Source organism: Oratosquilla oratoria, chromosome 7 (genome assembly GCF_046742065.1).
Source record: "Oratosquilla oratoria isolate Oo_2021 chromosome 7, ASM4674206v1, whole genome shotgun sequence".
Lineage (NCBI taxonomy): Eukaryota > Metazoa > Arthropoda > Malacostraca > Stomatopoda > Squillidae > Oratosquilla > Oratosquilla oratoria.
This window is the reverse complement of record NC_134783.1, coordinates 35,047,760-35,119,848: the sequence shown is the minus strand read 5'-3', so window position 1 is coordinate 35,119,848 and position 72,089 is coordinate 35,047,760. Positions and strand designations below refer to the sequence as shown.

General features: G+C 38.9%; 1 protein-coding gene across 1 annotated transcript; it reads right to left on the bottom strand.

Moving 5' to 3' along the window:
- Window positions 1-21,626: 21,626 nt before the first annotated feature.
- LOC143026915 (ileal sodium/bile acid cotransporter-like) lies at window positions 21,627-58,845 on the bottom strand. The gene is made up of 11 exons (XM_076187699.1): window positions 58,709-58,845; window positions 35,774-35,899; window positions 33,911-34,084; window positions 32,623-32,766; window positions 29,802-30,008; window positions 27,687-27,858; window positions 24,863-25,010; window positions 24,633-24,747; window positions 23,992-24,178; window positions 23,196-23,311; window positions 21,627-21,988 (listed from the first exon to the last, which is right to left on the bottom strand). The coding sequence occupies exons 2-11, from the start codon at window positions 35,888-35,890 to the stop codon at window positions 21,830-21,832; spliced, it is 1,539 nt and encodes a 512-aa protein (XP_076043814.1). The 5' UTR covers window positions 35,891-35,899; window positions 58,709-58,845; the 3' UTR covers window positions 21,627-21,829.
- Between the last annotated feature and the right edge of the window lie 13,244 nt (window positions 58,846-72,089).

Here is a 72,089-nt window from a genome sequence, read left to right as displayed (position 1 = left end):
GGTTCTCTGACTTTTGGGTGGTTTTGCAAAACGCCTCGCGCCCCTGTGTTGACGTGGTGATTTTGTAACGCTTCTCAAGCCAGAGCCAGTAAGCCATGGACGATCATCGTTGAGTCATGGACGATCATCGTTGAGTCAAGAACGATCATCGTTGAGCCATGGACGATCATCGTTGAGCCATGGACGATCATCGTTGAGCCATGGACGATCATCGTTGAACCATGGACGATCATCGTTGAACCATGGACGATCATCGTTGGGCCATGGACGATCATCGTTGAGCTGTGGATGATGATCGTTGAGCCGTGAACGATCATCGTTGAGCCATGGACTATCATCGTTGAATCAAGAACGATCATCGTTGAGCCATGGACGATCATCGTTGAGCCGTGGACGATCATTGTTGAGCCATGGACGATCATCGTTGAGCAGAGGACGATCATCGTTGAGCCGTGGACGATCATCGTTGAGCCGTGGGTGATGATCGTTGAATCGTGAACGATCATCGATGAGCAATGGACGATCATCGTTGAGTCAAGAACGATCATCGTTGAGCCATGGACGTTGTTGAGTCAAGAATGATCATCGTTTAGCCGTGGACGATCATAGTTGAGCCGTGGACGATCATCGTTGAGCCGTGGACGATCATCGTTGAGCCGTGGACGATCATCGTTAAGCAGTGGACGATCATCGTTGAGTCAAGAATGATCATCGTTGAGCCGTGGACGATCATCGTTGAGCCGTGGACGTTCATCGTTGAGCCATGGACGATCATCGTTGGGCCGTGGACGATCATCGTTGAGCCGTGGATGATGATCGTTGAGCCGTGAACGATCATCGTTGAGCAATGGACGATCATCGTTGAGTCAAGAACGAACATTGTTGAGTCAAGAACGATCATCGTTGAGCCGTGGACGATCATCGTTGAGCCATGGACGATCATCGTTACCAATAATAAATTAGATTAAACCATTTCAAAGGTGACACATTTTAAAAATGTTACATGTCTTGGAGAGGAAGGTCTGTAAGTCCTCCGAGGTCGTAAGTTCTCCGAGGCAGTAAGCCTTTCGAGGCTGTAAATTCTCCGAGGGTACAAGTTCTCCGAGGGTGCAAGTCCTCCCAGGGTGCAAATCCTCCGAGGGTGCAAGTTCTCCGAGGGTGCAAGTCCTCTGAGGGTGCAAGTCCTCCGAGGTTGCCAGTCCTCCGAGGGTGCAAGTCCTCAGAAGTTTTTGACGATTATACGACTACTGCAGGTGGTCGACGAAATGCCAGGGGGACCCGACGCCGTGCAGAAGAAGTGACAACGCCACTTTTGGAAATGGATGACATGTCAGAAAAAATTCAAAAAGCCGACCTACAATCCAATAAACGGTACCTTTGCCAGCTAAGGGCAGAACACAGCAAAACATTCCCCGTTCTATATACTACAGTCAAACATTTCTCGACAAAAGAGTCGGTAAGACAGTTTCACCGAAAAGTCCTTAAGCCGAAAACTCCATGCAGGACAAAATTAATTTCCTTCCAGGAATTCGGAGAAGAACCCCACCAGCTGGAGCCTGGGTCACAGCAATATGATTGCTGCGCCTTTTAAAGGCTCCTCACGTTGTTGCATCGGCCATTGATATTGGCTCAGGCGAGAAACCCGCCAGCTAACAACGGACCCTCAAGTGAGGGAAATTCTTCTGGCCCCAAGCCCCAAAAGTAGTGATCGAAGAAACTAACAACGTATATCAATTTCCATCTGTACACGCAACCCAGATATGTTCAATATTGGGTGTCATGACATATATATATAGATATATATACACATATATATATATATATATATATATATATATATATATATATATATATGTATATATATGTATATAATATATATATACATATATATATACATATACATATATATATATATAATATACTCTATATATGTGTATATATATATACATATATATATAATATACTGTATATATGTGTGTGTGTATTCATATATATATATATATATATAATATATAGTGTTTGTGTGCGTGCATGTTTATGTGTGTATATATATTATATATTATATATATATATATATATATATATACATATATATACATATATATTGTGCGTGTACGTGCATGTGTGTGTGCGTGCGTGTTTGCGTGCGTGCGTAGGTGTGTGTGTGTGCGTGTGTGTGTGCGTGTGTGCGTTCGTGTGTGTGTGTGTGTGTGTGTGTGTGTGTGTGTGTGTGTGTGTGTGTGTGTGTGTGTGTGTGTGTATGTGTGAGTCTATTGGCGAATACCATAAAATTGAATATTGGGATTTAGAGGAATTATTAGAAAAAATTAAAGAAGAAATGAAGAAGGTGAAGAAGGGGCAAGAAGGAATGAAGGACTTCATCGTGAAGGCGGTAAAGAGATGGAGTGACGATGACGACAATGATGATTCGGAAGACGAAGTTAGGACTCCACCACGTAAACGACCTAAAGCGTCCAAAGATGTTATTACCGGTACTGAATAATAAAAAAAAACCTGTATGGGTTCCTCTCTTTTATTATCTAAACCAAACAGAACAAATCATACATTAAAACAATGAGGGCGGAGCCCTGGGGCGCGAAGCGAGCAGCGCCGCAGGCCAAGCAACCATGGCGGAGCCATGGCCGGCGTCAGCCTGGTGCTTGTTTATATATAAAAAAAAAAAAAAAAAAATTCTATTCGAGCTGCAGGGATTAAAGCTATCTCAATTAACGTCTTCGTTAATGTGACGCATTTGATCAAGGTTAACTAACACCACATAATTCAATTTGGCTGCGGATGACCACTCGTGAGAGATGAACTCTTGATCATGTCGACAGGAAAAAAAAAAATTAGATCTGTCTTATCACATCCAAAATAGCATTGGAAATATCCCAAAGTCCGTTAAAGTACTGGGTTATCTCTTATTAATCTGGAGAATGATAAATACATTGGAAAAAGGATATACAAACAGCATGGAAAGATACGAAAAATGGAAAGGCCTCTGGATTCAATAAATGTACATGTCTCACAAAGGGTGGAGGTATCTAGAGGAGCAAGAGCGGAATGGTTGTAGAGATTGTGTCTCACGGAAGTATGTATCCGCGTAGATTGCAGAGGTCCATGCAAATCCCGTTATGAATGGGACGGGAGACTTGCCATGGCTCAGCGATTGCTCATGCATCTGGCAGCCGCCGAGGGAGGTTCAACGTGTCGATTCGAATCATGTTCATGGCTACCAGACAGCGAAACTACGGATCTTACTCAAAATAGTTTATTCTACACTTTCGGACAGGTCCTACTTTATCCCCTTCCCATCCTGAGTTCGTAGTCGTGATTTAAGGTGTAAGAAAAGAAGAGAAAAAAAAACCTTAGGGATCGCAGTGTCCAGCTGGATCAACACTCATTAAAAGTCCTATATTCTGAATAGGAGTGAATGCAGGTTGTTCGGATTATTATGTACTAGCCAAATTACCCGCGCGTTGCTGCGGGCAAATAATCACTTTAACTCTTAACCCTAACCAAAGCAAATATATATATGTATATATATATATATATATATATATATATATATATATATATATATATATATATATTTACATAATATTAATTTTTTTGGGGGGGCGAGTGAAATATAGTCATCCAAGTATCTGGAGTGATAGGGTATCATAATATATATGGTTATGGGGTCTATCTCCAAAACCCTAGGTGTTCGTGAACAAACAAACAAACAGACAGACAGACAAATGAAAGATAGTTATCCAAGTACCTTGGGTTATAAGGTTTCAGAATATATATGGTTATAGGGGTCTATCTGCAAAAACCTAGTAGTTCGTGAATAATCACTCACCTAACCATACCCCACCTAACTTTAACCCTTAACCCTAACCATTTTTTAACGAAATATAGTTATCCAAGTACCTGAAGGGATAGGGTATCAGAATATATATGATTATGGGGGTCTATTTCCAAAACCCTAGGAGGAGATCGTGAACAAACAAACAAATAAGCAAGCAAACAAACAGACAGACGGAGGCTACTACTTTATTATAGTAGATATATTTTTTTCGGACTGTTCAAAAGACTTCAATACCGATGCGCATCATTGTTGTTTGTTTATATTCAAGGCATCACGCATTCATGGAATAAATATATAGAGGCAATTATTTAGATGTATTGTTTTAATTCTCAAAATTAATGTTATCAGGTGTAGAACAGAAGTTACAGGCAAGTTAATCCAGGTTCATAAGCAAGACCTAGACAGATAAAGCACCCGAAACTCCAATTAAGTCCAATGTGTAAGTTCAAAATAGTAATACAGTACTGTACTTTCCACGTAAGATACTATTTCGTGTACTGTATGATATTATAATCCTTTTAATTCACTATGTCCATTTTCCATTCGTGTACTATACAATAGTCCTTTTAATTTACTATGTCCACACACCTTGCGCATGGCCTTGAACAGGTCCCGTATCTCTCACCCTTTTTTATATAGTGGCGTGAGGAGGGTGATGGGGGGGGGGGAGACGAACGGGCGGTGGCCCGGGCATCCTGTCAGATGATTTGCGAAAAAGATCTTAGTAAATTTTGTTTATTTATATTTACATACATACATACATACATATACCAAGGCTTTTTCCCCCTTTCAAGGGAGGTAGCCAAAAAGGGAAAGGCATAAAAACACTCCCACCCATTTCATCCCTAAATACACTCCACACCCCTCCCACCCTCCCTCTCATCTGAGCACCTCCTGGATAACGGGTCATCCCTGCACCTTGCCCACCGCCCTGGGTCAGAATCAGTGTCGCAAGACACAGCACATCCACAGCAAGGCCGCTTCATTTAATCGGCGACTCCCCCCTCTCCGTCCCCCCTTGCATATAAGGAGAGGACGGGGAGAAATCCCTTCGGGCTGCGTCAAAATTTGCTCACACATACTACCTCACCCCCCATCCCCCCTGCCCATTCCACCTCATGCATCACAACATCATTCATATACAACCATTCTCCATTCACCCCTATCTTCTGTCCTCTCCCCCTTCACCCCATCCATCCACCTCATCCTAGGATGTCACCTCATGTTCACTCCCTCCACATCTGCCTTCCATACCTCTTTTACTAGTCTTTCTTCACTCATTCTTTCCATGTGTCCAAACCATCCTAATATTCTTTCATCAACCCTATCTCCCAGCTCCTTTTTCACCCCTGTTCTCCTCCTCACCTCCTCATTTCTCACTCTATCCAGCCTAGTAACCCCCATCATACTTCAAAGGATTACAAAGGCAAAGCATGCCGACAGGAGACCTTTTGATCCATATCTAGGTCGGATGCAAAAAAAAAAAAAAAAAAAAAAAAAAAAAAAAAAAAAAAAAAAAAAAAATTAAAAAAAAAAAAAAAAAAAAAAAATCATATTAATAATAAATTAAAACTATAACAATGTAAGTAACAATTAAAATACATAAATAAATGCATTGGTATAGTTGAATAACAAACAAACAGGTAAATAGTAAATGATAATAAATTGACATATAACTAATAATAAATGAAAATCAGACAGACAAATGATAACAAAACAAAAACAAATAATATAACATAAATTATAATAATTACAGCATCTTACTTAGGTATTTATCTAAATGATTCTTAAAGCTTCGAACTGAACTACATTGCACTACCTGTGCAGGAAGTTTATTCCATTCATTAACTACACGGTTGGCAAAGTTGTTTCTACCTACTTCCAAATTGAATCTATTTCCGGACAGTTTGAGACCATTGTTTCTTGTCTGATTCTCATTCAATGTGAAAATTTTGTCACTTTTGATGTTGTCAATTCCCTTTAAAATCTTAAAGACCTGTATCAAGTCACATCTGAGTCTACGCTTTTTTAGGGAAAACAGATTCATGTGCTTAAGTCGATTTTCGTATGATTTATTTTTGATATTTGGAATCAGTTTTGTGGCTCGCCGTTGTACTTTTTCCAGTCTGTCAATGTCTTTAATGAGATTCGGTGACCATACGGAAACAGCATATTCCAAATGTGGACGAACTAACGATTTATATAGTTTGTTAATGAGTGATGGACTTTTGAAATCAAAAGATCGCGCAATCAATCCCAGAATCTTATTTGCTTTCTCAGAGGCTGAAATACACTGCTTGGATGATTTGAGGTCGTTACTGATAATTACGCCGAGATCTTTTTCACTATCCACTTTTGTTAACGAATTTCCAAATAACTTGTAATCGTACTTGCTGTTATTTTTACCTATGTGCATTACCTTGCATTTACTTGTGTTAAATTTCATTAGCCACTTTTCAGACCATTGCTGTAATTTATCTAAATCTTCTTGAATATCTAATTGGTTTGAGTGATCATTTGCCACTCCGCACAGTTTTGTATCATCAGCAAATTTGGAAACAGTAGATTTTAGTCCATGGTCTATATCATTTATATATACTATGAATAGAAGTGGCCCAAGAACGGAACCCTGAGGAACTCCACTTGCAACACTTTTCCATCCAGAAGTTTTTCCATTTAAAACAACTCTCTGTTTTCGACCTTTCAACCAATTACTAGTCCAACCTAATAGGCTACCACTTATTCCATGCAAAGCTAATTTAGTAAGTAGTCTTTCGTGTGGGACGGTATCAAAAGCTTTTGCAAAGTCTAGATATATTAAATCTATATTGTTTCTTTTGTCATAATTCGAGACAACTGTGTTGTAGAATTCGAGTAAGTTAGTCACGCAAGAACGTTTCCGTCTGAAACCATGCTGGCTATCATTTATCAAACGGTTACTTTCTAAATGATATTCGATAGCATCTCTGATGATAGTTTCCATTATTTTTCCTACGATCGAAGTCAAACTAATAGGCCTATAGTTATTTGGTTTCTTTTTGTCACCTTTTTTGAATATGGGAGTAACGTTAGCTAGCTTCCATTCTCTTGGGACATCTCCGGATATGATGGATTTCTTGAAAATAATTTCTAATGGAACAACAATCTCATTTTTCATTTCCTTTAAGATTCTTGGATGCCAACCGTCAGGCCCTGGTGTTTTATTAACTTTGAGTTTGTCTATACACCTTTTAATTGTTTCTTTTGTTATATTTACCGTAGTGAGTAAGTTTACCCCAGACTTTTCACAGGTTTCAGTTTGGAATTCACTTTGAGGTGTTTCGTTTAGGAATACCGAGCTAAAATAATTGTTTAAGAGATTACACATTCCTTCATTTGAATATTCAAGTTGACCGTCAGCAGATAATAGTGGACCAATGTGATTCCTAACAACCTTTTTATCTCTAATGTAACTATAGAATTCTTTGGGATTCTCTTTGGATTTCTCAGCGATGTTCATTTCGTATTGTCGTTTTCTTTTTCTTATTGTCTTTTTTAAATCTCTCTGTATTGATACATAACTTTCATAGTCATTAGATGCACCCGAGCACTTATATTTCTTATAAGCCTGTCTCTTTTTAGCAATACTTTTTTCAGTTTCTTTGTCGAGCCACTTTGGGCGAGCCTGATTTGGGGGACGTCTGTCCTTAAAAGGAATGTAAGTTTGAATCATCTTAGTGAGCGTATTTTGAAATATTTCCCACATCTGATCTACAGGCCTTTCGTTTAATTTTTCCTCCCAATCTGTAAGCTGAAGCTCCTGACGTAGTTCTATGAACTGAGCTTTACTGAAATCGGGTATTTTAGAAGCACAAGTATCTATTCTAAAATTGTTTAGGAGTTTGAATCTGACTAAGTTGTGATCGCTATTTGCAACAGATTCACCGACTTCTACATCAGTTGCCATGCTTTCGCGGCTAGTGATCAATAAATCGAGTAAGTTTCCATATCTTGTGGGCTCTTTTACATGCTGAATTAAGTAATTGTCACCAAGAAAATCAATCAAGCGACTACCTATATGGCCATGTTCAAGGGTCATCCAATCAATGTCAGTAAAATTGAAATCACCCATTATCAATAAATCCCGGTTGCAGAAACTAGACAGTTCTTGAAATAACAGTTTGTCGTCTGCTAATGATAATGTCTTTGGCCTATATATTACACCTATATTCATTTTTTGTCCATTTGTTTGGGTTAACTCAACCCACAAACTGTCATATGCATCCTGTTTCACTTTCTCTAAAACACAAGCATGAACATTGTTTTTAACGTACAATAGAACACCCCCACCTTTCTTGTGGTTTCTATCCTGATGAAAGTGTTTAAATCCCGCAATATTAAATTCAGCTTCGAACTCTGTACCATTTAACCATGTCTCAGACATCTCATCTCAAAGACATTCAAACTCCTTCTCTCTTCTTCTCTTATGTTCCACGTTTCTGCCCCATACAGTGCTGTTGGCACAATCACTCCTTCATACAGTCTCCACTTAGCATCCATTCCCAAATGTCTATTCCTCATTACACTCTTTAATCCACCAAGGCATTTACTCGCTTCTCTCAATCTACATTCTACCACCACCTTCACTCCACCTTTTCCTGCTACACTTGCACCCAAGTATCTAAAACTATCCACTTCCTCCAGTCGCTCTCCCTTAATGTTCACTTCCAGTCTACTGCCACTTTCACCCCTTGTACATCTCATCACCTTACTTTTACCCACATTTATCTTTAGCTTTCTTCTATCACATACTCTCCCAAACTCTGCCACCAGCTTCCTCAATCCCTCCTCCGATCCTGCCACAAGCGCAGTGTCGTCCGCAAAGAACAGCTGGCTCACCTCCCACTTTTCTCCATTTTCTTTAACCATCTCCAGTCCCTGACCCACTACCCTTGCGTTCACCTCTCGCACCACCCCATCAATGTATGTTTATATTTAAAATGAATAAAGTGTTTGTTGTATATTTCATCTGTGTTTACATATTTAAAATATCTTCCTTTCTCATCATGTTTCTCAGTACTATGAGGCCTCGTTCTTGAGTCTTGAGGCATAAGAGTTGTTCCCGAGCATCACCAGACCTCTGCACCCCACTGTAAGTTTGTCACCAACAGTCAGTGCCTCATGCTTCATTTTCCCATTTTTCATAGCGACAACACTGGTAGATGGCGTATGAGTCATCACTGCTCACTTACGATGTCGAAAATGATAAAATCGAGCGAAAAACAAATATACAGGTGAGTCTGGATCCACGATCGCTGTGCATAGTATATACGATTACTCTGAAAGTGGTGGATATTATATTCTGTCATCTGATATTCGATATGAAAGTACATACATACATATACCCCCTCACACAGGAGATAGTAAAAAACAAAGACATAGAAACCACTCCCACCCATTCCATCCCCTACATACTCTACTCCCCTCTACCCTTTTCCCTCCCTCTTATCTTGGCACTTCATGGGTGATGGGTCATCCCTGCACCTTGTCCACTGCCCTAGGTCAGAAGCAGTGTCGCAAGACACAGCACATCCACAGCAAGGCCGCTTCATTAATTCGGCGACCCCCCCCCCATCTTCGTCCCCTCATGTAAAAAAAGAGAAGACGGGGAGAAATCCCTTTGGGCTGCGTCAAATTATTTCTCATACATATTCCGTCACCCCCCATCCCCCACCCACTTCCCCTCATACATCACAGCATTATCCATACACGACCCCTTTCCATTCACCCCTCTCTTCTGTCCTCTCCCATCCTTCCTCAACAGACATTCCCTTCTCACTCTATGTAGCCTAGTAACCCCTATCATACTTCTCAGGCATTTCATCTTAAACCCATTCAAACTCTTTCTCTCTTCTTCTCTTATGTTCCATGTTTCTGCCCCGTAGTGCTGTCGGCACAAACACTCCTTCATACAATCTCCTCTTAGCATCCATTCCCAAATGTCTATTTCTCATTACACTTTTTAATTCACCAAGGCATTTACTCACTTCTCTCAATCTACATTCTACCTCCACCCCCACTCCTCCCTTTCCTGCCACATTCGCACATAAGTATCTAAAACTATCCACTTCCTTCAGTTTCTCTCCCTTAATACTCACTTCCATCTGCTGCCACTTCCACCCCTTGTACATCTCATCACCTTACTTTTACCCATATTTATCTTCAACTTCCTTCTTTCGCACACCTTCCCAAACTCTGTCATTAACTTCCTCAATCCCTCCTTTGATCCTGCTACAAGCGCATGTCGTCTGCAAACAACTGGCTTATTTCCCACTTTTCTCCATTTTCTTTGACCATCTCCAATCCCTGACCCATTACCCTTGCATTCACCTCTCACACCACCCCATCCATGTATAAATTGGACAGCCAGGACGACATAACACATCCCTGACGAAGTCACACGTTTACCTCAAACCACTCACTCTATCCATGTCTAATCCTAACACAAGCTTTTCTACTCTCGTAAAAAATCTTGACTGCTCTTAACAGCTTTCCTCCTATCCCATACATATGCAATGCCTCCCACAGTGCCTTCCTTTCTATCCTATCAGAAGCCTTTTCCAGATCCATAGAAGAAAAAAAAAAAAAAAAAAAAAAAATCCTTATCTTTTCCTAAAGCTTTCTCACATATCTGTCTTACCACAAAAATATGATCTATGCAACCCCTACCTTTCCTAAACCCACACTGTTCCTCACCAATTACTCCCTCTGTTCCTCTCCTAATCCGCTCAATTAAGACCCTCACATAAGCCTCCCCATCTACACTTAACAAACTGATCCCTCTGAAACTACTACACTTACACTTGTCCCCCTTTCCCTTGTAAAGTGGAACTATACAGGCACTCCTCCAGTCCTTCGGCACTCTACCCTCTCTTAAACAAACATTAAATAACCTCACCAGCCAGTCAACTATCACTATACCTCCTTTGTCAGACATTCTGCATGACACCCATCCAGACCAGATGCCTTACCTGCTCTCATCATCTTAACAGCTGCTTTCACTTCATCTTTCTTTATTTCCCCTCCATTTTCCTCACTCATCACTGTCATTTTCTTAGCGCTTCCCACTGCAACTACATCTCCCTCCCTATCCTCCTTCACATTTAGCAACTACCTAAAATACTCTCCCCACTTTCCTCTCACTGCCTTCTCTTCCATTATCATCTCTCCATCTTCAATTTTTACATTTTCTTCTCTATTTGATTTGCCTCCTCTTCCTATTTCAATTTCTTTCCAAAATATCTTTTTATTACTTTCAAAATTTTCTGTCATACTCTTACCCCATTTCACATCTGCTCTCCTCTTTGCCTTCTTTATCTTATGCTTTACTTCTCTTTACTTTGTACCTCTCCATGATTCCCTCGTCCTAATTTGTAACCAATCTATGAAAGCCTGATTCTTCTCTTCTACAACCTTCTTTGCTACCTCATCCCACCACTCATTACCCTTCCTTCTATTTCTTCCCGTCCTCCTTGTTCCACATACTATCTTTGGACAACTTATGGCTCCCTCCTTGAACCATCCCCATTCCTTCTTCACTCCTAGTTCTACTCTATCTTTCACTCCCTCCCACTCCTCTCTCAGTTTCTTATTATACGCCTTCTCCTTTTCTTTCTCATTTAAGCAGTTCACTCTAAGCACCTCCCTACCTTCTGCCCTTTTCCTCCTTCTCCATCTATCTTCCACTCTCAATTTACCTTCCACCAAAAAATGATCTGATATTCCCCCATTTCTCCTCTTAGAACATGTACATCCTTAACTCTTCCTACTATACTCCTGGTTACCACTATATAGTCCATTAACGCTCTATCTACCACCCTTCCATCCACCATCCTCTCCCATGTGTACTTATGCTTGACCTTCTTCCTAAACACTGTATTTGCTATCATCAACTCTCTTCCGAGACACATCTCAACCATCAGCTCTCCACTACGACTTTTCTTGGAACTTCATGCTTCCCAACCACTCCGTCTATTAGTTCATTTCCTACCCTAGCATTAGGGTCTCCCAATACCATTACATCGATGTTTCTCCCTAAACCCTCTATGCACTCATTTAAATCCATCCAAAAAGCCTCCCTTTCCTCTACGCTCTTCTCACTACCAGGCCCATACGCATCTACAAAAACCCACATCTCCCTTTCCAGCTTCACCTTCATCCACATCAACCTTGATGAAACCTCCTTCCACTCCACTACACGCTTACTTATATCTTCACTTACTAGTATAGCCACCCCATCTCTCCCTCGTCCTCTCTTCACTCCTGAGAACCTCCAAACTATACTCCCAAACTCACACTCGCCCCTCCCTTTCAACTTAGTTTCACTCAATACCAACATATCCATCTTTCTTTTCGCAAACATACTGCACATCTCTTCCCTTTTACTCTCATCTGTACCACATCCACGCACATTAAAAGACCCAAACCTTAGGGCACTGGTTAGAAAACTCCTAGACCCTCTTATGCCTTTACATTTTTTTTTAGGAATGTCCCCTTTGGGGCTACAGGTTGCAGGATTCCTAGTCCTATCACCGTCCCGTTTTTTTGTCACCTCGTGCGACTCAAGTGGGAAGACTTGGTGGCGAGCCAATTTTACTCAGTTTTGTTTATTTACTCATTACTATTGTTGTTATCATTATTATTATTATTAGCATTATCATTATTATGATTATTACTATTATAATTGTCATCATCATTATTATTACTACTATATATATATATATATATATATATATATATATATATATATATATATATAATTTTTTTTTTTTTTTTTTTTTCAATATTACTTCGCCTCATAGAATTTGGACTTTTGGGGTTTTCAAATTATCCGTCTTTAGATTATTGGGATGTCACTGTTACGCCTTTCACTACTTTTGATAACTTTCCATTTTATTCAGCTGAAGGAAACTTCCCTCCGTAGCAAAAGAGTTTATTCTAGTGCAGGGTCCTGTTCCCAGCCGAATAAAATAGTTTGGCCAAACTAAATCTGGGAAGTGGATCATCATAAATGTGCTTTGAACCCCCCCTCCCGCCCCCATACACACACACACTGGTTTAGCGAATTTCATTGGTCAACTGAGAAGGTTTTCAAAGAGGTGAATATTTGCTAAATGCATGGCTTGGTATATATATATATATATATATATATATATATATATATATATATATATATATATATATATATATATATATATTATAAAAGAATGCAAAAATAAATCCTAATTGTTACGCAATGTGATAAAAAGGTATATAGAAATATCGGTAGCAGACGAACTTTTCATTCACAGATCTTCGGGCTATTCTCGTAACGCTGTATCGGCTGTGACGACAATCTTGATGTTTACATCCTGATGCATGCCATATGCGTGCACTATAAAATGCCGGTTTGCGCTGTCAACTTGATCAGTGATCTGTCATATTCCGTGTGTTAGCAAGGTTTCATCTAGTATTTAGTTCGAAAATGATTTAAAGTGTCGCCGCAAATTGCAACAGTAATTCTACGAAACTTTCTGTTGCGGATGGAATTAATTTTCATTCTTTTCCGAAAGATCCTATTCGCAAAAAGGACTGGATCATTCAGTGCAAACGACACGAGTCATGAAAGTCTGGATTGAAAACGAAACTTTGTTCGAAACATTTCGAAAAAAAAGTACACTCGGGACTCTGGCCTTGCCGAGTCACTAGGAATTAGCATGAATCCCATTCTAAAAGAAGATGCAACACCGACGATTTTTGTCATCGACGAGACCCCAGATTCGGTAAGCAAAAGCAAATGCCGTCGAAGGAGCATTGCTATTGAAAAAAGACAATGCCAGGAGGTAGGTGTATCAGTCTGTATCATGTGTATAGGCAGGCTTGTTATCTACGTTGTCACTGACAATTGTTAACAAGCATGGTTATGCTTGACTAACGATTTTTTGGGCTAGGCCTAAGGGGTACAGTTATGACACAGGCCTATGAATATGATCACCCCACTCCAGGGTGACAGGCATGACCATGATGACAGGGGCCCCCATAATAGGCCTATGACCACATCTTGTCAATTGGAGTCAACCAAATTAAAGTCTGATTTTTGAGAGGCAAACAAGTGGAATCCTCCCCCCCCCACACCCACCACCACTCCAGCAAGCATTAAGCCTAATTATTCTTGACCAGGAGGGAGGAATTCGTACTGATATAGACCTAATGATTTTTTTCAGCTGTTACATAGTGCCTATGATGAATACTCTACTCACCTTCTGCAAGTACCAATACCAGAGAAATTGAGATGGAATGTGAAAGTGACCATGGTGACAGTGCCAGGCATATGATTGATGGCATCTCTTTCCCCACAGCAGATCATTTTATAGACTTGTCTGTAAGTCTCTTTTGCTAGCCTTCCTCTCCTCTTCAGTCAAATGATTTCTCTATCTTCTTCGCTACATAGGCCTGTTTTCTTCTAACTTATCACAGATAAAAACAATTTGTAATTCACGAATCCTTGAAACTTTTGCCTGGAAATATGAAGCTTGCCATCCAAATCCGATAAATCTTCTTCACTCGATGTGAAGTCACTTTCGTATCGCTGGACATGTCCAAGAATGTAAACAACAAACCTTAGGTCGTCAGGTGTTCTAGCGGAGGAAATTGTAACTACATACATACATATACCAAAGGCTTTTTTTCCTTACACGGGAGGTAGCCAAAAGAAAAAGGCATAGGAACTACTCCCACCCATTCCATCCCCTACATACTCCACTCCCTTCTACCTTCTTCCCTTCCTCTTATCTTGGCACCTCCCGGATGACGGGTCATCCCTGCATCTTGTCCACTGCCTGGGTCAGAAGCAGTGTCGCAAGACACAGCACATCCACAGCAAGGTCGCTTCATTTCTTTGGCGCCCCCCCTTCCTCTCCGTCCCCTCATACAGAAAAGGAGAGGACGGGGAGAAATCACTTCGGGTCACGTCAATCCATTTCTCATACATAATACCTCACCCCCCCATCCCCCACCCACTTCCCCTTATGCATCACAGCCTCATCCATACACAACCACTCTCCGCTCACCCCCGTCCTCCCTCAACAAATATTCCTCTCTTTCCCAATACCCTTTTTCCCCATCCATCCATCTCATCCTAGGACGCCCCCTTATATTCACTCCTTCCACCTCTGCCTTCCACACCTCTTTTACTAATCTTTTTTCACTCATTCTTTCCATGTGCAAAAAACCATCCCAATATTCTTTCATCAACACTATCTCCCAACTCCCTTTCCACCCCTGTTCTCCTCATTACCTCCTTATTTCTCACTCTATCTAGCCTAGTAACTCCTGTCATACTTCTCAGGCATTTCATCTCAAACACATTCAAACTCCTTCTCTCTTCCTTTCTTATGTTCTATGTTTCTGCCCAATACAGTTATGTCGGCCCAAACACTCCTTCATACAATCTCCTCTTAGCATCCATTCCCAAATGTCTAATACTTACTACACTTTTTAATCCACCAAGGCATTTACTCGTTTCTCTTAACCTACATTCTACCTCCACCCCCACTCCTCCCTTTCCTGCCACATTTGCACCCAAGTATCTAAAACTATCCACTTCCTCCAGTTTCTCTCCCTTAATACTCACTTCCAGCCTGCTGCCACTCTCTCCCCTTGTACATCTCATCACCTTACTTTTACCCACATTTATCTTCAGTTTCCTTCTTTCGCACACCTTCCCAAACTCTGTCACTAACTTCCTCAGTCCCTCCTCTGATCCTACTACAAGCGCAGTGTCGTCAACAAACAAAAACTGGCTTATCTCCCACTTTTCTCCATTTTCCTTAACCATCTCCAACCCCCGACCCACCCTTGCATTCATCTCTCGCACCACCCCATCCATGTATAGACTGAACAGCCAGGGCGACATAACACATCCCTGACGAAGTCCCACCTTTACCTCAAACCATTCACTCTCTCCATTTCTAATCCTAACATAAGCTCTTCTATTCTCGTAAAAACTCTCGACTGCTCCAACATCTTTCCTCCTATCCCATATATCTGCAATACCTCCCACAGTGCCTTCCTGTCTAACCTGTCATAAGCCTTTTCCAAATCCATAAAAGCCCAAAAAACATCCTTACCTTTTCCTATAGCTCTCTCACATATCTGTCTTACCACAAAAATCTGATCTACACATCCCCTACCTGTCCTAAACCTACACCATTCCTCACCAATTACTCCCTCTGTTCCTCTCCTAATCCTCTAAATCAAGACCCTCACATAAGCCTTCCCAACTACACTCAACAAGCTGATCCCTCTGAAACTACTACATTCACACTTGTCCCCCTTTCCCTTGTGAAGTGGAACTATACAGGCACTCCTCCAGTCCTTCGGCAGTCTACCCTCTCTTAAACAAACATTAAATAACCTCACAGCCAGTCCCCCACAACTGTACCTTCTTTTTTCAGACATTCTGCATGGCATCCATCCAACCAAGGTGCTTTACCTACTCTCATCATCTTAACAGCTACTTTCACTTCATCTTTCCTTATTTCTCCACCACTATCCCCACTCATCACTGTCATTTTCTTAGCGCTTCCCACTGCAACTACCTTTTCCTCCCTATCCTCTTTCACATTTAGCAACTCCCTAAAATATTCTGTCCACCTTCCTCTCACTGCCTTCTCTTCCATTATCATCTCTCCATCTGCACTTTCTTCTCTACTTGATTCGCCTCCTCTTCCTCTTTTAATTCCTTTCCAAAGCTATCTTTTTATTACTTTCAAAAATTTCTGTCATACTCTTACCCCATTTCACATCTGCTCTCCTCTTTGCCTCCTTTATCTTATGCTTTACTTCTCTTTTTTTTGTACCCTCATACGATTCCCTCGTCCTAATTTGTAACAAATAGGCCTATATGAAAGCGTAGTTACATTTTCTTTACAAAGTACTGTAAAGTAAAGAAAATGTAACTACGACATTGAAAAATTCGCCTGCTATCAGGCACTTTACAGATCATGCTATTTGGATAAAATCAAGAGTATAAAATACTAGAAACGTGCATTTTAGTGCTCTAACTTCTTCTAAATTATATTTTTATACATCCAAAATCTTCTTAGTTGAGTTAAGTCATCAGTGAAATCAATAGCGATCTTAGCGATTCTAAAAGAATGATCAAACTGGGCTATTTCCACCAACCTCCATTTGAATAATTAGAATAAGAACCTTTCAATAGTTTACTGTCTCTTAGTTCATCATTCAGCACTGTTATATATGACGGGAAGATAATTTAATATTTGGAATTTGAAAAATGAAATAATGTAACTGAAGCCGTTTTCACGCAAACGAACTATCAACGGTCGGCGTTGGTGGAGCCAATGGAAGCCCAGGGTGATAACTCCGCCAAGAGAACGCTGGTCTGTCATCACAGATCAATGTTTGTGTGAAGTCCATCAGTCTTCGGCACTTTAAGCCGATTCAAACTATTGCGCTCGTCTGAAAGGAAACGACTTTGTGGTTTGCGAGTCTGTAATACTCTTCAATTGTTTCTACAAAGGGTGAAAGGAAACTCGCGTCAATGCTAACATGTACAACCAGCGCAAGGATTTTAGAGACCTAATAGGTTGGAAGCCGGCGGCTATCCGAATCTGATTGTACAGTAATATATATATATATATATATATATTTATATTTATTTATATATATATATATATATATATATATATATATATATGTGTGTATATATATTGCTGAATAGCCACAAAGGAAACGGGAAAAGAAACTGAAATTCACAAGCGCTTTCGTGATATTTCACATCGTCAGGGGAATACAAAAGAAAAAAGTTACACATGGTATATAAGAGGTTTGGAAATAAACTGTGAAAGGTACAATACACACAGAGAAAATGTAACAAATAAATACAAAAAAACAAATTAATTTTGAAAAAAATGTAATTTGATTACAAATTTTATCAATGATAAAGTGATCCAATTTAAAGTTAGAACCTTCAGATTTTTTCATCTGAAGGTATATGAATAGCCCAACAGCACATTCGGTTACGATTTATATTTTTTCCGAATTTCTGAATGTCAAATTACCTTTGCGAATGTCAAATTACCTTTAAGAAAATTGATAATCCTAAGACCTAAACCAAGGGTTCCCAAACTTTTCAGCTCATCGACCCCCTAGTAAAGTTTAAGATTTTCTACAGACCCCCAAAACTATTCACGAATTATGTCAGTTTATTATTATCATTGGTGTTGTTATTGTTATCAAGGCTAGTAATATTATTATCATAATGATAATTATAGTTGTTATTATCATTATTAGTAGTAGTATTATTATAATTTTAGTTATCAATAGTGTTATTATCATCATTATGATTGTTATAATTTTTGTTGATATTATTGTTTTAATTCTTTACTGTAGTTCTTGTTAGGTCTCATAAATCACTTATGGTAATTCTAAAGTACCATGGTCACAGTTTTCGTGTCTGTGGATTTTATTTATTCTATTCGTTCATATTTATTTCTTTATTTCTTTATTTCTTATTTTGATCCGTTATAAAAGGACCAATGGCAACATTCATCAAGGCGACGGCGTTCAAATAATAATACAGATATTTTCACATATACATAAACATAAGTGTTTTAAAATAGATATTTATAATTTTACCAAGTGATATATATTCTTTACTATATTACTATAAGTAATATTCAAACCAATAATATCACACAAGCTCGTCATCTTGATGTTCAATCACGATGTGGTTGTGTATGTGAGATTCTCCCTGCATGCACAGAATGGGGAGGATTTTCGACTCAGAGTGAACTGACATGGCTTTTCTTTAAGTTTAGATATTGGTTGGTTGATTATTCTCACTCTTTCAGTACAGGAAGAGAACAGGATCATTTCATGCCAACCATTTAATTTTAAAGAGTGCCTTTCGACCCAATAGTAATTTACTGACCCCTTTCAACCCCCTAGCAATTATCTACTGACCCCTTTCGACCCCCTAGCAATTATCTACTGACCCCCCTATAGACCCTCTGGATGGTCTCATCGACCTCCTAGCAATCTACTGACCCCCTTTGGACCCCTTGGATGGTCTCATCGACCCCTGAGGGTCGATATCGACCACTTTGGGAACCCCTGACCTAAACAAATGTTTGGCACATTGTTGAAATGTAAAACAAGATGATGCTCGATCAATTTATATTTACTTGCCAACGAAGAAAAGTGTTACGTCGACAGCTTTCGTCAAGTGGCATTTAGGCGTAATCCTCTGTACCACTGTGACGGTTGAATTTCTCTCAGTCTGTACCACTGTGACGGTTGAATTTCTCTCAGTGTTTATGTTTCATTTTTCATTTTAGGATTTTGTACAATTCAGACTAATTTAATTTATTGCAGCGTCGTCAGCAATCATCGGATTCCTTCGATTCGTAAAACTAATTTGTAAATGTTTCGAGAAGGTTAATTTCATCAACCAAATCGGCAGTAATGCACTTGTTATACAAGGGACCTCAAACAGCTGGACAACCTCGTTACACGATTCAATTGGAATAATATATGAACAATTTGTTCTAATGTTTACCAACTAATTAATTTGTTTATTTACCTCTGTATACTTATGGGGTTTTTTCTGCACCCAACTTATCATGAATCGCAGTCTTGTCGACTTCATGCTTTACGATTGTAGTCCAATAGAAACTAATACATTTCTGGAGCGTAATGACGTCTGTTTACCTTTGACTTCGATTAGTCAAGTGTCTTCAATATATTTACGCATTTCAATTACAGCAGACCTAGACCCTATCTAGTAATGATTCTTTGCATCTTCCTCGACTTAAGTAATTTTTATAAATTAATTAGGAATCGTACTGTTTCATTACAGATGTAGTAATGATTATTTTATCCAACTGGTTCAGCATATTCCAAGATGATTGGCTATTACAGCAGTATACACATCAAGATGATTGGTCATTACAGCAGTATACACACCACACCTTGATCTTCAAACATGAAAGCAATCTCTTGGCATTTGCCTTCGAAGTTGGTTGTCAACTGAGTGGTCAAATTATGAAGTACAAACTTAACAACAGTGTTGCTGTCGAGTTTCTATATTCATGCACACAATCTCGTGGCGCGGTGGTTAGAGTACTCGGCTGTCCGGGTTCAAATCATGCCCAGGTCTGAAATAATTCCAGTATCGCTGTGCTGCGGGTTGTTAATCCAACTCTCGTGGGCGGAGAGTTGGGGGCGTGCGTGCGTGTAAGGTCACATTATTACCCATAGGTCGGTCTTACGAGCTAAGAGCTCTCATACGGGAGGTTAATAACTGTCGATCACGAGTCCAACACGTGATCCAAGACCATGGTGAATCACACACACAAACATAACAAATATATATATATATATATATATATATATATATATATATATATATATATATATATATATTATGAAAGAAAGTATACACTGGACTCCACGTTCGTTAATTTATTCCGACGTTTCGAGCCCTGTCCGGGGTTCGTCTTCAATGTAATACGAACCCCGGAGAGGGTTCGAAACGTCGGAATAATTTGACGAACGTCGAGTCCAGCGTATACTTTCTTCCATAAAAAAGGGGGTTCCTGGACTCCAGCTATTTTCGAATATATATATATATATATATATGTGGAGGTGAGGTGACAATGAAAATTTATGGCTAGAGTATGGAGTACTATTCAGAACCATCCTCTAGCCTTAAATTTTCATTTTACCACCTCACCTCCATATTTGTCAATCTTTACGCACACACACACGTAATTCGCATCTTCAGGGGGGGGGCGTAGTACAGCGTAAGCATGATCAAAGTCGAACTGACGGATCAGGGGGACAACATCGGAAAGGCGTAGAAAGTGGAATCGTATGGCAACATTTAGCGTCAACCCTCTCCAACTCGGTCCTCGCCATCGTAAGTGGATAGAGACAGAAGCACTTCTCGATGACATCCGACAACTGGAATAAACATCACAAGTCAAAATCACACCAGATTTTCAACCGTCCTTTTCTAGTAGGAGCCAGCAAGACAAGAGCCTATCAGGATAAAAACATAAGTAGAAACCATTTCCCCACTGCAAAATAACTTTGCGAAAACCCCAAAATCATAATCAGGTGTGCAGGTCGTCATTGGCAAAGAAGAGTACACCCACAAGATGAACACTATGCTTAGCGATATCACGAAGTTTACGAGAATAACACGCCGCTGTCCATCGAGAACAAATCGAACATCATGATTTTTATCAACGCCAGCACAGGAAGTCAGAAATTCCCCAAGTTCACAGACAAATCTTGCCTGTTATGTCTTGGACTCACAAACCTAGCAATCCCCAACATTCCATCATTTGCCACATACCGACGGCAATATACCCCATAGCCAAGAAACTTAATTATCTAACGCCATATATTCCTACACTATTGCCTCAGCGAAGCAAGTGAACAAATCTTTAGTCCGCAAAGAATTTAATGGTCATAATCATTGCAGTCTACGGTGACCAGACTATATCTCCGGAATTTGTTTCTTTATCTGCTTTGTACAGAGAATACACAAATCTTGAACCCATAAACAATTCAATGGTCACTATTGTTGTACTGTACCTATGATGCTCAGTCTAGTCCTCCAAAATAGAACTGATTTCTTCTACTACCATTTTTTTTTAGAGAGGATAGTACACAGATTGTTTAAAATCAAAATAATTTAATGAATATTACAGTTACAGAACAAGGTGCTCCATCTGCATCTCTAAAACAGAATTAAGGTCTATATTTCTGACGTCAGCCTGCTCCATGTAACGGATGCGCTCACACGCACCTCTTGAGGTCTGAATCACCAACGACTTCCGACGACCGTCTTGCCTGTCGAACCACGGAGACTGAATCATCTGCTTCCCACTCCACACCTCCCTCTCCTCCTCCCCACTGGGATCAAACAGTATCGTCCTTCAAATCTGCAGCAGTGTTGTCGATTCCGCCCACATGAGATTTCTCCTCGGCCTTTGACTTGCTGGTGTCTTTCCACACTGCAACGTCGTCTGCGATCGCCTTTTTCTTCTCTCCGAGAGCTGTGCTCGAACTATTCTTTTCCTGAAGGATGGAAACATGGCATTAGCAACGTTTCTAAGCTAAATAAGTTTTGCACTTCCCAATGGAAAAAATAACCGCACTGTAAATGTTTGTTTGGAACTAACTACTCTCTCATGCACTGAGAGAAAGAGCGAGAAAGAGAGAGAGAGAGAGAGAGAGAGAGAGAGAGAGAGAGAGAGAGAGAGAGAGAGAGAGAGAGAGAATAAAGAATAAAAAATGGAGTCCAACTCCAATATAATTTCTTAGCATCGTGAGCTTTTATACTTAAATCAAGTCAGCAGTTCTTAACTGTTTCCAAGCAGGACCAATAAGTCTGTTGCTGTCTGCATCTCCTTTGTATTCCTTCGTAGCCACAACAAAGTCCTCTAAACTAAACAAGATCCTTTAAGTGTAACGAATTCATTACACTCAACCGTTTAAAATAAAAGCTAATTATTCTACAAACAGATATGTTATAATAAGAAGGCAAAATGACCACCAGTTTATTTCCACCCCAAATACTCCATTCCCTGCTACATGTGACCCTAAATATTTAGAGCTATCCACTTCCTCCAGCCTCTTCCCTCTTACCCCATCGTACTGCTACTTTTACCTCTTGTACATCTTATTACCTTACTTTTACCCACATTTATCTTCAACATTCTCCTATCATAAACCTTCCTAAAGTCCGTCACTAGCTGCCTCAGACCCTCCCCAGATCTAACCACAAGTGCAGTATCATCCACACACAACAACTGGCTCATTTCCTACTCGATGCCATTCTCTCTAATCATCTCTCCTCTATCCATCACCTTTGTATCCTCCCGTACCACCCCATCCATGTATACATTGTACAAAGGATTACAAAGGCGGTGCATGCCGACAGGAGACCTTTTGGTCCATATCTAGGTCCTTAGCAGTTTTCCCTCTACTCTATACATCTGCAATAAACCCCCAAAATGCTTTCCTGTCTACCCTGTTATAACCCTTCTCTAAATCCATTAAGGCCCCTCCCAAAAAAAAAAAAAAAATCCTTACCTTTAACTTAAAGAAAGAAAAATAAAAAAATCTGCCTTGCAACAACAATTACATTCAAACGCCCTCATTTTTCCTAAACCCGCATAAATAAATGAAATTGAACATGCTTCCTGAGTTTAGCAACATCGGAGTTTCGCGCCGGATCATGTTGCCAGAAGCAGATAACTGTTGTAAACACGAAAACTATTACCTTCTCTCCCGTCACACTGCAGGAAGATCGCCTTAATCGCCAGTCGTACAACTTCTTCAAGAACAGTGCCGTCAGGAGGGGCATTGGAGTCATGAGGACGGACGCACACGGCACCACTGTAAGCGAATGGATCAACATCTAAAAAAATATTCTTCTCGAGACGATGCCCACGGCATCCAAAAATTGTGGAACAGAGAATTATTCGAGTCGACTGAATCATCTAAAATATTTAGATATAGAACAGTGGTCTGGATGAAACTGGAACAGTAATATATCATTAGAATCAAAAGTATATTCTTGAGGATTAAAAAAAAGACAGTGGTCTGAAAAGTAATTAATGAATTCCAACATAACACGATTCCAAGTTACTTAAAAAAAGTGGAGACCGAAAAGGATTTTGGTGTAATTATCGCCAGCGACCTTATTACCTAAGCATTGTATTTCTGTCTTGGAGAAAGGAAACAAAAATATAGAACTGATAATACGGACTTTTAACTTCTAGTTCAACATCAACTATGCTTGGAATACGTTTCCATATGGTCTCCGTATATTATTCCAGTGTAATTTGAAAATGTAAGAAATAAATTATAAAAATACCGCTTAATTTTCTAACCCAATCTGTTTCTATCTCAATGATGATAATATTAAAATATATCAGAACTGATCATACATTAAGTACTAACCAGACGAGAAGCAATGGCCTAAGTTGCCAGGACGTAGATATAACTTAGAAACCTAGAAGGCACGTTTTTCGCTAACATTAACTATTCCCGATTCTTGTGAGCGTGGTACTTACCTGCGGTCAGGTCTCCAGCCGGCTTTTCCAATGTAAACTTAAGGATGAAGAGAGCCACGGAGGCATTTTGTATCCCCGTTTCTATGGAAACAGCTATGACATCTTTTCTCGGCAACCGGCACAGCAAGCCCAGCAGGACTCCACTGAGGTAGCCCAGGGAAGGTAGCCCAAAACCCGCTATCAAGATCTTGTATGAAAAAAGTAAGAAGTAAGCACGATTTAAACGCCACAGAATATACTTTGCAAAATAAAAATTGGATGTAAAATAGTAAACTGTCAGCAATATGAACCTACTTAATATATTGAGACCAATGTGGAGGCCTAGGATGAAAACTGAGGCATACAGTTGAGTACTTGTAGATGCTGTAGTTTCTGTAGCCGACGAGCTTCTCCCAAAGCTTCATAATATATTTTTACAGAATGACAAATTATCACAAGCATTATTATCGTTATTACTATCATTATTAGATAACAAACCTGACAGGATTATCATACTTCGGGCATACACTAAATATGAAATCCAAATTATAAGTCGTTTGAGAACCTAGTGGTATCTATGGAATCCCTCCCCTGGAGAAAGGAGGTTGTGAGGAGGGGGGGGGGAGTGGAAAAAGAAAACGAACATGAATTTGAAACTTTACCTTCCAGTCGAAGATGCTGAAGACGTATCGGTTGGCGTAGACTCCGAACGTGAAGGTAAACAATATGTTGATCAAAGACATCGGAGTCAAAAGTTTCTCTAGAAACTTTGCTATCCTGAAATACAAAGATTGTTTAAAACCTAGCTTCAATGAGCGTACTACAGAACATGTAATCAGTTACATATTTCTAGACGTATAAATGTCATGAGACCATCATTAACAAGAATTACTTGGGGAAGAATCTCTGCAGCAGAAGGCCAAAGCCACAGGGGACCACAAGGGAGATGATGAGGACTGTAATGTCGACATATGGGATCACAAACTCGGCGTCTCCTACGATCACGCGTCCCAGAGTGAAAATCCACAATGGCACAGCAGCTGCAAGACCAAGGGAGGGCAGTTTCATTTTTCAGAATTACAGAATTGAAACTTATCCTAGCAATCCTAATTACCCTTATAACCGATCTATAAGTTTGAAATTGGATTCATTTTTTGTCTTTCCGCCTTCTAGTCAGTCCCCATGCGCGTTTGCAAATGTTCAAACTGATGACCAAAATCATTTACCAGTAGACACAATTGATAACAACGCGTGCCTTTGGATTAAAAAAAAATTACGAAACATTTCAGAGTGAACACATATTTTTGGTACAACCTGTATGTTTGTCAAGAAGTCTTCAAATGACATAAGGTCTTATTTTTTCCCCCTTTGGCTTCCGAAACTCATTATTTCATAATAATTATCATGACAGCGAGAGCATAAAAATAGGAACATAAGAACGGAGGAGACTGCAAGAAACCATAAGGCCTACACTAGGGAGTACCATGCCCTTACAACCTGTCGTCCCTATCCATAATGTTATCTCGTCTCTTAACTATAGTTTCAGTGCTCAGTACATGGTTCCTAAGTCTATTCAATTCGTTAATCTCTATTGGTAAACCAGTTCTTGCCTATTTCATTCTTAAACCTACACCCTTTCACTTTTGTTCCACATTTCAGACATTTAATTTCAAATATAAGCTATGCAATAAATTTCATAATCATCCCATGACCTTAATTTTTAATGCTCTTTTATTTTTTCTTGTGAATCAACAGTGAATCATTACAAATAAAGAGGAAGTTAAGGTGACGGCATACTAGGCATTTCTCGCTAGCATGCTACTTGCTTTTGCTATTTCGTATGAGTAGAAATGACTTCGATTACGATTTTTTTTTCAATTTTTCAAATGTCACATTACTCTTGCGTCATCTAGTGACAAGCCGAATGGTGAACTAAAAGTGAAACCTATACGTATGTTGGACACATTCTTGAAATGTTCTTATGGAAGTCTAGAATATGGTCTCCTAAGTCGTTTCTACTCAAACGAAGACGCAAAAGCAAGTGACATGCTAGCCTAGTATGCCGCCATCTTTGATGTTCCACTACATGAATACCAACCAACTAGGCATCATTACAGCTACCGCACGACGATGGAGCCAAGTATACGTAAAATGTCGAGTGTTGGAATCACTGAGATTGTAAAGTGAAATATGAATCCACTTTAATCAGCTCGATCGTATTACATGTTAACAATGAATTGATACATTGGTATTCTGCACCTTTAATACCCGCTGTTTCGGGAAAAAACGTGAAATGCGTTTCAAAGACTGCCCTGCAATGCTCAGGATTCGAACCTGGGTATCCAACGCACGAAGGCGAACCGATACTCACTGTTCTCTTAAGATTGGCAAATTATATTAAAGCTTAGAATATTATGAAACACATGATGATTCGGTTAATTCTGGTGTAAACACATTGTCTTCGCAACATCAACTGGGAGTCATGCATCTGGCACCACGGCGTTTTTGCTGAGTCGGCGTATTAGCTTCCTCGACTTGCTGACTCACTGTTCTGATCATTATTGAATGCTACATCTACTTTGTTCCTGCAAATTCTCTTTTCATATTATTGACGTATATTTGTTGACACTTTAAGATGCTATATTCATACATTCTTCTACTGAAATATTACGTTTATTTTTCTGTCAAAATAGAATTGGATGGTATGCAGTGAATTCAACATATTATACAATACTTTTCATTTTATATCAATAGTACATATTGTTTATAGAACAACGAGTCAATTTCCTTCCAATTTATTGCAATATCATCTTAGCAACACTGTCTCCTCCGACTGGCCGACTTTAAGGTTGGGTTTCCACGTGCTTCACCAGCGCCGACAGTTTTGAGTTCGTTTGGGTGAAAACGACTTCGGTTACAATATTTCATTTTTCAAATTTCCAAATATCAAATTATCTTTCCGCCACATATAGCAAACCTGAATTATGAATGAGAGGTTGGAGGTAAGAAGTGGGAGGAAAAATATAACATAAAATATCCTTTCGAATACATTCGGACTAGTACAAGTTCGACATATTTGAACTATTCCCCCCAATATACATACATACATACATATATATATATATATATATATATATATATATATATATATATATAAATATAGAGATATATATATATATATATTAAGCGCCTTTATGTGCGATTTACCGCATTCAACATGCTTCCAAAGTCCACAAGAACGGAAGCGCAGGTAAAACTACAGTCCATAACATAAAAAAATGTTTCTAAAGTGTGGACAGAGCCAGGTCCGGAGTTTCGGGGAAGTGAATTCGACACACTTCCCATGAACAGAATCACGCACACATGCAAACATTTCCACATACATTTTCTTCGACTAAAATTAATTTCCTAACTTCCACTCATACATCTTCTCATTTAAGTTTACTTCTATCTTTTTCGGTGTTTCTACCTTTTTTTTTTACAATTATGTCTCCGACCAGTTTCCCTGCCTCTGGTTGGATGCAAGCCAAGTGTCCTGACTGCAGAGCCACGATACAAATCCTAATCAGTTGCAATAGCCCCTTTTACACACAACACTCATTTCATTCTCCTACAGATCCACCCCCCCCCCCAAAAAAAAAAAAAAAAAAAAAAACGGCGCGAGCAGGTGGTCTGTTGTAGGTAGGCTAGTCCTTGGTCGACCATGGAGAACTCACCGAAAGCAGAGAGCGTAGAGCAGAATGTCATCATGATGGACAGGTCGAGGGACCCGCCAAGAAGGTAAGTCCACATGTTTGAAGCTCCTCCACCAGGGGAAGTACCGTTGAGGAACATTCCAAGCTGCAGTAGCACGTCATCAAAAACCAATTTCCCAAGGCCGAATGCAATCTGTAGGATAAAAACCTCCAGATTTAGAATAACGGCAGAGAATCAAGATAAAGTTGTAACACAAACCCATTCTTTCATTGTAAGCGAGTCATAACCAGGTACGTTGCATTGTAAACATGGCATATCCTGTTTCTGATTATAATGGAAGACGATTCCAGAAGACCAGGTCTTACTGCAAAGAACCCGGTCGGGACGTATCATGCTGAAGCATCTTCAGGCCGCTTTGGTAACAAGGAGAGGGAACGACGCATCTACCTTGCTTGCCTCACACGACAGATGCATTAACGGTCTCTTTCCTTGCCCTGCAAGTTCTTGCAACGCGCGGCAACAGACCATTGACGGTCCGCAAGGACAAGGAGACCCTACCACCATCTTGATTACGGCGGGCAAATGACATGTGGATGAGCAACTACAGGTTTTGTTTTTGCACACTACTACTACTCCCTAACATTACCACGTGTCGCATTTCTTACCATGGTTTAGGTTCCAGCGGCAAGTTTGTATATATTGTACACACCTATACAAATAAAGTTCCAGTTCGGTTCGACCGTCTTGTGTGCAGTGTGTCCAAAATAAAACATAATGCATTGGTGAGACGAAAGAGTGGATCGAACACGCGTTCCCGTGTACTTCAGTACTAATTTAAATCGGTCATATTCTTGGGTTCTCCTTGCATTACACCATGAATATTTTCTCTGAATTTACTGTAACGCGGAACATAATAATAACAGTTCATTTGAAAGATTGACTTTAAATGAAGGGGGGGTAAATTAGGTACTCACTGGTCCACAAAGAAAATTGGTTAAACACTGAACACACATCTCTCTGGCTCCATTCACATTTTTTTCAGCCACAAAAAGTTGCGAGCAGTAGCGGGCGGAGCCATTCTTCCGACCACACCAATGTGACCGGCCAACTTTAGAAACAATTATTTTAAATGGCATCATACACACGGGTTGCTGTCACCCTGCCTCAAGCTCCTTTCGCGTTGTCTTGTCCTGTCTGTCAGTGTCGTATACTCTTTTCCATGATGGATTTTAAAATTGTTTGACTTAAATACTGATTGTAGAGGTGAAGAGACCAGCACATTAGAATTTGAATCTGAAGGAATACAGTGACAAGAATATTCTAAAAAAAAAAAAAAAAAAAAAATGGAATGCTCCAAGCAATGGTCTATTACTAACTATGGGGTGCACCCGGTACTTCCTGCGATTTTTTGAGCTTCGTCTTCACAAAGAGAGAGCAGATGCTTCCATGAGATCCATAATCACATTGTTCTCATTTGTGGCTACTATGTGGCTCGTGTGCACGGTACTCCTACTTACTATCTTTTCATGGCCACTTTGGCTTCCAATGACTACAAAAATTCCTCGCGTGAATTCTGCCTTGCGCTGTAGAGCTTCATTTTGATGAGATGGTTTATATCTTTACAATATATTAAATTTAGGTTAGGTTTATTGTCATTTTATTCCTGATCACAATTTCTTGTAAGCCTTCCCATTTCGGTCATTATCATATTTATTTTGTGACGTTTAAGAGAAGTGGCAAGTATTGTATCATACCAGCCTCTATTCTGAGTTACGCATTGTTTTTTTTTTATTATTATTCTATTTCTTTTCTCCTTAATTAAGTTTTCATTGTGTAAACTTTTCAGCTTTGATATTTGTAAGTTATTTTTCAAATTATGAAGGCTCGTATCCATTCCCTGTGAATCTTTACTTCTTAAAACCGAGGTAAGTTCAAAATATGGCAAGACTCCAACTTCTACGTCATCGTGTGTTCTGTCCCGCCAAACCTTAGAATGTCACGCACGCACACACACACATATGTAATATACCATCATTTTCAAAAGTATGCATAATCATAAATCTGAAGTCTGACCCACCAAAACATAAGCATAAGCACACATCAGTATAGTGATTTGTCAAAACATAGCTGCTCACCAGAGGCATGATGAGGTACTGACAGGTGATCCCAACGATGGGGCCAATGGGTTTCTTGACGATCTGCTTGATAACTTCCAGGTCGAGCGTTGCTCCCATGTTAATGTAGACCAGAGCTACCAGGACGCCGATGGCGATGGTAAAAATGTCGTTCAGATTCTGGTAGGCGAGCAGCACCGATATTTGAAGATTTCCATGCGTAAGTTCCTATACGTTACGAGGATAAATAAAGATGAGTAAATAAGTAAAAAAACAAATAAATACATTAATTAATCAAATAAGTTTGAATACTACATCGATACGAATAGCAACATTAAACTATAACTACTACCTAAAGATAATATAAATAAATTACCCTAGAATAGTATATTCATATGAAGAGAAATATGGAATTATAACCACATCCCTACTTCAAGTTCTAAAGTACTAAAACATGATGGTTAAGTTTAAACATAGGTTACAAAACATTCCATGTTAAACACTGACATCTTTTTAAATAAGTGACACAACTACACAGAGTCAGAAATAGTGAAAATGTCCACCCAGAGGCCTTACATGACTAAGAGCCGCTCCGGGGCAAAGATCACAGTGACGTCACCCCCTTCCCCCCACCATCCCTTACTGCCTATTATAGCTACTGGCTTGCGAAATAGATAAACAGGTTTTAGAAATGTTATTTAATGTCCCTATTGCTGAAAGGATATGTGGAAAACATTTCATATTATGTTGATTCTAAAGCAAAATTCGTATATTACGGTAAGATATTCAGGCCTCCTTTGACCTTTTTTATTATAATTAATTTGTCAGCCTTGTGGCCGGCATGTCCAGACTAGAATTGCCGCCCCTTAAATGTGCCCCCCCCCACCATGTGAAGGCCCTGCTATGACCTTCAATATTATCGACAATCTTAAGGTAGAGATAAGCGAAAATACACCAATAAATATGACAACTCTAATTGGCATGATTCGAACCTTCGAATATAAAGCATAGGATCAAAAGAATAAAAAGTGAAGGCACGGCGGGGTGGGTTGACAATTCTCGTAAGTACTGACCAGAAATCTGGTTATGGGAGAGGAAGATAAATACAAGTACACTCGAGAGATTTCTAGAACTATAAAACCGGATAAATTAGAATGCCCGGGTAATGACTGTAAATAAAAAAAATGTAGGCTATGGCCTCCAGAGAGTTCGTTACCTCGACTCAGCTGTGTAGAATTATTTGGTGTTGACCAGAGGAAAATATTTAATGTACATAACCGCCAAAAGAATATTAAAATACTTTCAAGAATTTGAGAATCTACAAGAGTAGTACCAGATCAAAGACATGGGCATGCACAAAAGAATAATTCTGATCAAGGACAACTGGACAAGTATGAACAGAAAAAAACCGCTTCATAGAAAACGGGAACTAGCTAGTATAATAAAAGAAAACGGAAAAGAGAAAGGTAATTTTACAAGATAACAGAAATGTGCATCTTCAATTGGTTCTACTTACAGAAGGGAAAGAAGACGCATAATCACTAATAAAATATTAAACAAGTGAACTAACCTGGAAACTGTAGACATGAAATTGTCCGAAATGTGAGGCATGCTTGGTATAACGTATGGATCACTACGGTCTTGAATCATGTGTTGGACTCGTGATTGACAGCTTTTAACTTTTTGGGTGAAATTTTTGAGCTCTTACATGACATTCCACACACACATTTCCTACAGAGTTGAAGTTTAGGTTCACAGTATACCGTTGTTAACTATTTCAGCCTTGGGCAGGACTCGAACTCACGAAGTTAAATAAGTGCCCAGATGGATATCACTGCACCGTTACGTCATAAGAACCCTAGATGCGTATAGCACTATAGAATATAGAACCTGTAATTCCGAGCTGAGTTGGATCAGAGATTTCTACTGTCCAAGGAAAGACTATAATCTGGATAACAGCAACAGTTTCCAATACAACTCTAATGACTAACGAGTACTTTTCCGATGCTTTTCATTTAGTCTTGCTAGTGTTATGGTGTTTTATGACTATGACCCGTCATTCAGGAGGAGTCAAGAAAAGAGAGAGGGGGGAGGGGTGAATGGGGGTGGAGTGGATGGGGGATGGGTGAGAGTAGAATTATGACTCCTGACTTAATTTACCCCCCCTTGTGAGGGGTAAAAGCCCCTTGGTATGTGTATGTATGTCTGTATATGTCGTGATTGTGGTATGATAGAAGAGAATAAATATCTAATGTCTGCACTAAATAATTGGAAACCATTTTCAATTTGTAAAAAATGCATACCGAAAACGTTCTTCCCCTTCGTAATGTATACGAAAAAATATCAAAAATCAAATTGATAATGAAAGAAAGAAAATAGAAATAGAAAAAGTATATATACAGAAAAATGTGAAACTCAACCAACGTTCCCATCTAAGCGCATCCATGGCCCTTTCCCGCGCAGATCAGTCGTCCAAAAGTACGAGACGGAACATAATATCATTATGAAGTGAGAGGGTCTACTATGAGAACCTTTCTATGGCAAAAAGGAAAAAAACAAACAATAAAAGATACAAGACTAAAAATAAATGAAAAATGTCAATACACATCCAAGAAAAATACCTCCCTTAAGAATGTCACCAAAAAAACATTTATCTTTCAAAGACACCGCTATTGGCGTAATCGGGAGAGTGCTGGATGATGTGTGGGTTCGAATCCCACACTCCTCTCCAGTTCCAATTAATTCCCGTTTGTGACCTGCCTAAACAGTCCAAGCACATAATAAGTCAAAGGTGACTGCATCGGACGAAGATACACAGTTCCTCCTAGCGTGGACACCTTACCTCTCCGTTTTCATCAAGGAGGACGACTCTCAGCGAGTTGTAGCCGATAAACTTGGCGGAAATGTTGACGAATCCACGAGCCGTGTAGTTGTCCGAGGGCAGACCTCGGAACGTGGGACTGGCACCAACCACATCGGCCACTACCTACCAATTAGATATAATTACAATTTGATTAATAATAAACCAAACATGATAACAAATAAATTATATTAATTACAACTAAATTGATAACTAAACAAATAATGATAAATAATAATGAAAACATATTAATTAATGGACATACATTTATAGATATATATCCATATTCTAACTTTTTATTGATATCATCTACTGAAGGCCAAGGTATCCTCTTATATTGATTTAACTGAAAATCATGAAGTAAAATAATATATCATAATAATTACAATAAATCCACTACATAGAAAGATCGGGAGCAAAGAAACTAAAAGATGAAATAAAACAAACTAAAGTCTTTTATTGTTTTTTTCTCCATCGTCACATCTGTGCCGTGTTTCAACTCTTTCACACATTCTCTTGAACCAATCCTTTTTTTTCGATTTTCTCTTCAATATTTCTTCTACTTTCCTAATCACCTTGTATTCCCTCCAATCCACTTCTTCCCGCACTCCTGCAAAATCTGTTTTACATAAAGTGTAACATTTCAACTCAAATTGAAAAGGACCTGAGTCAATGTTTGCCTGCTGGAGCAGTGTATTATGCCTGAGCGCGCGCTCGTGTGTGTGTGTGTGTTTGTGATTCAACATGGTCTTTGATCTCGTTGGTTTTGTGCTCGACATATATTAGCACCCCGTATGAGAGCTTAAAACTCTTATATGCCCGATCTATGAGTAATACTGTAATCTTACACATACACAACTCCTTGCCCATGAAAGTTGGGGTGCCGACTCACAGTGAAGCGATGCTGAAATTATTTCAGCCCTGGGCGGGATTCGAATTAGGACCACTGAATTAGAGGTTGCGAACGCACCGCGCCGTCATGACATGGTGTAATTCACAACGGTCTTGGATCACGTGTTGAACTCGTGATCGACAGCTACTACCCTCCCGGATGAGAGCTCAGAGCTCATGTATGACACACACACACACACACTCAACTCCCCGCCCATGATAATTGGAGTAATTGCTAGCAGCGCAGCGATACTGAAATTATTTCAGCCCCGAGTTAGCAATTGCGAACGCACTGCGTCGTCGAGCCGTGTGGTCCGGGGTGGGGGGGTGCGCGCGCACGCGCCCGTGTTTATGAGGATTTTTTTCTTCTGTTCTTTACCTTATCATCGACAATAGTGTCGAAGGCCACAACCTGTCCCGGGGAATTGGTGTACCACGCCACAGTATGCACTTCCCCTTCGATAATCTGCTTCAAATGCTCAGGATCGAACCAAACGCCGTCCTTCGGTTCCAGTGGAGCATTCCGAGTGGCCTGTGTCGTCGGATGGACATCCTGAAACAGAACAAAACAGGATAGGACCAAACGCGTAAAATTTAGTTATACATAATGTTTTTTCTTTCTCTGTGGATGTGCTGTGCCTTGCTGCACTGTTTCTGACCAAGGCAGTGGGAGGAGACAGGGATGACTCTTCATCCCCGATGAGCAAAATGAGAGGGAAACATGAAATGGTGGATGGGAGTGGGTCTGTGCTTTTGACTTGACTACCTCTCTTTTAGGTGGGAAGGAGCCCTTGGTATACACATTTTTTCAATAGGTACATAAAACATGGATGTGTATATGAATGTACATGTGCTCATGGATGGGATGGTGAGGGAAGTAAATGCAAGGGTAATGGGCAGGAGATTGAAGATGATTAAAGAAAGTGGAGAAAATGGGAGATAGGCCAGTTTTTGTTTGCTGAAGACAATGCGCTTGTAGCAGTATCAAAGGAGGGACTAAGAAAGATAGTGACGGGGTTTGGGAAGGTGTGCGAAAGGAGGAAGTTGAAGGTAAATGTGGACAACAGGTATTGAGATGAACAAGGGCAGAGGATGGCAGCAAATTGGAAATGAGTACTAAGAGAGAGACTGGAGGAAGTGGATAGCCTTAGATATTTGGGGGCTCATGTGGCGGGAAAGGGAGGAGTAGAGGTGGAGGTAGAATATAGATTGAGAGAAGCAAGTAAATGCCTTGGGGGATTAAAAAGTGTATTGAGAAATAGACATTTGGGAATGGATGCTATGGGGTAATTGTGCCGACAGCACTGTATGGGCCAGAAAACTGGAACATGAGAGAGGAAGAGTTTAAATGTATTTGGAACGAAATGTCTTAGAAGTATGGTAGGGATTACTAGCCTGGATAGAGAAAAAAAAACGGGGAGGTGAGGAAGAGAGTGGGGGTGGATAGGGAGTTGGGATAGCTTGGACACATGGGAAGAATAAGTGAAGAAAGATTTGTAGAAGAAGTGTGGAAAGCAAAGGTGGAGGGAGTGAACAGGAGGGAGCGATCGAGGTTGAGATGGATGGATGAGTGAAAGGGTCGTTGAGAAAGAGGGGAATGTCTGTTGAGGAAGGAAGGGAGAAGAGAGAAGATAGGGGAGAGTGGAGAATGGTTGTGTATGATGCTGTGATGCATGGAAGGGAGTGGGTGAGGGATGGGGGCGTGAGAGAGTATGTGTGAATGATATTTTGACGCAGCTCGAGGGGATTTCTCCCCGTCTTCTCTTTTTCTGCATGATGGGACGGAGAGGAGGCGGGGGGGGGGTCGCCAAATAAAGCAGCCTTGCTGTGGATGTGCTGTGTCTTGCTACATTGTTTCTGACCCAGGGCAGTGGATGAGATGCAGGGACGACCCGACATCCAGGAAGAGCCAAGAAAAAGGGAGGGAGGGAAGGGTGATGAATGGGAGTGGACTGGGTGGTCATGAAATGGGTGGGAGTGGAACTATCCCTTTTTATTTTGGCTACCTTCCTTGTAAGTGGGAAAAAGCCCTTGGTTCTATGCATGAACATAAAGCATGTTATTAAAGGACAAGTATAACAGAAAAACTCCAGTTTTGAACCATAACATGACTAGGAACTAAGAAAATCGTGTTTATATATAATAACAAAAAAATCGTATTATTAGCGAATTCATAAATGGAGCTAGGATTTTATTCCAAATTATCTATTTATATTTGCTCATTTCTTACATATTGACTAACCTGTTGTTCTTTCTGTCCAGCAGCAGTTGAAATGAAAACCAACAAAACGGTTACAATGAAGATTCGAACTGCCGATATTCGACACCGCAGGTCCACTATGGAAGACTGAGAATTCATTTCTTAAGCCTGGAATAGATAAATGAATGAATAAACAAACAAATAAATATGCAAATGAATAAACAAATCAAAACCAACATCTCAATATTTTGTTCTATAAAAACAGTATCATATTTACACTAATAATTTATTTGTTTAATATGAAATTTTTGGATATTGATAGTTTATTTGTTTTTAAAGAATATTTATATTGAAAAAGCTAAATTCATTCGAATGTATATTTGCTAAATGAATATGATTTCAGAAACTTTGAATATATATCAACTGCTACGAACTAAACTGTAAAGAAGCATTTCATAGAAACTACACTCAATTCTATATCCTCTAGTAAAGAGGAGAAAAAAAGAAAGCACGATATTATCTGATAAAACTAATAAAATCTAGAAAAAAGGTGAGTGAAAAGAATAGTGATAAATCGAGAATAAAAAAAGGAATAATAAAATGATTGTAGCTGCTTTATCAGAAAAAACAGACAAAACACCATAAAACAACGGGGTGGGAATTTGACTGATTACGGGCCTGAGGAGAGATCCTACTTTGTGAGTCTTAACGTTACCATAACAATAACCTAAGCCCTAGTTACCTACGAGCTTAGGAAGCTTCAGTCCTCCTGCAAAATAGGGAACTGTGAGTCCCTACCCTCCTCATACATAGGATACACAACAGCAACACTCAGTAGAAGAATCACTCTCCACCTCCAAAATGGTACACCAAAAACTCATACTATCACATGCCACAACACCACTCTAACAAGGGAAATGATGGAGAAAAACACAAAAATTATTGGACAAGAACAGGACACCAAGCGCCTGCAAATTCTCGAGGCCTTTCTTATTAAAGAGAAGTCTCCAAAATTAAATCTACAATCAAGAGACCTTGCCATAAAGTCCACCACTGTACGGAATCCCACCTCCCCACGGAGTTCCACCATCCCATGGAATTCCACCATCCCACGTACTTCCACCACCATTCCTCCCCCTTAATCATTTTTACGTGACCTCTCCCCGCACCATGAAACCTATATTTTTTTCCAATATATAAACATGTCTTATTATTGTAATCAATATCACTTGAAAATGTACAAAGTGTACGAAACGTCGTGAATATATTAAGAACACTCCACTGTGTTTTACTATGACTTTCGGTAATAGTATTTCTGTGCTCAACTCTACGCTTAAATCTGCAGTTCGCAAAGTAGAGTATCAACAAGAAGATCATAAATACAGAAGTCGCTGTATTTTTTAACCAAATATGCTTACAGGAGAACCTGCTGCCTAAATATATATATATATATATATATATATATATATATATACATATATATACATACATATATATGCATTATTATGAGAGCAACAACTTTTCTTAGTAACTTTTTTTTTCCGCAAATTATTATTAATGGCCGGTGACAAAATTATTCGAGCAACCTCCCCACTACCCGGCACCAAAGCGCCATTTTTGAGAGCGTCACCAATTATTTTTTTTTCCCGAATCATTTTTTCTCCCTATTCTAACCTAACCTACCGGGACAGACGTACAATTTGCGCCTAGGATAGCCATGACTCCAATTCAGTGCTGGGTAGTGGGAAGGTTGTGGAATTTATTTTTTCACTGTCCCTTAATATCAATTTGCGGGAAAAACGTTACTAAGAAGATTTGTTGGTGTTGTAATATAGATACATACATATATACATATACCAAAGGCTTTTTCACCCTTACAAGGGTGGTAGCCAAAAAAACTGACATAAAATCCACCCTCACACATTCCATCCCCACATACTCCACACCCATTCACCCCCCCCCTCCATCTCTCTTATCTTTGCTCCTCCTGGATGACGGGTCATCCCTGCATCTTGTTCACTGCCCTGGGTCAGAAGTAGTGTCGCAAAACCCAGCACGTCCACAGCAAGACAGCTTCATTAAATCGGCGTCCTCCGTCTCCTCATGCAGAAAAAGAGGAGACTAGGAAAAATCCCTTCGGGCTTCGTCAAATTATCATCCACACATACCCACCCCCACTCCATCCCCTCCTTTCTCTGCATCACAGCATCATCCATACACAACCATTCTCCATTCACCCCTATCTTGTTTTCTCCCGTCCTTCCTCAACAGACATTCCCCTATTTCCCAATACCCATTTTTACCCCATCCACCCATCTCATCTTTGGTCGACCCCTCATGTTCACTCCTTCCACCTCTGCCTTCCACACCTCTTTTACTAGTCTGTCTTCACTCATTCTTTCCATGTGTCCAAACCATCCCAATAATCTTTCATCAATCCTATCTCCCAACTCCCTTTCCATCCCCCTTCTCCTCACCTCCTATTTCTCACTCTATCTAGCCTAATAGTCCCTATCATACTTCTCAGGGACCTCATCTCTCATTCAAACTCCCCCTCTCTTCCTTTTTTATATTTCATATATCTGACCCAAACAGTGTTGTCGGCACAATAACTCCTTTATACAATCTCCTCTTAGCATCCATTCCCAAATGTCTATTTCTCATAACACTTTTTAATCCCCCAAGGCATTTACTCGCTTCTCTCATTCCTCATTCTACCTCCACCTCCACCCCTCCCTTTCCCACCACATTCGCACCCAAGTATCTAAAACTATCCACGTCCTCCGGTCTCCCTTGATACTCACTTCCAGCCTGCTGTCACTCTCTCCCCTTGTACATCTCGTCACCTTATACCCACATTTATCTTCAACTTCCTTCTTTCGCACACCTTCCCAAACTCTGTCACTAATCTAATTCTGCCACAAGCGCAGTGACGTCAACAAATAACTGGCTTATCTCCCAATGCTCTTTAATATATATGAAAAAATACTTGTCCAAACAAGTGATACGAAACTTCACAAATACATTTTTTTAAATGAGATCCTCTATCAGATGCAGCCCCGATAACTAAGAGGAGTAAAGTTTTATATGGCTTACGAATCCATGACTATTCTTTAAGGGATATAAGTTAAGTCTGTCCGAATTGTTCGTGTTAAGTCTGTTTGAATTGTTCACCCAAAGCTACCATATTTCATTTTTATTGCTCTTCAAAATCTTACATAATGCCAGCAAGGAAAAATCCTGAAGTAATATCCATTGTAATCTGACAAAACACTTCTAGATGCGTTGCATCGAGTGCACGAAGACTAAATGGATCTAATATATATATATATGTGTGTGTGTATACATATACATACATATATATATATATATAAATAAACAAACACACACATATATATATATTACATAAAGTCTGTTCGTGACCAAAGTTCTGGTGACGTCGCATCGCCATTATTGTGACGTCATGTCGACAGTGTTGCACAAACCGTTGTAAATTTAGAAATCACAAATTTGATGTCATGGAAAAATGCAACATACTGCTCCGACGGTTTTGATTCTTAAATATGCTTTACGAAATTTTGTTGTGATATTTGCGTTGAAAATTGAAGAATAAGAAAAAAGAGAACGAGGAGAAAAAGAAGGGGGTGAAAAATGAGGAAAGACAGGCAGGAGTAGACGCAAAAGAAAGAGGAGAAGAAGAAAGGAGGAGGAAAAGGAGAGGACGAAAGAAAAGGGAAACAGAGAAGAAGAAGAAAAAGAAGAAGGGTAGAAGGAAAAGGAGAAAAAATAGGAAGAGGAAAAGGAAAAGAAGAAAAATAGAAGACAAACAAGTAGGAGAGGAAAATGAAGAACCTAAAGAAAAATTATATCACACACACGTGTGTGCGCATATGTATATAAAATGTGTTTGTATATGTGTATAATTGAAAAAGTTTATGAATTATTTGCTACATATGTCTGCATATATAATTATGTTACCTACATACACGCACACACACACACACACACACAGGTGTGTATGAATATGTATATAAAATGTGTTTGTATATGTGTATACTTGAAAAAGTTTATAAATTATTTGCGGCATATGTCTGCATGTATAATTATCACTGGTGAAAAATGTAGTAACACATTTGTAAATCACAACTAACACCACGGTCGGACTAAAGAAAGAGTTGCGTAAGCAGTTAGTAATCGAAATATATAGTTTCGTCCGACTGTGGTGTTAATTATGATATATAATTATGTTACATACATACACGCGCTCGCACACACACACACACACACACACGATAGGCAATTTATGAATCCCGACTGCCACTACGGAGGTCCGGGTTCGAATCCCGCCTAGGGCTGAAACAATTTCAGTATCGCTGCGCTGCGAGTCGTTACTCCAACTCTCGTGGGCGGGGAGTTGTGTGTAAGGTCACAGCATTACCCATAGATCGGTCATATATGAACTCTGAGCTCTCTTCCGTAAGGGAAATAGCTGTCGATCACGAGTCCAACACGTGATCCAAGACAGTGGTGAATCATACACCCATGCACAACGGATCCCACAACTCTTTGCCCACAAGTGTTGGGGTAACGGGTCGCAGTGAAGCTATGCCGAAATATTTTCCATCCCTGGGCAGGATTCGAATTCTAATCGCAGTGCTACCCGCCGAGAACTGCAGACACGAGGCGTGTGCATGCGTGGGACCCAAAACGGCTCGTCATCGCGGCATCCCGTGTTTGTTTGGCCGACAAAACCTGAACAGCTTCGAACCTTTGACCGATGGAGGGCCTTCCCCGCAGACCAAAGGAAATACTTTAACCCCCCCCCCCCCAACTGCGTGCTGGTCTCGCATTCGCTTAGTTGTTGGTTCGAGACCCGCTCTTCCTTCAGAGTTCCACCAGTAGCTGCCTTAACAACCGCATCATGGGTGGCGGATTCTGGCCCAGTTACTCAGCGCCTTCTGACGTAGATTCCACCTTGAGGGAATGGTTCAGCCATTCGTGGTGGTGGGCATTAGGAGCAGTTAGCATTTATTTTCATATAAAATCTGAACGACAAAATATATGCCATAAATATTAAAGTAAATGAACATGCATGCAGTTTATAGAGGATACGAGAATATAAGCGAACGTATAGCTTTGTTGCGCGATCCGAAATCAGAGTAGAAAAAAAATTTTTTGCATGTGTGTGTGGGGGGGGGGAGGGGCACTAGGAATCTACCTGGAGGTCAAGGGATCGCCAGCCTGGACAAGTTCGGGAACCACTTGACCTAACGACCAGAAACTACTTTCTTATGATGCACCTATTTTTACTCGTACAATTCTTATATCAACAAGTGAATAGCTGACACTATATTTACAGTTTTCTGTAACTATCGTAGCAAGGCCCAGGCGGCGCAATCGGAAGTGTGATTATTTTGTGTCTTCCTAGAAGCGGGTTCGATTCCCTCGCATTTCAGCAATGACTTCCTGCACATCAACTGTCGCTTATAACTCTTATATTTCAAATTTAATAACATTGGCTGCCTCTAAGAAGCACCTCCGGTGTATGTTCCTCATGATACAGGAGCACGATTCTGGGAAATGGCCTGAGCAACAGTTGAAGTGGACAACTTTGTGATTATCTAGTCACGCCTACACCGAACCTGTGCACCCTAGAGTCATCGTTTCTCAACTAGGGATCTACGGACCACTAAGCTTAGGTCTGCAGGACCGAGATTTGAACACGGTACGTTAATCCTGACATTTTTTGGTTCGTGATTACACAATGTGGCCTCAACGAGGTGTACAATTTCAATTTTCTAGTTTTCCCTGACAATAAACACCAATTCCTTTGACAATAAAACCTCTCGTTTACAATTCTTATACACAATTGCAAAACGACTATATCCTATCCAACCCTGTGTCAGTGGCTCCCTTGAATGTGTAAGTCGATGTAAAGGGGTCCACAAACCTTGAAAGGTTAAGAAACACTGGCCTGGACGTCGCCTCAGGCAGGTCATGACTGATTAGCGCTATCTAGGACACGCATGGGCTAGAAAACGTACCTTAAATATAACGTGCCGCCACGGTGTACCTGACTGAGGAACAGTTCCTTCTAAATCTCTCTCAACACTCAAACTTCATCAAAAGTCTTACCATAAATCATATGTAACTAAACAAACAAATAAATACACAAATAAATAAACACAAATAAATAAATTAACGATCTTGTGCTAATTTGGTGAAGTCAATGACACTAATGAGGCTATTATGACACGGATTTCTTGACCTTTCAGTACAAAGTTGGCCCCCTTCCCTCAGGCCCGGGTCAGTAGACGTCTGGACATCGAGGGAAAGGTCAACGTTGTTCAGTTTAGTAAAAGAAACGATAAAAAATGTGTACTAGACTACTCTTTTGGGGAAATCGTCAATCCAATAAACAGTGGTTCTCATTTTTTTTTTTCGCTCTTCGTCGTGCGTCGTCCACGACACGACGTCATACTCTCAAAACCTTGGGCGTCCATGGACGCCTTCACGACTACGACCACGTGTAAAGTCTACAACAACCAATGGTTATTTGAGAACACGACGTCGTGTCACGGACGACGCACGGCGAAAAGTCGATACGTGTGAAACGAGCCTATGACGTGGAACAGTGTTGACGGTATCGAAGTTGCGATGCAGCATACAGCATACAAATTCATTCGGGGGGGGGGGAGTCCTTCGGTGGATTCGGTTTTCTGGTATTTGATCCGTGTAAACAAACCCGAGGCCACTTCCTTTGACTTCAACAAAAAATTCTGTCCGTATATACTAACTCTGAAACGAATTCACATTCACCATTAAATTCATTTGATTATATCAAGTCGTAAGCAAGTAAAAAGATATATCAATATATTTGAGTTCGATATCCAGTTACCTGAGAAGAGGGCATCGTCGCTGCATTGTTGACTAAACTTTACATTCGATCGCCAGGTCAGAGTGACTTCCTCTCTCCCCCTTTATACGCGACGCTTTCTGAACCATAAGGTACTATGCACACACCCTAACTTAACCTAATAACCCCATAAATTGATCAATCAAAAGTTATTAATCCACTTATTGAAAGAAATGGAGAACGGCGTCATCACATGACCCATTTCTCGCCAAAAGCATTAGTTGTGTTCCAGGGGTCAGAAGCAGCGTATTTTGTCTATAATTGCATATAAAAAAATATTATGATGTGCAAATAATTCTTGTTTATGTTTTGTCGACTGAAGCGGTGATAATTGTGTACTGAAATATTCTTTTAAGAAATTTTAAGAGTAATGTTGCTGAGGTCTGTCAGTCTCACTTGCTATTTCTTCAATTGTCCTTATAGAACGAGAAAATCAGCAACTCATCAATCATGCTGTTTACTGGGCCGACAAACTATATATCGGGTTTTCTCATAATTCGAGAGTTGCCATTAATTTCAGTCTTGTACATCCCTACTCAGATCTCTTATCAAATTAAGAAAACGCGCCCAGCAAATCAGATTCCAAAATACATAAATTTATAAAAAAAATAAATAAAAAAAATGACATATCATATTTGCCTCACTTGGATGCCATACATATACTTTGGTGAGTTTCAATTTCTGTATTTTCTTTAATATTATTCCAAGCCACGTATCAACAATACCTTTCTCGTATATAATACCTTCATCTCTTTTCACCATATAAGTAATGAAATATTTGTATCTTCAAATTCCATGCGTTCATCGTGAATACATACACACACACACACACACACACACACACATATATATATATATTATTCAAAGCCACGTATCAACAATACCTTTCTCGTATTATAATACCTTCATCTCTTTTCATCATATAAGTAATGAAATATTTGTATCTTCAAATTCCATGCGTTCATCGTGAATACATATATACACACATATACATACTGTATATACATTATATATATATATACATAATATATATATATATATACATATATATATATATATATATATATATATATATATATATATATATATATATATATATCAAATGACAAATGAGAGATTTTGGGTGGTGGAAGTAAAACGAAGATGATCTCGGAATAGGTTATGCTCTTACGTTATGACCACTTTGGTCTTCTTCAGAGAGTTGTCTACAGAAGGATTTATGGAAGTGCATGTCTTCTCTCTCGGATTTGTGGGCATTTGTCCTATTGTGGATTTCTTTGGCTTTGTTCCTCGTCCTGCAAATTAGACCACTAGGGTATCTCAGTTCTTTGAACATTTTCGTAATGTAATTGAGCTTATTTTCTAAATACACGATACTACAAATTCTGTAGGCTTGAGAGCATCTTCGTTTTACTTCCACTACCATATATATATATGACATATCATATATATATATGTATATATATATTGGTAGGAGGCCATGTTGTATACATGATTTCAAGAAGTTTACAGCGACAATGGCACAAGAGAAACTAAAGCTTCAATATAAACTCAACAACGCCATTGTCGCTGTAGACTTCTTGAAATCACTTTTAATTCCATGCCATCGCAGTCGAGACTGAAGAATCGCTCGATGGAGGCATCCGTTGGAAATTGAAACGTGGACGAGCCGAGGATTCGAACCCAGCTAACCCGTAACAAAGTTATAGTGACTTAAACCAATACGCTTTCAAGAAATAGCATATTGGTTTAAGTCACAGTGCCTTACACTAAGACGCTATCAAGAGATAGCGTATTGGTTTAAGTCACTGTAACTTTGTTACGGGTTATCTGGGTTCGAATCCTCGGCTCGTCCACGTTTCATTATCCAACGGATGCCTCCATCGAGGGATCCTTCAGTCTCGACTGCGATGGCATGGAATTGAAAGTGATTTGTGGTTAAAAAACATATTAATTGATCACTGGTCATATACATATCTATATATATATATTTTTTTTTTTTCACAGGAAACGTGACTTGCACGCCACCCACGCTTGGCCGACTCTTCCCCCGGCTTCCTACAATCCCCACATTTTATAATCTAAATCCAAAATTTTCATTCCAGAACTCCATTATTCTCGACCCTAGCGACTTCGTTAAGCTTTCTTGTGACAATTACTCAACAAATCCTCTGGAATTCGCCATTGTGGAACTAAGAACAGCAGTGGAAAAATTATGAATAACAATAACGGAGCATGTGAGATTTGTATCACTGTAAAATCCTTTCACTGTACCGATTTATCACTTTCCAACGCAAATGCTCGTGTTCTCGGGGAATTTTTTTTACATTTGTAATATATCAACGATTTTATTCCAATTCGGTGATGTACTGGAAAATAAATAAAGAAATCAACAAATCAATAAATAAATGTATTACCATTGGGTACGGTAAAGTTGTCACTGCATGGCTACAGAATAAAAATGTCAAATGGCAACATTGTCATTCTCCTGTTGTTACGTTTGCTCGGTAACTCACATCGCAGAATTCCTTCTTTCCAATTATTTAATTCAGCTGAACCTTAAGGGAACCTCCGTAAAAGGAAGGATTTTTTTTACATATATCTAAGAGGAAATATTGTATTCTGTATTGATAATAAAAAAAAACAGTCAACCGATACATCGTACCTATGGGATGAAGTTGTTATGCAAACAGTAAAACAAGTGGCGCTCTAAATATGACATACACAAATAAATAAAGAAATGTAAATAAAGTGTCTCTGACAAAATAATATTAATGCTGGACTACTTCACGCACTATTCTATTTCCTATCTCAAATATTCTCAAAATCGTGTCTGATGCAACTTTAAAGTCCTTTTCCTCGTATATGAGGATAGGTAATGGGGATGATCCTGATATTATATGCAGTGAATTTTGCAGATAATACCAATAAATAATTTGATTGCACACTTCAAGTTGTTACAAAAGAAGAGTTGCATGTTCGATGCGATTGTGTTCTGAAAAAGTTAACGTTTAGGAAAGAATAATCGTCCCCGCGAAATGTAAAGTAAGAAATAGACATGTCTTAACATTGTGGCTGCTTTGGTATATATAAGAAAAGTCAGGAAGGTAAATAGACAAAAGCGCACACCTGACAACTCTGCAAATATATGTCTCCTATTGTTGGGCATTTGATATATTCCTGTATAAATATTTCTTGCACTAAAACTAGTCTTTATATGAACAGTACGACTGATAGTGTCTGACCTCTGGGTCTGTCAGATTTTTTTCTGCAATAATGTAGAAATAAATAAAGGATATGAAAAATTGTGTAAATACTCGTATTTATCAAATGGGATCGAGTCGACAACGTTAAACGAATCAGGATAACTCCGCCTTTGAGATGATTGATGACAAAGTGGTTAAACAATATACAAAAAAAAAAGATGTAGATCCCCAGAAATTACATATTGATTTGTTCTCTAAATATAGATGTATAATATATTTAAAAATCATCTACGGTGTGAAGAATGTATGAATGAATAATATCTCAGAGGTTTTAACAGGACTTTATGAAATGCAGTGAAATGGACATTGTAACTGTAATACAATATGATATGAATTTTATTACAGGTTGGCCATAAATATTGTTAAGGAACAATAAGTGAAAAAATTCAATATGAACAAAGTAACCAGGAATTACCACGATTAAATCTATATACAAAAATCTAACTTGATCAAATATTAGTCTGCCATCTCAAGCCAATTATTCTATCCATATTTCTCCTTCCTAACAGTTATTAATGATAATCTGGTGACAACTGTAACATGTCAGAACAAAATAAAATCATGTAATGCTTTCAAACCAGCTAGTTAATCTTTTGTCACACAAAACCGAATTAAGTTGACACACATACAGTATATGTACTTAAATATACACGGGCGTTATATATCTGTAAACATAGGTCTTATATAATTAATATATTTTTATATTAAACTAATCATCACCACTCTTTGGTAGTGGAAACAACTGTGGTTCTTTCATACTGCCTTCTCATCTGAAACCATTTGTTTACTGCTACCAACTCTGGATAACGATTTGCATTTGTATGGTTCGTACTTGAGCGTCTTGTACAAATCACCTTCACAATGCAGGAGACCAGGCAGAAAATAAAAGGTGTTGTAGTTTTCATTAATATAATAATAATAATAACAATAACAATAATAATAATAATAATAATAATAACAATAATAATAATAATAATAGTAATAATAATAATAATAATAGTAATAATAATAATAATAATAATATATCTATATAACAAGTGTTTTTCCCCCTTTTTACGCGAGGTAGCCAAACCAAAAGGTACGTAACCACTCCCATAACCCTTTCTTCCCTCTCATCATAATCATTATAATTCTGTTGAACGTCGCGAACTCTCCCTATTAGGAGGCTAGGACGGAGCCCCTTACAGAGGACTTTGTAGAGTGGAATTTAATGAACCATGCCTCTGGTCTAACTCGCTGGTGGCAGGGTACGAACTATCGACACCTCGACCTCCGCCGCAAGTTGTGACGCTCTAATCCGCTCTCTTCCCTGCTCGACAGACATTTCACGGACAACCAAAGGCCCCTTCTTCCTATTCACACACACACACACACTTGAAACAAACCATTCATGAGTTTAAAAGTAAACTAGACACTGCGAGATACAAAGGCGGGACACCACGGGCATAGCTCCCCTTCCCGCAAAATACAACACACACACCACGGCACAGTGGTAGCGTTCACAAGTAAAAACCCAGCGGTCCGAGCTCGAAACCCGCCCAGGGCTGAAATAATTTTAGTATTGCTGTGCTGCGAGCCGTTAATCCAACTCTCGTGGGCGGGGAGTTGGGCGTGTGTGTGTCAGGTCACACCATTACCCATAAATCGGTCATATATGATTTCTGAGCTCTCATACTGGAGGTTAGTAGCTGTCGAGCACGAGCCCAACACGTAATCGAAGACCGTGGTGAATTACACACACACATATCTATCTATATATATACATATACACCCACACATTAATTCCTCATTCTTTCCATGTGTCCAAATCATTTAATCAATTCTCATCTCCATTATCTCGCAACTCCCTCTCCATCCCCGTCCTCTGTTTCACCTCTACATTTCTCACTCAATCCATTTTTGTAACCATTATTGTATTTTTTCAAGCATTTTATGTCAAACACATTTAAGATCCTCCTTCCTGCATCCTTTATATCCCAAGTCGTGGATTAAATCACTCCAGGCAACCCTCTTCTCAAATAGCTATTTTTCATAACCATTTTAATTTCCTCCAGATATTTATTTTGCACCTTTATTCTAAAATCAATTCCCCCTCCTCTCCTGCGTTCACTGCCGCATGTAAAACCAAATACTTAAAAATCCTAACACCCTCTCGCCCTTCGCCATTTACAATAATATCCTACCCGCCACCATCACCATTTTATTATACATCTCTTTACTTTAGCCCATGTTTACTTTCAACTTTCCCCACCCCCCACACACTCTCCCTACCCAAGTCTCACCACCTACTTTGGTCGTTTCTCAGAACCCGGCACACAAACGCAGTGTCACAGCAAACAAAGGGTTCACCTCCCACTTCCCTCTACTCTCACCCACAAATTCTGAACCTGCACTCTCGCATCTGTCTCTTAAACACACACACACACACACACACACACACACACACACACATATATATATATATATATATATATACATACATAATATATACATATATATACACATATACATATATATACACATATACATACACACACATTATATATATATAATCAGGCAGGTTCTCCCTCTGGCATGTAATGTTGTAGATAATAGCATGATGGCAATTAGCAATTTTCGTGTTAATTTATTCAATACAGCGAATAAGTCGTCGTGCACTTGTTCGTTGTACTGAACAAGTTAACAAGAAAATCGCTAATCGTCATCATGCTACTATCTACAACATATGATGATGATATGGTTTAATGTCACAAAATATCCCTATCGGAATGCTAGGTCGGTTCCCCCTTACAGAAGACTTTGTAGCGTGGAATTAATAAAACATGCGCTTGAGTCAACTTCGCCGGTGGCAGTGTTCGATCTCCTCGACCTTCGCCGCAAGCAACGATGCCCTATTGATTATAATAATAATGATTCGGTTTAACGTCGTGAAATCCCCCACTGTACACACACACGTTCACCATAGTCTTGTATCACGTGTTGGACTCGTGATTGACAGCAATTTCCCTCCCGGAAGAGAGCTCAGAGCATATATATGACAAATTTTTCACACTGAATGAGAATCCGATAAGAAACAATGGTCTCAATCTGCCAGGAAATATATTTAATTTGGAAGTGGGTACAAACAACTTCGGCAAGTGTAATATGAATGGAATATACTTCCTTCAGAGGCAGTGCAATGTAGTGCAGTTCGAAGCTTTCTGAATTGATAAACATCTAAGCAAGATGCTGCAATGACTGCAATTTAGCTTACATTATTTGTTTGTTATTATTGGCCCGTTTATTATAATTTGCTTGATTTTCATTTATTAATAGTTACCTGTCAATTTATTATTGTTTACTATTTACCTGTTCGTATATTATTTAACAATACCCAAGCATTTATTTATTTCATCTATTATTATTCATAGTTATATTTTTTATCATTATATATTTTTTTCGCATCCGACCTAGTTATGGACCAAAAGGTCTCCTGTCGGTATGCACCGTCTTTGTAATCTCTTGATCTATGGGTAATGATGTAACCTTACACGCACACGCACCCAACTCCCCGCCCACGAGAGTTGGAACACCGACTCGTAGCGCAGAGATACTGAAACAATTTCAGCCGTGGGCGGGATTCGAACCCGGATCGCCATAGCGGCGCCCGCGAACGCTACCCTCGCGCTATCGAGTATGTATGATTCACTATGATCTTGGATCACGTATTGAACTCGTGATCGACAGCTATTTCCCTCCAGTAAGAGAGCTCAGAGCTCATTTATAACCGATCTATGGGTAATGCTGTGACCTTACGCGCGCACACACACCCAACTCCCCGCCCACGAGAGTTGGAATAACGACTCGTGCAGCGATACTGAAATAATTTAAGCTCTGGGCGGGATTCAAACCCGGACCGTAGTGGCGGCCGCGAACACTACCACCGCGCCATCGAGAGTGTGCGTGTGATTCACCATGGTCTTGGGTCACGTGTTGGACTCGTGATAGACAGTTATTTCCCTCCCGGAAGATAGCTCATGTATGACCGATCTATGTGTAATATTGTGACCCTACGCGCGTACACACACCCAAATCACAGCTCACGAGAGTTGGAGTAACGACTCGAAGCGATACTGAAATAATTTCAGCCATAGGGGGGGATTCGAACCTCGACCGCCGTAGTGTGTGTGTGACTGAAGACCAGAGCTAATTCTGTCTCCGACATCTTAGTAATTTTCTCGATTTTCCGAATGGATTGTTAATAACTCGAAGGGAGGTTAAAGACACGGCTTCCGAGTTCCATGGAGTTATTCGATAGAAGAACATTACACGCAAATATAAAATACAAGCTTTCGGTTGACTCATACAATAATCTTCATGTAAGTAAAAATAAACATACAGATCAGTATTTAAATATGGATATATGGGTATACTAGGAGAGGTAGGTAGAAGCTGGATGTCAGATCAAGGCGGGTGGTAGCTCCGCAATAGCGGGTAGTAGCAGGACATTTGATCACATAAGGACATGCATCCTAGTTGTGTAGCTGTAAAGAAGTAAATGTGTTAGTCTGTATATTGATGATTGGAGTGTATTGCGAGATGTAAACTCTTCCTAAAATATGCAGTTTCTTGTGGTTGTTGCATTAAGTATTTTTGTGCTGTTGACTAGGTCTTGCCTGATAGGTGTTTTATTGTGTGCTTGAGTTATGTGTTATCGTACACGACCTTCATGAGCTTGCATAGCGAGTTTCCTGCCCAGAGGTGGTGATAACACCAATGTTTATCATGAGGCATTGGGGAGTAGTTTACAACTTTCTGGAATTTGTATACCGCATTAGTTTAGTCTATCTAAAGAAATTGCCGTGCAGTAAAACTGCTTCTCATGATAAGGCTAGATACCTTTGTATTTTTGTAATACACTCAACCCTCGATTTGCCGGACTAAAAGGGGGGAAGGCTTGACCGGGAATAGCAAATGTCCGGCAATGGAAAATGTCCGGGGGCCTACCCCCTTGCCGGACTTTACCCTATATATGTCCGGGAAACACAACCCACCCCAGGACTTCACCTCGCATAGCTGTCCTATACTGTCCTGCAATAATATATTACCTTCTACAACATGCACATATACAACATACATATACTATATACAGGTACTGTACTGTTTTTTTATTAGCATTTACTGACTCCACGCGTATGTCCGCCCGCGCTGCCATCTAGTGCGCGATTTGCGAACTTTGTCCGGCGCGGTAGTTTGAAATCGACTCGTCCCGGACTTTTTTACTTTTTTTGACCCCCCGGACTCTTGTCCGGCAAATCCGAAATCCGGCAGATGGAGGTCCGGCAAATCGAGGGTTGAGTGTAATATGATAATAGCCGTGTCGTGTGTGTTGGTGCATGGAATGCTGCGTGCAATGATTTCTTTCAGAATGCGTTCGTCTGTTTTGTATCCAGGTGTAATTTGATTTTTGTAATAGATTGTGTATGCAGAAGATATGTTGTTTTGTCCGTGTTGTGTTATGGTGCGGGTGATGAAGATTCTCGTTTCATTGTCAATGATGGATTTAAAAAAAAACGTTATTAACAAGTTGACACGCGATACTTCAAGGTGGACATTTTTCCAAGAGCAATTCAAAGGATTACAAAGGCGGAGCAAGCCGACAGGAGACCTTTTGGTCCATATCTAGGTCGGATGCGAAAAAAAATCATAATAATAAAATAATGAATAAAAACTATAATAATGTAAATAACAAATGAAATACATAGATAAATGCATAGGTATAGTTGAATAATAAACAAACAGGTAAATAGTAAATAATAATAAATTGACATGTAACTGTAAATGAAAATCAAACAGACAAAGGATAACAAAACAAAAACAAACAATATAAAATAAATTATAATCATTACAGCTATGCCCGAAAGACAAAGTTTATACCGTTGGGGGCACTCACTTGCGGCATTCAGACATCTTCCAGTGTCAGCCTTCTTCCTGTAAACAGTGGTCTTGTATGTGTTGTTCTGAGAATGGATGCGGACGTCGAGGAAAGGGATCTTGTTGTATGAGTTCGTAGGTGAAATGTAATACGGAGTCTGTTTCCATGGCTAGCTTTAAGTCTCTCAGTTGGAAATCAATCGTAACTTCAATTAAAATGTCGCCGACATATCTACAATAGGTGAAGGGTTTTAAGTCAAGGTCTTGTAACACTGTGTTCTCTGGGTTGCGCACGTAGCAGTCGGCAAAATTCCACCCTAATTAGGGTGACCCCATGGCGCCACCTTCCACTTGCAAGTATAGCTGCCCTGTGGGGCTTCTAAACGGAACATCTGTCGTGCAGGCAAGAAGCAGATTCTTCATAATACTTCCCACCTCTCCATAACTCAAGCAAGCAGTGACAGTTGCTGATATGTATGTTTATTTTTACTTACCTGAAGATTGTATAAGTCAACCGAAAGCTTTTATCTAACGTTTTTGTGTGATGTTCTCTTGTCGAAAAATACCATAAAAATCGGAAGCCTTGTGTTTAACCTTCCTTCGAGTTATAAACAATCCATTCGGAAAATCGAGAAAAATCACTAAGAAGATAGTGGATACAGAAGTAGCTCTGGTCTTCAATCAAACCTGTCCACATAAGAACTTACTGCCCATTTATACATACATACCAAAGGCTTTTTCCTCCTACACGGGGGGTAGCTAAAAAGAAAACGGCATAGAAACCACTTCCACCCATTCCATTTCCTATATATTCCACTCCCCTCCACCCTCCCTCATATCTTGGCACCTCCTGGATGACGGGTCATCCCTGCATCCTGTCCACCGCCCTGGGTCAGAAACAGTGTCGCAAGACACAGCACATCCACAGCAAGGCCGCTTCATAAAATCGGTGACCCACCCCTCTCCGTCCCCTCATGCAGAAAAGGATAAGACGGGGAGAAATCCCTTCGGGCTGCGTCAATTTTTTCTTATACATACTTCCTCACCCCCCATCCCCTACCCACTCCCCCTCATGCATCACAGCATCATCTATACACAACCCCTCTCCATTCACCCCTATCTTCTGTCCTCTCCCGTCCTTCCTCTACAGACATTCCTCTCTTTTGTAAAGCCCCTTTCACCCCATCCATCCATCTCATCCCAGGACGCCCCCTCACATCACTCCTTCCACCTCTGCCTTCCACACTTCTTTTTACTAATCTTTCTTCACTCATTCTTTCCATGTGTCCTAACCATCCTAATATTCTTTCATTAACCCTATCTCCCTGTTCCCTTTCCACCCCTGTTCTCCTCCTCACCTCCTCATTTCTCACTCTATCCAGCCTAATAACCCGTATCATATTTCTCAGACATTTCATCTCAAACACCTCCTCTCTTATGTTCCATGTTTCTGCCCCGGACAATGCTGTTGGCACAATCACTCCTTCATATAACCTCCTCTTAGCATCCATTCCCAGATGTCTATTTCTCATTAGATTTTTCAATCCACCAAGCCATTTACTCGCTTCTCTCAATCTACATTCTACCTCCAACCCAACTCCTCCCTTTCCTGCCACATTCGCACCCAAGTATCTAAAACTATCCACTTCCTAGTCTTTCACCCTTCATGCTCACTTCCAGCCTGCTGTCACTCTCCCCCTTTGTACATCTCATCACCTTACTTTTACCCACATTTACCTTCAGCTTGCTTCTTTCACGCACCTTCTCAAACTCTGCCACTAACTTCCTCAATCCCTCCTCTGATCCTGCTACATGCGCAGAGTCGTCAGCAAACAACAACTGGCTCACCTCCCACTTTTCTCAATTTTCTTTAATCACCCATCCATGTAAAGATTGAACAGGGCGATATAACACATCCCTGACGAAGTCCTACCTTTACCTCATTCACTCTCTCCATTTATAATCCTAACACAAGATCTACTACTCTGATAAAAACTATTGACTGCTCTTAACGGCTTTCCTCCTATCCCATATATCTGCAATACCTCCCACAGTGCCTTCCTGTCTACCCTGTCTACCTTTTCCTATAGCTTTCTCACATATCTGTCTTACCACAAAATCTGATCTACACAACCCCTACATGTCCTAAACCCACACTGTTCCTCACAAATTACTCCCTCTGTTCCTCTCCTAATCCTCTCAATCAAGACCCTCCCATAAGCCTTCCCAACTACACTCAACAAACTGATCCCTCTGAAACTACTACGCTCACACTTGTCCCCCTTCCCCTTGTAAAGCGGAACTATACAGGCACTCCTCCAGTCCTCCGGCACTCTACCCTCTCTTAAACAAACATTAAATAACCTCGCCAGCCAGTCCACCATAACTGTACCCCCTTTCTTCAGACATTCTGCATGGCATCTATCCAGACCAGGTGCCTTACCTGCTCTCATAATCTTAACAGCTGCTTTCACTTTATCCTTCCTTATTTCTCCTCCATTTTCCTCACTCACCTCTCATTTTCTTAGCGCTTCCTACTGCAATTACCTTTCCCTCCCTACCTTCCTTCACATTTAGCAACTCCCTAAAATACTCTGCCCACCTTCCTCTAACTGCCTTCTCTTCCATTATCATCTCTCCATCTGCACCTTTTACCTTTTCTTCTCTACTTGATTCGCCTCCTCTTTCTCTTTTAATTTCCTTCTAAAACATCTTTTTATTGCTTTCAAAAATTGCTGTCATATATATATATATATATATACATATATATATATATATATATATATATATATATATATATATATATATATATATATATATATATATATATATAATCCCCCTCTGCCAGCATGGGTGATAAGGCGTATATTGCTGTCAAGTTGACGCATTGTCTCGATTCGCTATTGCAGCAACACCTCTGAAATGATACAATAACACCGCCACTAGACTCCACGATGGAGTTCGAACACTGACAGGTGACGGCGCTGGGAAAATAATTCCAATCCTCATCTATTCTAGAAGCTATATATATATATATATATATATATATATATATATATATATATTTTTTTTTTTTTTTTTTTTTTTTTTTTTTTTTTTTTTTTTTTTTTTTTTTTTTTTTTTTTTTTTTTTTTTTTTTTTACCTAACGACATCTCACACACACATTTGTACCTCAATACGCAATGCCATCGTTCGCAACCGATACTCCAGCGGGGAGTTGGATGTGTGTAAGGTCACAGCATTAGTCATAAATCGTTCATAGATGAGCTCTCATCCAGGAGGGTAATAGCTGTCAATCACGAATTCAACACGTGATCCAAGAACATGGTGAATCACACACACACAGGCACACGGCACCCTCTGTGCCAATGTATTCCACTGAAGAGGTCTGCCGTTAGAAGTCATAGTAAATAATCTTTCATTTCTCCATTGTTATTTTTCTCTCCGAAAGTGGTACTTTTCCATGGAGTTTACATTATGTTTCTACATTTCGCTGGAGTGATATAGGTACAGAATAAGAGGGCTTCAATGAATAGTATGTGAGGAAGAATGGTATTTTGTCAGCAATAACCAGATCTACCTTGGCGGTAGTGCTGGGCAAATACCGCCAATTTCAATATCGAAATTATTGGTGAACAACAATACAGTTACCGAAATTACCGATAGTTTACCGGTAAAAGACTCGTGAGGTAGTAGTGACGTCACAAGTTCGAGTCGAGTTAGAAAAATCAATGTTTTTACAAAGATTACAAAGGATTACAAAGGCGGAGCATGCCGACAGGAGACCTTTTGATCCATATCTAGGTCGGATGCGAAAAAAAAATCATATTAATAATAAAATAAAAAATAAAAAATATGATAATGTAAATAACAAATAAAATACATAAATAAATGCATAGGTATAGTTAGATAATAAACAAACAGGTAAATAGTAAATAATAATAAATTGACATATAACTAATAATAAATGAAAATCAGACAGAAAATGATAAAACAAAAACAAATAATATAAGATAAATTAAAATAATTACAGCATCTTACTTAGGTATTTATCTAAATGATTCTTAAAGCTTCGAACTGAACTACATTGCACTACCTGTGCAGGAAGTTTATTCCATTCATTAACTACACGGTTGGCAAAGTTGTTTCTACCTACTTCTAAATTGAATCTATTTCCGGACAGTTTGAGACCATTGTTTCTTGTCTGATTCTCATTCAATGTGAAAATTTTGTCACTTTTGATGTTGTCAATTCCCTTTAAAATCTTAAAGACCTGTATCAAGTCACCTTTGAGTCTACGCTTTTTTAGGGAAAACAGATTCATATGTTTTAGTCGATTTTCGTATGATTTATTTTTGATATTTGGAATCAGTTTTGTGGCTCTCCGTTGTACTTTTTCCAGTCTGTCAATGTCTTTAATGAGATTCGGTGACCATACGGAAACAGCATATTCCAAATGTGGACGAACTAACGATTTATATAGCTTGTTAATGAGTGATGGACTTTTGAAATCAAAAGATCGCGCAATCAGTCCTAGAATCTTATTTGCTTTCTCAGAGGCTGAAATACACTGCTTGGATGATTTGAGGTCGTTACTGATAATTACGCCGAGATCTTTTTCACTATCCACTTTTGTTAATGAATTTCCAAATAACTTGTAATCGTGCTTACTGTTATTTTTACCTATGTGCATTACCTTGCATTTACTTGTGTTAAATTTCATTAGCCACTTTTCAGACCATTGCTGTAATTGATCTAAATCTTCTTGAATATCTAATTGGTTTGAGTGATCATTTGCCACTCCGCACAGTTTTGTATCATCAGCAAATTTGGAAACAGTAGATTTTAGTCCATGGTCTATATCATTTATATATACTATGAATAGAAGTCTAAATTTTTAGCATTAAAACCGTTTCTTCGGCACTTTCTTTAATTTCTCAAAAAAATTAATGTTATTTCTGTAATCAGCATACGAAACTGTACACCACACACACACACACATACACAAACACACAGCTCTCTTCCGGGAGTGAAATAGGTGTCGATCACGAGTCCAACACGTGATCCAAAGACCAAGGTGACCAAAGTGAATCACACACACACACACCTGTCCAGGGCTGAAATAATTTCAGTATCGCTGCGCTCCGAGTCGTTACTCCAACTCTCGTTTGGCAACACGCGGATTTTGTTTTATGAAACTTTCACAATTAATACAGTTTCGTATGCTGATCACAGAAATAACATTAATTCTATTGAGAAATTAAAAAGAGTGCCGAAAAAAAACCTGTTTTAATGATAAAAACTTATCGAGACCTTAGCGGTACATACTTGCTTAATGATAAAAGTTTAACCGGTAAAATTAGCGAGGCACTGGGCCTGTCACCACCGTCACTCATTACCACCAAGCCGAGACGTGCTTACCGCTCTCTGAGTGTTATGGTATAGCTTATCGAGTTATCGGTTAACGAAGCTTTACCGGTAGCAGAATTTTTGTCGGTAAGCTATCATTAAGTTTGTTGCCGATAAAACCGGTAATTTCACCGGTAGCTGCCCACCACTACTTGGCGGTAATGTCGCACCGAAGTACAATAAAGGAGCGAGCTAAGACAGGTAGTAGAACGAAGTTACAAGTGATCTCCAATCTTAAAAGAATAAAGAGTAAAACTGATTCGTAGGGTTGGCATTGAACTCCCTCAAATACCGACTGCTAATGTCATCTAAAAATCCAGAATAAATAGTTTTATTATTTTGCCAAGTCCATCTTCAATGCATTCCTTGATAATAGATAAATAAATAAGAATAAAAAATAAGATTGTTCTGCACTAGAGATTATGTTTGCTCACAGATTCCTAAATTTCTTGAGGTAACTTCAACACTGAATCAGTTCAATATGCTGGTTGGCTCATCTTGGGTCGGTAGACTCGAAAGGTCCTGAGAGTCACGGCTTTATACGCTACATCAATATCGTGAAATGATAAATCCATTTAATAATCCTCGTTGTCTAGACACACAAATGAAAAAAACAAACACCAAATGCTCTTGAATAATATGACTTGTTTCTATTCCATTGCGGCTACAGAGAAGAGTCGTTTTATTTTTAAGAATATGAATGTACAGATATCCAGGACCCGTCGGCGCACAGCAGCAGTACTTTATTAAACTTTGTTCGCTTTACGCAGTAAAAGTGCATGGAAACTAATCATTCATGGTTAATTGCTGCTAAAGTGATTACGAGTTTGAGGTTGGTGATTTGAAAGGGACAAGGTTTATAGCTTGACAACTTGACATAGTTATATGTCAATTTATTATTATTTACTATTTACCTGTTTGTTTATTATTTAACTACACCTATGCATTTATTTATGTATTTTATTTGTTATTTACATTATTATGGTTTTTATTTATTTATTATTTTATTATCAATATGATTTTTTTTCGCATCCGACCTAGATATGGATCAAAAGATCCGCCTTTGTAATCCTTTGTAACTTGTTGGACAGTTTTCAATACACAAAAACTGGAGTGAGGAAGTGGAATTGCAACAAATACACAAAAATCTTCCCATTCAGGGATAATAAATATGAAGCTTAAAGTAATTTGAAGAAGTCTCACCTTGCGAATGAAAAAAAATTCTAGTCTCACCTTTAAAATGAAATAATAACAATAAGATTACGTAAGCATTGTATTTGTTTAATCCATATAAGTTACTGAAGAACACATGACGCCAAGTGAATAAAAACTATGATACCGAAGATACAGCCCATAACGAAGTGAAACGTTTATGTAAATCCGCATGCTCCATGAGACTTCACCTCATTCCCGGAAATGACTCAACTTTCCAACATATGGCCCGCCATAACTTTTGTAGCATCACAACTTACCTTGACGAAACTGATGTGGGTAATGGCAGCTTAGTTTGTAATATCTTGTTGAGAATAACAAATAAAATATAACAACAGCTTCAGTCATTGGCTGCACTGCCGTCTGGATCACAAGAGCGGAGGGCACTGAATAAAATGCTACATCATCCCCAGGTACCATTGAAAACCATCTTGCCGCGTTGCCTCCCTCCCTCCCATCCTCCCCTACGTCCTTCAACCGTCACTCTTCCGTCCCCACCTGCTTTCCTGTCTTTGTGTGTGTGTGTAATTTGACCATTATATATTCGTTCTGACTATCGCCGGTACTACGGGTGAGGAAAGGTGAGCACTGCTATGTGGTCTCACGGCTGTTGCTCCCGATGATCGACTGCTACCATCTGTAATAGGGAAAAAAATTAAGCCTGCGGATTTTTTTTCACGGACACAGGACTTTTCTGTTAATAACAGAACACTAAACACACTCTTTTCTATATCCGGGTTTTTGCATGCGAGTGCAACAAAACTGGAATGTCAGGCAAATCGTGATCACATTACAGAATGGGTTCGGCAATGCCTGAAGCTAATCTAGGATAAAGTAAACCCTTCCAGGAAAAGGTCTCACCAATTCTTATAATGGTAACAATGTAGAAAATCCCACCAACTATACTACAGAAAAAAATAATTTGTTAATTAAATGCAATCTATTAGAAAATTTATATGAAAATTATTATTGATATTAAATGTGTCGTAATTACATAAATGTTAATGAAGGATTACAAAGATTATAAAGGCGGAGCATGCCGACAGGAGACCTTTTGGTCCATATCTAGGTCGGATGCGAAAAAATCATAATAATAATAAAATAATAAAAACTATAATAATGTAAATAACAAATAAAATACATAAATGCATAGGTATAGTTAAATAATAAACAAACAGGTAAATAGTAAATAATAATAAATTGACATATAACTAATAATAAATGAAAATCAGACAGACAAATGATAACAAAACAAAAACAAATAATATAAAATAAATTATAATCATTGCAGCATCTTGCTTAGGTGTTTATCTAAATGATTCTTAAAGCTTCGAACTGAACTACATTGCACTACCTGTGCAGGAAGTTTATTCCATTCATTAACTACACGGTTGGCAAAGTTGTTTCTACCTACTTCCACATTGAATCTATTTCCGGACAGTTTGAGACCATTGTTTCTTGTCTGATTCTCATTCAATGTGAAAATTTGGTCACTTTTGATGTTGTCAATTCCCTTTAGAATCTTAAAGACCTGTATCAAGTCACCTTTGAGTCTACGCTTTTTTAGGGAAAACAGATTCATATGTTTTAGTCGACTTTCGTATGATTTATTTTTGATATTTGGAATCAGTTTTGTGGCTCGCCGTTGTACTTTTTCCAGTCTGTCAATGTCTTTAATGAGATTCGGTGACCATACGGAAACAGCATACTCTAAATGTGGACGAACTAATGATTTATATAGCTTGTTAATGAGTGATGGACTTTTGAAATCAAAAGATCGCGCAATCAGTCCTAGAATCTTATTTGCTTTCTCAGAGGCTGAAATACACTGCTTGGATGATTTGAGGTCGTTACTGATAATTACGCCGAGATCTTTTTCACTATCCACTTTTGTTAACGAATTTCCAAATAACTTGTAATCGTGCTTAATGTTATTTTTACCTATGTGCATTACCTTGCATTTACTTGTGTTAAATTTCATTAGCCACTTTTCAGACCATTGCTGTAATTGATCTAAATCTTCTTGAATATCTAATTAGTTTGAGTGATCATTTGCCACTCCGCACAGTTTTGTATCATCAGCAAATTTGGAAACAGTAGATTTTAGTCCATGGTCTATATCATTTATATATACAGTACTATGAATAGAAGTGGTCCAAGAACGGAACCCTGAGGAATTCCACTTGTAACATTTTTCCATCTAGAAGTTTTTCCATTTAAAACAACTCTCTGTTTTCGACCATTCAACCAATTACTAGTCCAACTTAATAGGCGACCACTTATTCCGTGTAAAGCTAATTTAGTAAGTAGTCTTTCGTGTGGGACGGTATCAAAAGCTTTTGCAAAGTCTAGATATATTAAATCTATATTGTTTCTTTTGTCATAATTCGAGATAACTGTGTTGTAGAATTCGATTAAGTTAGTCACGCAAGAACGTTTCCGTCTGAATCCATGCTGGCTATCATTTAACAAACAGTTACTTTTTAAATGATGTTCGATAGCATCTCTGATGATAGTTTCCTTCATTTTTCCTTCGATTGAAGTCAAGCTTATAGGCCTGTGGTTATTTGGTTTCTTTTTGTCACCTTTTTTGAATAATGGAGTAACGTTAGCTAGCTTTCATTCGATTGGGACACCTTCGGATATGATGGATTTCTTGAAAATAATTTCTAATGGATTAACAATCTCATATTTCGTTTCCTTTAAGATTCTTGGATGCCAACCGTCAGGCCCTGGTGTTTTATTAACTTTGAGTTTCTCTATACACCTTTTGATTTTTTCTTTTGTTATATTTACCGTAGTGATTAAGTTTACCCTAGACTTTTCATAGGTTTCAGTTTGGAATTCACTTTGAAGTGTTTCGTTTACGAATACCGAGCTAAAATAATTGTTTAAGATATTACACATTCCTTCATTTGAATATTCAAGTTGACCGTCAGCAGATAATAGTGGACCAATGTGATTCCTAACAACCTTTTTATCTCTAATGTAACTATAGAATTCTTTGGGATTCTCTTTGGATTTATCAGCGATGTTAATTTCGTATTGTCGTTTTCTTTTTCTTATTGTCTTTTTTAAATCTCTCTGTATTGATACATAACTTTCATAGTCATTAGATGCACCCGAGCACTTATATTTCTTATAAGCCTGTCTCTTTTTAGCAATACTTTGGGCGAGCCTGATTTGGGGGACGTCTGTCCTTAAAAGGAATGTAAGTCTGAATCATCTTAGTGAGCGTATTTTGAAATATTTCCCACATCTGATCTACAGGTCTTTCGTTTAATTTTGCCTCCCAATCTGTAAGCTGAAGCTCCTGACGTAGTCCTATGAACTGAGCTTTACTGAAATCGGGTATTTTAGAAACACAAGTATCTATTCTAAAATTGTTTAGGAGTTTGAATCTAAGTTGTGATCGCTATTTGCAACAGATTCACCGACTTCTACATCAGTTACCATGCTTTCGCGGCTAGTGATCAATAGATCGAGTAAGTTTCCATATCTTGTGGGCTCTTTTACATGCTGAATTAAGTAATTGTCACCAAGAAAATCAATCAAGCGACTACCTATATGGCCATGTTCAAGGGTCATCCAATCAATGTCAGTAAAATTGAAATCACCCATTATCAATAAATCCTGGTTGCAGAAGCTAGACAGTGCTTGAAATAACAGTTTGTCATCTGCCAATGATAATGTCTTTGGCCTATACATTACACCTACATTAATTTTTTGTCCATTTGTTTGGGTTAACTCAACCCACAAACTATCATATGCATCCTGTTTCACTTTCTCTAAAACACAAGCATGAACATTGTTTTTAACATACAACAGAACACCCCCACCTTTCTTGTGGTTTCTATCCTGATGAAAGTGTTTAAATCCCGTAATATTAAATTCAGCTTCGAACTCTGTACCATTTAACCATGTCTCAGTTATTCCTATCATATCGAGATTTTCGCTTTTGACATACGCCTGTATTTCTTGAAATTTGTTCCTAATACTACGAGCATTAAAGTACATGGTTTTAAGAAACTCGTGATTATTTCTTTTTGACACATTTTGAGTTTCAATATCATGTCTTACATAAACTTGTTAAAACTTAATAAATGCAAATATAATAATAACAACAATAATAATAATAGTAATAACAATAATAATAACAATAGTAATAATAATAACAACAACAACAGTAATAATAATAATAATGATAATAATAATAATAATAATAATAATAATAATAATAATAATAATAATAATAATAATAATAATAATAATAATAATAATAATAATAATGACAACAACAATAATAATAATAATAACAATAATAATAATGACAATAATAATAATAATGATAATAATAATGATGATGCAGTTACGATTAAGAGCATCTGATCTTGTAATGTGAAGATGCCACCTAACCTAACCTAACCACAATAAGGTCTTCCACTGATGGCTAATTTGTGGGCATATGCCTGTCACGTTCTCGTCCCAGCGCACGCATGACGGTGTCAGGTTTACCAAGTGCAGTACATACTTCGACACAGGATCATGGTTGTGCGGAGTGAGCGGGTTACATTACACATCTCAAAATTGCCGTTACACCTTCAAACAACTCTTGTGGTTGGTGATTATTTCCATCTTCTCTAAAATATTATTTGGAGTGGAACTATGGACTACCTAGGACGGACCACCTGCTAGCGCGGGATCGGTAGTTGTAGGAAGGGAAGAGATGCCTGTTTGGAAACGAAAAGATAGTTGTGTATAATAGAGGGCTATTGCCACCGGGCGATTTTAGTGATATTTATTTCGTGGGGTTGTGGCTTAGGAGGGGTGGGCAAGAGACTTGGCGTTGAAGACTGGAATCAATGCATGTAATCGTGAGGTTACTTTAGGGATATTTTTTCATCTTAATCTCATCCAACAAAGAAAGGGAATAGAAGGCTTAGTCGTAGGGAAAGATAGAAAAAGTGGAAATAATTTCAGTCGTAGGTAAACTGAAATGAGAAGATGGAGTGGGAAAGTTAGAATTGAAAATAATTTTAGTAGAAGGAAAAGTTTGTGTAGGTGTTTGTGCATATAGTGTTTTTGTTTACGATATGCTTGTGTGTGTATGATACGCATAGAGTGTTGTTGCCTCTAAGCGGGTGTACATACAGCCTCATAATTAATGGGCGAGACATCAACATCATCATTATTATTATTATTATTATTATTATTATTATTATTATTATTATTATTATTATTATTATTATTATTATTATTATTATTATTATTATTATTATTATTATTATTATTATTATTATTATTATTATTATTATTATTATTATTATTATTATTATTATTATTATTATTATCATTATTATTATTATTATCATCATTATTATCATTATTACTATTATCATCATTATTATTATCATTATTATTACTATTATTATTATTATTATCATGATCCCCGTCCTCTCCTTTTATGCAATGGGGGGAAGGAGAGGGGGGGTCGCCGATTTAATGAAGCGGCCTTGCTGTGGATGTGCTGTGTCTTGCGACACTGCTTCTGACCCAGGGCAGTGGACAAGGTGCAGGGACCCGTCATCCAGGAGGTGTTTAGATAATAGGGAGGGTGGACGGGTGTGAAGTGTATTCAGGGATGGAATGGGTGGAAATTATTTTATGCCTTTCCTTTTTTGGCTACCTCCCTTGTAAGGGGGAAAAAGCCTTGGTATGTATGTATGTATGTATGTATTATTATTATTATTATTATTATTATTATTATTATTATTATTATTATTATTATTATTATTATTATTATTATTATTATTATTATTATTATTATTATTATTATTATTATTATTATCATTATTATTATTATTATGGGAAATATTAGAAGAAAACTTAACCAAACAGAAAAGAAAAGTACTGGAAGCACTGTATATTGCTATCAATGAAAATACTAACCAAAGAACGGGTGACGTTAAATGGACAAAATCCACCGCAACCATAGCAACAGCAACTAGGACATTACGCCACCGGAATAAAGACCCCTCAGTAACGGACAACTGGACAAAATCCCCAATACACAGAGACAACCCTGGGTAAGCTCTCCGAAGCTCCTCACAGTGCCCCATATATATATTTGTTCGCCTTGTTTTCTCCTTATTACATTATTTCTCTGAAGAAGCCTATTTGTGCGAAACTAGTCAGAAATAAAACTTGGATTCTGATTTATGTCTTCCTCACCCACCTTCACCAACCATTGTTATTGTTATTGTTATTGTTATTATTATTATTATTATTATTATTATTATTATTATTATTATTATTATTATTATTATTATTGTCCTTATATATCTTCTGTGGCTGCAGTGAGCTTGTCCGGTGTGAATTGGACTTCTTTGCTGTTGATTGTGAATTGCATCTCTTTGCTGAAGGATTAATATTTTGACATTTAACTTTCAACATATAAATAAAATAGAAAAGTTAAAGATTGGTAAATTTTAAAGCAATTTCACTTGGATTCCATGTTACAATAAAATTGTATAATATGTTTATTATGTTAACACCTTTGTATACTTTATTTATATAAATAGATATATTGTACTTGTCTACACAATAGTTTGAATTTTGTAAGCATCTAGTCCAACCATCAAGTGGAATTGGACGCAAACGGACGTGTCGCTGTTGCAAATGTACCTTGTGTTACGTTTGAGTACAACTCAGACATGAAATAATTTCCTCTTGCGCCTCAGTTTACTTTAATTCGTAAATGGTGAAAAGCTTTCCTAAGGTGAATATAATCGTTTGACGGCAGCACAAAAATAGTATGTAAGAATAATCATCGCCGTCTGCAAAATAAAGTTTACAAAAAAAAACATTTTACATTATGTGACGCGAGGAAGAAGCAGAAGAAAAAAGAGATATATATTAAAAAAAAATAAAAAGAAACACAATGTAAAGAAGAAACAAAAGAAGAAAAAAGCTAATCAAACAAGACAGTCCAGATTAAATATTTTCTAATAATTTACCAATGAAAGGTCCCTCTATGCACCATTAAATCCTCTGACGATATACATAATCTCCTAAAATGGGATGAACGCGCCAGCCAACAATGCAGACTTAACGATGACCTTTCTTATACTTCATTACGAGTAGTGAGATTGTTTAATGTTAGCCAAATGGAGGGTGGATGTGCAAGAGGACTGTAGGAATGCATATACAGTTCTACTATACACAAGAAAAGAGAACAAATATGTAGTAGCTTTGTTAAATGTAATTGGTAAAGCATATGGGAGGGCGTTAATAGAGAGGATTAGGAGGATGGCTGATATGCACGATGTTGATAAAACAAGTATGTCTTTTGGGTTATTACGGATTTGGAGAAAGCGTATGGCAGGGTTAATACAGAAGAATTGTGGGGTGTGCTCTGAATGTATGGAGGAGAAGAAAGCCTGTTGAATGTGGTCAAATTATTCACGTGAGTAGTAGAGTTTTTGTGAAGGTAGGGGAGGGATGGGGTGAGCGAGTGTTTTGAGGTGAAGGTGGAGCTGCACCAGAGTTGTGTTATGTCACCATGATTGTTCAACATGTACACGGATGCATTGCTGTGTGAGGTAAACCCAAGGGTGATGGGCAGGGGACTGGAGATGGTTAGTATGAGAGGGAGGAAGTGGTAAGTGAACCAGTTTGTAGATGGCACTGCGGTTGTTGCTGGGTCGGAGGAAATGTGAGATGAAAATAAATGCGGACAAATGTAAAGTAATGAGACATACAAAGGTTGAGGGTGGACGGAGAAATGTTCAAGTATTTAGGGTCCCATAGAAAAGCGATTGGAGTGGGGATGGAGGTAAATTAAAGAGAAAAGGGAAGAAGTGAATGTCTTGGGGGATTGAAAAGTGAGGCCTCTTTCAACACGTCCTGTCCGAGAATGGGAAAGGCAGTCAGGTGTCTCGTGAAGTCAATGAAATATAAGGTACACGGTACCCCTTAATGATAAACCATCATGGTGTGAAATTCATGTAAAGGTGAAGAACTTGGGTGTCCAGGCTTCACATTTGCTCTATGTGTGGCAGTAACCAAAAACCAAGTCTGCAGATATGAAAGAAATAAAAACCTCGACTTATTTACCCAACGAAAACCACTGACCAAATCAATTGACATTAAAATCTCCCGGTATTAGTTCTAATACAATCTAACAGATTCTGACTTTTTACAAAAGTTTTACATTGGGTGTTTGGTGACGCCAATAGTGTTTAGTTATGTTGGTCACAATTATGTCTTATGTAAATCCATTATCACACGGGGGTAGTTTTTCTTCCAACCCTCATTTTACCGGCGATACTGCTCACTTCCTGCATTTTCCCGCCATAAAATCACCATGGTAAACCATTTTGTTTTCCCAACAAAACATACATAGAATGTCATTTGATAGGCTGGAGGAAGACTATTTTCCTTTAAACTATCAGATTCATTCCCGAAAGCTGCGGTCTGCAAATCTGCTCAAACGGTCGGAGGAAAAATAGCCCAGTGTGATTACATCTTGAAGTGAGGATTTGTGTACGAATTGGGTATGTTGTTTGACGGGTCATCCTCGTCATTCCTAGTCGACGTCTTTGGTCGATGCTGGTAATGAGTGACCTTGTGTGACTCTGCATCATTACATATATAAAAACCTTATTTGAAATTCAAAGATACCATCAAAGACATCTGGAGGTCCATTTCAATATTTTAATTCCCTTTCGGTGCGTTTCGTACTTTATAACAACCGCTCTGAGGGAAGAGAAGGTATTGTAGAATGACCTCAGCCACTTTGTTTGGGTAGCTTCGAATCGTGACATGAGATAATCAGGCAAAGGAGGGTGAAGAGCCTACGCCAGGAAGCGTTGAGTAGCTGCAGTCGAAGCCGTAACTTTGGCTTTAGCTTTAAAGACTGTTGGGGCATTATTAGAATGGTAATAGCCGACATAATAGCCAGTGTTCCTTCCTTATCCATTCCGGGATTATAAACAGCTTCGAAGTCGTATTCTGCGTCTATGTACTTGAAAAAAAGTTTCAGTAAAAGAAACGTTGTACTCTTAATAAAATGTTTTATCCCTGACCACTGTTGGGCCACATACCACATAGTCACTGCGACTGGGAATAAGAGAGGAGTGCGGGGCTCGAACCCGCGATCAAGAAGGTGAGAGGCTACCAATTGCGTCACCAGTGGAAATTTATTTTGATTTTTGACCCAATGGAAAACAATTACAGTGAAATGGTAAAACAATACACACAACGTATAATGGGTAAAATTCTACTACAGGTAAATATACAGATTGGTGCATAAATTTTGTTTATCTCTTTATCAGGCGACATGACATTTGAAATAATACCTCCAAGGTCTTTTTCAGATCTCACTTTCTTTGTTTCCTTTGTTCCAATTTTATATTATCCTGATATTCCCTTTTTTTTATACTTTTCCGAACTTCATTATGCTACATTTCTTAATGTTGAAGTTTATTTTCCACTTTTGGCTCAATTTCCAAACCTTGTTTAGGTCTCTCTGAAGTGATTCACAATCCGTTTCTGTATTCACTTTCCTCAGCAATTTAACATCATCTGCAAAGAAGCTCATGTAACAATCCACATAGTCATCCATGTCATTCACATAAATAACGAACATTATTGGAGCCAATACCGATCCCTGTGGAACTCCACTAATCACCTCCTCCCAAGCTGAACTCTTTGCTCTTAGCCATACTCTCGTTTTTCTCCCATGCAAGAAATCCTCCATCCAGTTTAGTAATATACCTTTTATCCCGCCTATGTTTTCCAATTTTTTGAATAATTTTTTGTGTGGTACTTTGTCGAAGGATTTTTGTAAGTCTAGGAAAACACAATCAGCACATCCACCCCTTTCTTGTATTATATATATTAATCTTGCATAGAAAGAGATTAAGTTTGTGGCATATGATATTCCTTGTTTGAATCCAAATTGTCTCGTGTTTATTACATTGTTTTCTTCCAGGTGTTTTATCCATCTATTCTTGATAACCTTTTCACAAATTTTGGTTACAGTGCTCATAAGGGAGGCCGGTCTGTAATTTGTTGGTTCTTCTTTGTTTCCTCCCTTATATATTGGTGCAATATTGGCCTTTTTCCAGTCCTTTGGTATTTTTCTTCTTTGAGTGTGCGTGTGTGATTCACCATGGTCTTGGATCACGTGCTGGGCTCGTAATCGACAGCTGTTTCCCTTCTGGAAGAGAACTCTGTGTGTGTGTGTATGTGTGTGTGTGTGTGTGTGAGGTTTATATATTATTTTTGTTTCTTCTTGGTTAGTGTTGTGGAAAGTGGTGTTCCTGATTAGCTGCCCTACAGCCATTAGGGGTCACTATGGGAGGTCACGTGCGCTTTTGAATCGGTGGAATCTGCAGGTCTGAGATGCGTGTGTGCGTTCAGGGTTGGCATTAATTGTTATGTAAATGGCTTCAAGGAATGTGAGTCGTTGAGGGTCTCTTTGTCTATCATTGATGTTCCATCTTCTGGGCTCTGGCGGGTAAAGGAAGTTTTATGTTTGTTGTGGTTCCCTTCCTCATGTATTTCTCCTCCAAACTGTTATAGTTTCTACAAGAAAATAAAGTCAGAAGTACCGCTTTCCACATCGAACCATCAAACAGAACAAACCAGTATGTAAACGTCACACACACATTCAAAATAATAAGTCAGATGATCTCAAACGAAGACCGAAATGTTGCAGCAACCCACGGAAAACTTTTTGGCAGACTACCAGCCCAACATCGTAAGCAAGATATATATATATATATATATATATATATATATATATATATATATATATATATATATATATATATATATATATATATATATATATATATATATCAGGACCTTTCCAAATGGTTGACATTATCTGACCATAAATCATTCTAAGTATAAAGAAGAAGAAGAAGAAGAAGAAGAAGAAGAAGAAGAAGAAGAAGAAGAAACAAATAAATGTGACGTTGCACCAGGATGCGTTGTATTGTCATACTTAGCAGATGGCGCTGCTGCGCATGCCTCGACAAAGGCTGACCCTGACTGTTGTTTGGTTAGCAGTCAGTCGCTCGACCGACGTCCGACCAACGCAAATCTCTCGCAAGCACCCCCACCCTTCTCCCCCGCCCCGTTCAAGAACAAATAGTACCCAGGGTTGGTATTATTTGCTCATGGTGGTACTGCTGGTGGTGATAATGATGTTGTTTTTGGTGGTGGTGATGTTGTTGTTGGAGGTAATGTTTTTGGTGGTGATGGTGTTGTTGTTGCCGATGTTGATGCTATTGTTTTTGGTGTTGCTATAGACTGAACACCTCCCCCGCAAAAAAAAAAAAAAAAATCTTTACGTGGGCAATCTCGCACCATTTTCATGCGTTATCATGCATTTCCTAACTTCAGTACCCACGGTTCCTTTGAGCGGGTTTAAATACTACCCAGGTTTCTTGCTGTTATTGTTATGGATTGTAACAGAGCTTCTATCTGCGTGGACGCTGTTGTGCGTCTTTTCCTTCTTCTTCTTCTTCTTTTTCCTATGTCTAGAGCACAGGATTGGAAAACTCAAAGACATGCCTGGGTTTTGGTGCTGCAAACTTGTAGATAATAAATTAATTCCAAGCAAGATGAAACAACTAGGACGTACTCTGCAAGGAAGAGATGTCAATAATAGGGATGATAATGATAACAATGTTTGATTTTATTTTATTTTATTCGGATTCAATCATACATACAATAAAATACAATACAGTAAAACTCGTATTATACATAGTAAGTATAATTATACATCCGAGGATGGCACAGAAAGTCAAAAGACTTATTTCCACTGTGGTCCTCATAAAAAATAACATATTAACTAGTAAAAGATTGTCATAAAAAAGCTAGGTTGATTAGAAAATAAAAAAATAACGTCAAAATTGACTAACATGAAAAATATGACTGTACAGAATAGAAAAAAATAAATGATAATAATAATAATGGCAATAATAATACATACATACATATACCAAAGGCTTTTTCCCCCTTACACGGGAGGTAGCCAAAAAACAAAGGTACAAAAGCCACTCCCACCCATCCCATCCCTAATACACTCCACTCCCCTCCACCCTCTTCCCTCCCTCTTATTTTGGCACCTCCTGGATGACGGGTCATCTCTGCATCTCGCCCATTGCCCTAGGTCAGAAGCAGTGTCACAAGACACAGCACATCCACAGCAAGGCCGCTTCATTAAATCGGCGACCCACCCTCTCCGTCCCCTCATGAATAAAAGGAGAAGAAAGGGGAGAAATCCCTTCGGGCTGCGTCAAATTATTTCTCACACATACTCCCTCACCCCCCACCCATTCCACCTCATGCATCACAGCATCATCCATATACAACCATTCTCCATTCACCCCTATCTTCTGTCCTCTCCCATCCTTCCTCAACAGACATTCCCCTCTTTCCCAATGGCCCTTTTACATCATTCATCCATCTCATCCTAGGTCGACCCCTCATGTTCACTCCTTCCACCTCTGCCTTCCACACCTCTTTTACTAGTCTTTTTTCACTCATTCTTTCCATGTGTCCAAACCATCCCAATAATCTTTCATCCACCCTATCTCCCAACTCCCTTTCCAACCCCGTTCTTCTCCTCAGCTCCTCATTTCTCCCTCTATCCAGCCCATTAACCCCTATCATACTTCTCAGACATTTAATCTCAAACACATTCAACCTCCTTTTCTCTTCCTCTCTTATGTTCCATGTTTCTGCACCATACAGTGCTGTCGGCACAATCACTCCTTCATACAGTATCCTCTTAGCATCCATTTCCAAATGTCTATTTTTCATTACACTTTTTAATTCCCCAAGGCATTTACTTGCTTCTCTCAATCTACATTCTACCTCCACATACACTCCTCCCTTTTCTGCCACATTCGCACCCAAGTATCTAAAACTATCCACTTCATCCAGTCTCTCTCCCTTGTACATCTTATCACCTTACATTTACCTACATTTATCTTCAACTTTCTTCTTTCACACACCTTCCCAAACTCTGTCACTAACTTCCTCAACCCCTCCTCTGATCCTGCTACAAGTGCAGTGTCGTCCGCAAACAACACCTGGCTTATCTCTCACTTTTCTCCATTTTCTTTAAACATCTCCAATCCCTGATCCACTACCCTTGCATTCACCTCTCGCACCACCCCATCCATGTATAAATTGAACAGCCAGGGCGACATAACTCATCCCTGACGAAGTCCCACCTATACCTCAAACTACCCACTCTCTCAATTTCTAATCTTGACACACGCTTTACTACTCTCGTAAAAACTCTTGACAGCTCCTAGAAGCTTTTCTCCTATCCCATATATCTGCAGTACCTCCCACAGTGCCTTTCCGTCTACCCTGTCATAGGCCATTTCCAAATCCATAAAAGCCCCAAAAACATCCTTATCTTTTCCTATAGCTTTCTCACATATCTGTCTTACCACAAAAATATGATCTACGCAACACCTACCTGTCCTAAATCCACACTGTTCCTCACCAATTACTTCCTCTGTTCCTCTCCTAATCCTCTCAATCAAGACCCATAAGCCTTCCCAACTACATTTAACAAACTGATCCCTCTGAAACTACTACACTTACACT

Bases quoted from the DNA above. Each gene is read 5' to 3' on its own strand.
- LOC143026915 (XM_076187699.1), bottom strand. From the start codon at position 35,890: ATGAATTCTCAGTCTTCCATAGTGGACCTGCGGTGTCGAATATCGGCA. The intron at 34,085-35,773 runs GTTAGTCAATAT...GTTCTGTTTCAG, and splicing joins CTGGACAGAAAGAACAACAG to GATGTCCATCCGACGACACA. The intron at 30,009-32,622 runs GTAAGGTGTCCA...CGTAACGTATAG, and splicing joins TCCTTGATGAAAACGGAGAG to GAACTTACGCATGGAAATCT.